Source organism: Achroia grisella, unplaced genomic scaffold, assembly GCF_030625045.1.
Source record: "Achroia grisella isolate CSIRO2021 unplaced genomic scaffold, CSIRO_AGI_Agris_v1 utg1023, whole genome shotgun sequence".
Taxonomy (NCBI): Eukaryota; Metazoa; Arthropoda; class Insecta; order Lepidoptera; family Pyralidae; genus Achroia; species Achroia grisella.
This window is the reverse complement of record NW_026712560.1, coordinates 319,113-386,163: the sequence shown is the minus strand read 5'-3', so window position 1 is coordinate 386,163 and position 67,051 is coordinate 319,113. Positions and strand designations below refer to the sequence as shown.

General features: G+C 30.2%; 3 protein-coding genes across 6 annotated transcripts; 1 reads left to right on the top strand and 2 right to left on the bottom strand.

Moving 5' to 3' along the window:
- Positions 1 to 10,625: 10,625 nt before the first annotated feature.
- Positions 10,626 to 36,978, bottom strand: LOC131853090 (protein amalgam-like). The gene is made up of 9 exons (XM_059204256.1): positions 36,783 to 36,978; positions 30,939 to 31,062; positions 30,752 to 30,858; positions 30,492 to 30,677; positions 27,480 to 27,672; positions 27,028 to 27,156; positions 23,170 to 23,289; positions 13,503 to 13,673; positions 10,626 to 13,137 (listed from the first exon to the last, which is right to left on the bottom strand). Exons 2-9 carry the CDS (start codon positions 31,006 to 31,008, stop codon positions 12,722 to 12,724), a joined length of 1,392 nt encoding a protein of 463 aa, XP_059060239.1. The 5' UTR covers positions 31,009 to 31,062; positions 36,783 to 36,978; the 3' UTR covers positions 10,626 to 12,721.
- Positions 27,572 to 30,565, top strand: LOC131850413 (sodium-dependent noradrenaline transporter-like). 4 transcript variants are annotated; one of them, XM_059202442.1, is made up of 3 exons: positions 27,572 to 27,663; positions 28,577 to 28,733; positions 28,965 to 30,565. In XM_059202442.1, exons 2-3 carry the CDS (start codon positions 28,604 to 28,606, stop codon positions 30,470 to 30,472), a joined length of 1,638 nt encoding a protein of 545 aa, XP_059058425.1. In that variant the 5' UTR covers positions 27,572 to 27,663; positions 28,577 to 28,603; the 3' UTR covers positions 30,473 to 30,565. The 4 variants fall into 4 exon arrangements, with proteins under 4 accessions (XP_059058425.1, XP_059056982.1, XP_059059148.1 ...); XM_059203165.1 differs by having other exon boundaries at positions 27,578 to 27,663; positions 28,565 to 28,652; positions 29,061 to 30,565; XM_059200999.1 differs by having other exon boundaries at positions 28,577 to 30,565.
- Positions 36,979 to 39,027: 2,049 nt separating the features above from the next.
- On the bottom strand, positions 39,028 to 39,899 carry LOC131855011 (NADH dehydrogenase [ubiquinone] iron-sulfur protein 3, mitochondrial-like). Its single transcript, XM_059206253.1, has one exon. The coding sequence runs from the start codon at positions 39,897 to 39,899 to the stop codon at positions 39,108 to 39,110; it is 792 nt and encodes a 263-aa protein (XP_059062236.1). The 3' UTR covers positions 39,028 to 39,107.
- Between the last annotated feature and the right edge of the window lie 27,152 nt (positions 39,900 to 67,051).

The following is a 67,051-nucleotide window of genomic DNA, read 5'->3' as shown; positions in this document are numbered from 1 at the left end:
ATATATAGATACATAGATTATGTAAAGACACACAGTACACTATTCTTAAATAGTCCTCTTTTTTTGTTACGTATTATATAATATTATTTTAGTTATTAATTTATTACTTTTTATTGCTGAAGTAAATTACAAACAATATAAGTAGTAATAAGTTGCTATTTATATAGCATAAGCAATCCCTTCCTGACAACTTTTGGGTAAGAGAGAGAAGACGGAAAGTGGTAGGTAATTATTACTAATTATGTGCTTATGATTTATTATAGAAAAAAAATATACCATCAAAGTAAGTACATAATTCAAAGCAATGCATTCGTCATGCCTTTGCATTAATAGGATTTATTGGTAAAGATATTTAGTTAGACACAGTTAGTACAGCGGAATAACTATGTAGGTACGTACGGAGCTACACAGGATTACAATGGAAAACAATAAATTATCCATAATCAGTAAGTTTATTACAATTGTACATATTATCAGAAATAATATTCAATGTGTGTATACTCAGCCTAAAGTCAAGAGCTCAAGGGATAAATTTTAATGTCGCTGGGCCTTGCGGAAAATTGACTCACAACGATTTCAGAGCAAAGATAACAGTGCACGAGCTGATTTTGCTCTAAAATGTTGTGCTCCTCATTTCAAGTCGTTTATTTGTAATGTTAGTGGTATTTGTCGAATTAACTTTTTTGAAGTTACCCGAGTTGCAATTGAATAATTACAAAATCAACAAACTAATAATATCTAGTTCTTGGGCCTCCCGTAATTTGTAAAACGTGTAATTCAAAATTCATAATTGATATTTCCCTCTCAATTCAGTGATGATTGTGAAGAGCAAGACTTAAATTAAATCTTTAACGCTTGCTCTTCGTAGTCATTCTAATGAGAAAATTGACAGCCTCAATGGTCTAGCGGTTTAGCACCTTACTTCCGATGGTCGCGGGTTCGATTTCTTGCTCGGTACAAACATTTGTATTTATAACTATGAATGTTTGTATCTAAGATGTTTTCTTTCAATACATTTAATTTTAATTAATACATAAGATTTTTTTTCAATACATAGGAAACACCTAGACCTAAGGTGTTTTCTATGTATTGAAAAAAAAAGATATCTAGCTAGTTTAACTTGGTTCTAGATGGTTCTGTGTGAATTATCCCGAGATTATTATTATTATATTAATTGTAACATGATAGGTGATATGTGGGTAGCCTAATTTCATTAATACATATGTAATTTATATTCTAACAATTAATTCCAAATCACAAACAAAGATTTATATTTACTTAATATCGAAATAATTTTCCATAAACTTTATATTTATGAATTTAGTCCAACAATTCTCGTTCGTAAAATAATCTTTATTTATTTATTCATAGAGTACAAAATTGTGAATCTCGCAATTGCTACTAAACTGGTAATATGCAACGCGAGCGTGTAAATTGTTAAAGTTGGTAGCGCGGTTGCAATTTTCAGAGCTGTATAAAATATAGCCAGGAACAATATCGGACATGCCAATGGATGGGATGTAGTTGGTTTCCAAGCACGTACCGTCGTTGTCACCAATTGAGCTCAGTCAAAATTGTTTGGTGCATTTGTGTATATGAGAATCTGCAACCTTATACCTCCATTCAAGTTTGTATTTATTTAGTTGGTGTCTTGAGATTTTATACAAATTAAGTAGTTTTACACACATATATTGTAAGTTAATTATTCTTTAACTATTTTACTCTTACTCTTTACTAAAGATGCAATCCTTTACGAGATTCTTATTACTAGTGCAAAATGAAAGTTAACGGAAATAAAAATTTGCTTACTGTGTCTGAGACTCTAACTGTAATTGTACAACCCATCACGTCATCACGATGGATTAACCTGACCCCATCCTCATGTTATCATTTTTCAATGGTGACCAGCCAACGTGTCCCGTTAACAGGTACAACATTGCATTGTTATTTATTGAATATCGTTGCCCATAAACAATAGCGAGGACGGAAAAAGAATATACAAAATGGTAGAAATTATAAAAAATCCAGTAAATAAGGGTTGTGGAGCACTGCAATTCAGTGATTTACAGTTTTATTATTTCATTGTATTAACATATTTACGAGTAGATAAAGAAACTAAATTGATTATTTCATAATAATGCCAAAGATACAGGAATATGGCACAATTCGTAATATATTTAATACAGTATACAAGTACTTACTACATATGGATTCAATACTGCATATGGTCTGGAATAGGCATTAGTAAGTTTATGTTTCGTCGTTTCTAGTCCAAGTTATATAGGATTCCGTAAAACTATTTAGCGCTACGTTTGGAATTACGTACAGCTGTCAGATTTAGGCAAACATCGTACAGCTCGTTTGGAACTGAGCTGATATCCGCTCTGTTTCTCACATTAGTTCAATCGGATGAATTGCTTGCTTGTAGAGTGATTTAGTTTGTTTCATATAATCTTGTATTTCTGGTTATTTATATAGTTACGTATGTGCTAATCTTACTAATGTTATAAACGCAAAATTTGTGAGTATAGATGAATGTTTGTTACTCACGCAAAATCTATTAAACGGATTTTGATGATACTGTACAAGTAATATAGCTTGTAGATCAGAATAACATATAGGTAATAATTTTGTAAGATATTATGTAAATTGAGTAAAATATAATGATAAATGTCAAGTAAGTATGATGCAGACGAGTTTCTCGGGTCAACTAGTATAACATAATCTCCAAGTTTCTCGTGTTTTCTCTCTAGTAATACTACATAAGACATTTCATATTATTATTAAATGGAGTGAGGTCTGAGCTGTAGTGAATTGCATCAATACTATAAAATATAAATATATCAACCTATAAAAGTGAAAACATGTTATTTGTATAGTATGTAATTTTATCAAAGTAAACAAAAAGATTGTATTTTGTATACATGATCATAAATATAATAGTAATTCCATCTGCATTTTATAGAATGAGTATAATATGTATATGTATAAATAGAATCTATTATGTATAAACAGAATTGAAGTTGGATTCTCTCTGTCTACACCTGACATAGAGTTTTAAGAAATACCTATCTGTAGTATTTTAAAAATTGTCTTACTTACTTACTTTAACTCAAAGGCTACGGAAATTTGCTATATATATATAACAAAATTTTCTATGCAGCACAGTACCTTTTAAGGCCATGCTTATTTTTGCAAGGAGGAGGTAAATAAATCTCTTTCAATATGCATAATGTCTTTTGATTACATTGTATAGTCTGTTCTTGTAGAGTGATATCCTCTTAACATGGACAAGTTTATAAACTTTAAACCACCACGTAGATTCCAAGTCGATTGTTGAATTGTGGTCAGTTGCTAACCAAACTATCATAGTTCCTTAAGCCCTTCGGTACCCTACGACTTAATGTTAGTTGTTCCTAGAAAGCAAATATTGAGGTAAATATCACATAGCGAACAATCCAAACGAAACCAATATCTAAATAAATAATGTGTTATAATTAAATAAGTAACAAGTTATTGCAGACACCACGTCCACGTAGACTAACCGGTTACAGTAATTGACTGTATGGTTTATTGATAGATTTCGTCTTTATGGATTTGTTGTTGAACAAATGTTAATGCTGTTGTACGCTACAACTTATTACATTAAACAAACATCTTATATTCAAGAAAAAATATTAAATATATGTAACAAATTAATATTAATAGTATGCTGTTTATTATAATGGTATAATTGTGAACGAAGGACTGTGTATATATTGGGCTGGTAATAATATAATTTTATAATACAATATAATAGTTAGAAGAACAAGAATGACAATGACATATATATTTTTCTATATAAAATAATAGACAAAATACATAAATAATAATTATAATATACATGATTAGTACACACGTATTTCAGAACAATGTACCTACTTCTGCTACTGCTAATTAGACAAAAACTGATTGAACTGAACAAACCCAGGAAATCAAAGGAACTACTAAAACCCAGTCCCTTTGTCTATTTCTAGATAATAATGATACCAATATTGAAGACATATAGTTATTATTGTTTGGATATTTTCACTATTCGGTACAGAACATACACAATACACATACAATATAGAATATGGCATACTGATAAAGGGAAACATTACCATACAAATATTCTCAATACATCTTAGATTCACGTAATAAATTAACGTGTAAACATTCAGTAAATAACTTCGCACAGAGACTCATAAAAAGGGACAAGAAACAAATTACCTAATTTCTCTTTATGTATACAAAATGAGCTCGAACTTGCTCAAATTGGCCGTTAAACACACTAAAACAATTTTGTATGGAGGCGGTAACGTTATTAAACGCTTTAATCTAGAAGGAGACTGAAAGCGAATAGGTACACGTTTATTTAATTTTTGAATAAATCTTTAAGAAGTTCAATGTTCTTGAAATCGAAATTAAAGGAGTAATCATATGGAGTAAATATTACCATTTAAAACTGCAAGTGTGTAACGTATTTAGATTTAGAATGAAACTAGTCAAGCTTGCGAGTTCATGACTGAAATTATATTACTTACAGAATAGAAGAATAAATCAGTACGTACTATATAATGTAAACTATTACAATCCTGACGAAAGTAGTAGATATTGAGTAATATGTTGAGTATTTAGTGCCACTAACTATACAGCCAATTACATATATAGTACACATTTCGCTGATACGTAAATATCAAAATAACGAAATTTATTTTTCGAGGCGGGTAAAAATATATTTTACAGATTTTATAACACTTGATGTTATTTCTCTTCTCACCAAAAAGGAGTCAGTTCAAAATTCTATTTCCGTCAGATGAAATACAAACAATTTTACTATCTTGAAAAGTTACATTGGCGTTAAATATTTTTCTCGTAGAAGAAGTGACCTAAATTCTAAGAAACTTAAAAAGATACGGATAATTTGTTAAAGTAAATTCTGTTACTTTAATATTATATATGTAAAATCAAATAATTGTCTAAATTTTCATACATTTTATTTCAAATATTATACTAAATAGTAATTCTGACTTAGGTCATACAAGAATACCAGAATTATAATAACATCAATTGACTAAAAATTTTAATTCAATTGAATTTTATTAAACAATATAACTTTCTTTTAAACTTTCATTATTTGAAAAAATATAAAAATGCTGCAGTAATAAGATAGATTTGGCGGACTCATCTACTACAATATTTAATAAAATCTATTGGACATTGATATTATTACATATACTTTTAGTGGTAACTATTATTTGTACTTGCTCAACAATTATTGCATTATCATCATGCCCAATGACACCCATCCCTTTAATGCAAATGTAATTCGTCTGGACGGAATCAGAAGAAACAGTATGCTTGCATATTAGTATACAGTACCTACGAAACATACATAGAGAAGTAGAAATTAAATTATATTAGTGGTATTAAGAAATTTTATTATTGAAACAGCTCGTGATATATATGTAGTGTTCTCAATAGGCGTATCTTTGGAGATGCCCGGGGCACTAGGCGGGGCTTTTAACAGGTAATTGCATTAATATGTCCCGACGTACGACACCTACGAAATTAGATGAGTCTACGTTCGCGTTTTGATATTATTTTCTTTCACATTCGTGTTGAAATTTAACACAAACGTTGAAAATGTTTCTAACCATTATACATGTATTTCTGAATTGTTTAATGTTTTTCGAATTGATTCAAAAACTGAATTAATAGCTATTTTACTATTGTTAAATTCTATATTAATAAGATTCTCAATTATTAAGTAACTAAAAAAAAGATGTATTATTGAACTACTTTAAACTTATCTTCAATTTTTTCTACCCACAAAAATATATAATTTTAGCGAATCAATTCAATAATCAATTTATCATTTCAAATTTACTCTATTGTCTATTGTTTGTATATCCCATTAAATTGAATGGTTATCAAATTATGACAACTTAATTTATTTCATAATCAGATTTACTAAGTAGATATATTCCTCTTAATTTGATTATGTAATATCATAATTAATTTGTGTTCAGATAATGAAATATTTGTATTATTTATAAAATAGTTTTGTTTAGAAATGTGCTTTCTACATAATGTATATAATAAAAAATATATAAAATTATTTAATTATATTATTTTTATGATAGAGAAAAAAAACAAGAATAATGAATGAATTAATTGCTTGACTCGGTATTACAATATTAATTTCCCTATTAAAATATTAATACTTCAACTTACACGTAGGTTCGAGTATACACATACATATATGCACCTCTTGTCCCTTACAATTGAGCATCAAGGTAGACCATTCGTTACTAATTAGGTTTAGGGTTCGACACTATGGTCTTATAATTGGGTTATTCAAATAGTACTCATACACACACACACATGTAGGAAATGATAGGCCAATGGATGAATTTTTACCGAATTTAATAGTATTTTTAAAAATATGATCGAAATGAGAAGCATACACTTGTCTATATTTTGCACACTTTATATTGATATTGTAAAATTGTTCTATTAATAAATACTTTAATAAATACTTATTCTTCATTGAAATGATGTAGCTTGGCAGCATTAAGCTTTATTATTATATTAATAGAAATATAATTGGAATAAAAGTCTGTATTCTTCATAAAGTAATAATAGTAATTTTGTTATGCATTGTGCATACTTTGCATTTTATTTAATTCTAGGCGGAGTGTCGTAATAGCAATGTTAGTGCGGTAAAGAGGACTTCAACAAAATAAAAAAAGGTGAGAAGAAAAAGTTCTTGAAAGCACCCGTTACTGCACCTAGATATCTAGATCATATTGTAGTAAGTAGTGCCCGTCGCCTATATATAAATAGCACTATAGACTCCACATTATCACGTTCATCCGTGATACTATACATGCTTTGCTATTCCAGAGGACTAAGATGTTATGCCTCTTATCCTGCAATTTCATGTTTCTAACACAATAATTATTAATTTTGTTATTTTTCTAACACTAATATTATTTTTATGTAATAGAAAACATTACTACTATTTAAATGTTTTAACAGTGTAATTATATAATATTGAGGAACTAAACTCCGGAATAGTAATAGGAAATTTCTTTCACTGTTTGAAAGGTACATTATAGTGTGACATAGGCATTAGTAATTTTTAGAAGTTTAGAGAGACCAGACGTAACCGGGACAGGTTGTAATCATAGAAATGCATAATTGGGCATACATTAATTGTTCTTGTGTGGATTGTACGGATCTATACATAGATGTAAGTTATAATTTACAGATTTTTATATGTTTAAGCACAAATTCGCAAAACATATTTAAGTATATTTAGTAGTAGTGGATAAAAATTATATATATCTAGAAGAATGATATTTTAAAACAAAAAAAAAAGAAAATGTCGCTGGTGTACACAAGTTAGACATCTATATTTTCAGATCTATCATTTCAGTAATGAACACGACGATTGTGTTTATACCAAAAGTTCATGCTGCAGAGTGTCGTTGACATAAACAACGACTTCACAACAGTATACGGGCCCATTTTTATTTTCGATTTACTGAATCCAACAGATAGCACATTGAGTAGTAATTGAACCGCACGTCTTTGATATATCGAGTCTTTTATCGGATTGGACGGACGCAATAACAGACCGTTGATTGCTTCCAAGTGGACTTGGAAGATTGATTATTTTCTTGTTACTCGGTCTCCTGTTGTTCTATATAGTGCATTGTCGCTAGTAATACTTACGATATGTAATGTGAGACCATAAGTGAGTTATGTAATATCATAACCATCTAAAATTATAATATCTATCTATACCTATGTATTATAACAAAGTTGATGCATACTGAAAACAAATATATATTTTTATTTAAATGAGTATTTTTATAGTATTATTCATCATCTATGTTCAACATGAATTTTTATACAATAACATTTTTAATTGCATTGTTTAAAACAAAATTTTGGATTAAGAATTTACCTACTCGTACAACAGCCGTATTTTTGATACGACCGCCTAAACAATGGTTATCCAGGGGCACTGTGTGTTTGTGACTTTAAATCGGTATAGCAAAAAAAAAACAAACATTAATGTAAAAATATTGTTGGTCAAGCGGGCCGTCCGTCCGCCGCTAGCCAAAGCTCATAAATAAACAGAACTGGATGCTCTGTCGAAAAGTTCCGTAAAAAATTCACGAACGTAAAATTTACAGCCGGAATTCAGATGAGTTTTAATTAACCAGCCTGTGGAGCTGACCGACGAACGAATGGTGACGATAATTATATTAATATAATAGGTACATTAAAACGATGCTACAGGATCGATTTTCCATTTATTTTTAACCTACATAATTTTTACTTGTGAATCTCATTAAAAGTTGTAACTATATGCAGTCTTCAGATTAAATAATAACAATTATAATTTATAATACGTATGAACATTTATAATATAGATTAATATTATAAATGCTTATACGTGTTTTTAAGCTTGTTTACTACCATTTGAGCACTAAACGGCCCAACAAATTTGACAGGAAGATAGATCATATAACGAGCACAAATATAAGCTAGAACACATAATGAAATAGTGGATGGAATTTATCCAGACGGACTAATAGGTAACAGCTAGATGTGAGCTAGTACAGAAAATAAAAATTATCACTTTTATCTAGGCATGCTTATCGTAAAACCGGACTATGCGAACAAATTATCTCATACTAATATAAGAAATGAATTAAAAAAACAAAACTATACAATTCACCTTAATCAGAGAGGTAATAGTAGTCTAATATATATCTTTTATAACTAAATTCTAAATAATATGTTGATAGGTTGTTATGAACAACACTGAAGAGGCTGATAGCTTCTTCCACAGAAAGCGTACGTTTTCTAAGTAAGTTTTCCTGATTACGTTCAATATAAGTCTACTGTTGTAATATTTTTATTCGTTTGTATTGTATATTCAGTTATTTCACTGCCATATCTCACCCACAACTAAAATGTTCTAAAATTAATTAACGTAAATGTTCATTGTTTCACTTACTTTAGGAACCTGCTTGGCGCCTAAGGTAAGCGAAACAGAGGTACTCAGAAGACTGCACAAAGTCTCCCTCTTCATTTAGCTTGTATAATATTCATATTCTCGAACAATACATTTACAATTTAAAGTGTGAAATTATGCATTTATTACTTAAAGTGTGAAGTAGATTTTCAGTATGATTTACACCTACTACTATTAGGTACTAAAGCGATCTGCTTGCTTGACCTCTTGCCGAATTTTTGCAGCGCTGCTTTTTTCACTGCACTTATGTATTCTGCTTGACAGTTATAAATTGTAATATTCAAAGACTACACAAGTGAGATTTAAAGTACATTATTCTGTATCTTTGGCAGCGAGAATAGTCATGTTCATTAATGTCTGCAGATCTTTAATTATGAATATCTATCCCTTAAATTGTGTGTTATAACTACCCATAATCTTTATAAATCATATACGAAACAGGTTAATTTGGGAAACAAAAATAATTAGGCTGATTTCAATACTGAAATTTTATTCTAAATATATATAAATATTAAAATAATACATGTTCCCTTTATTAAATAATCAAAGGGAATGTGTATATTTAAAAATTTCTATATTTACTAATCCTTTTGTGTTGGTTTTTAGTAGGCCCAAATTCTTTAAGAATAACACAACCATATCATACGCTTTAATAATTCCATATAGTCAAAAAGTTGTGTATTTGTTTCTGAACTTAACAGAGCTAATTTGCATACATAGCACAAAACACGCCCGTGTGGGAGTAGGCAGGCGTGTGAAAATGCCGAAGTTCCGTATAATGAAGATGAGCTAAGATGTCGGGTAATCCGCCACATTGGACTGGAAACTTGGAACAAACCGCAGCCTGCCTTCGGAACTTCAGTTTGCTTGTTTGTTATACTTAGAACTGATATTTCGTAATGAAGTACGAAAGTGAACTAGAGGGAAAAGTTTAATATCTCTGTATGGATAAACTTTAATAATGAATTCAAACACTACATTTTGTTAGAAAATACTGAAACTTGTTAAAATTGAAATTCTATTTTATAGTAAATGTGAAGGAGCTTTGTCCACACTTATCCATTAATGCAAAGTGTTAACAGTTGTAAACACACATTAATAACTACATCGTGACACTAATACATCGCATTCTTTGACAATTAAAGTGTACCTGAATGCATTATTTTAACGTACCCTGTATAATCAGAATATATACTACTGTATAATAGAAAAACAAGCTTCTTGGGAATTATTGAATGAGTTAGATGTACCTATTTAGTGTATGTGTGTACTGTGTAAAAAGCTTCTTTCTAATATGAAACTTATTTCATTAATAAAAAATATAAAATCCTATATTAAATTGCAATATTTTGTAATAATATAAATCTTTATAGTTTTTATAATATTATAGTTTTTATTTTCAATAATATTGACTAGAAGGATTATTTAAATAAAAACAAGTACTAATCTTCATTATATTTAATTATATATACTTTTGATTCAACATAATAATGCTATATTTACTAACGTAATATTTATAATATACCATTTGAAATATGGACCACACAAATATTCTTATTTACATTGTGATTGTTCGTATATTTAATATTATATATGTTTCTACAATAATAATATTATTGAATACTTTTTTTTATAAATTTTATTATGATAAGTTGGTGTAAAATGATCTTTGTATAACACGTATTTAAGGGCCTTATTATTCCTTACTTTCGATTATACCTTAGTCCTATCTTTATATATTTATAGTAGTATCATAAATTCATAGAAATAATCTGTGTGTAGGTTATAGTAAAGAGAAATTGTTAAAGGATGAAGAGAAAGAGAAACATTAAAGACTTTGAAAAAGTTGGATTGCAACAATATATTATTGCCAAATATTTCAGTCAATCTTTTAATATATATTTTACCGATTATATCACATTTAATATGTACTTTTAATTATTTATTACTAGCATTTTATGTACTAATTGTGTCGTATTATTTATACCTATGCACATATTATTATCAACGTAACTATGATGGTCATTTTGTACTTTATTAGGATGAAATTCACTAATATAGCAAATTAATTAATTATTTATAATAAGTCTACATAACAAAATATTTATATAAGTACGTGTGTGAGGTTTGGAACTAGTTAATATATCATTTTTAATACAGTAATTTCAATATAGAAATAAAATTCATGAACTAATTATATTGTATATTTTCAATGATGATAAATAGGAGAGAGAGACGAATTTCAAAGAATATTGATATCTAAACCAATTATAATTGACTTATATATGAATTGCAATTCACAAATTTGTGTAAAAGTGAAAAAGTAACCTGTAAAATCTATAATATGTATAATGTTTTTACTATCTATTTGTGTAGGTGTATTTTTTTATAAAAAAAGGTTGTTACTCATACATTTCGCTATTTTATTAATTGAAAACATTATTAGCAGAGCGTGCAATAGTTTAGTAGCGAAATTCAAAATACACTAGCCACTGTATTTTTGGTAATGATTTGTGATCATTGAATTGAATTAAATACAGGTTTTGGTATATTAGGAACAATGCCTTTATGATTCTAATTTCTATTTCATTTGAATATTAATCTGACCACGCTCTACGTGTTTGCTGTAATATAACTAATACCTATTATATAACTATTGTATATCTTAATGTAAATCTTAGCTGTAAATTATGAAAATGCAGTCTTATTGCCTTTTTATACATAAGTAGCGTCAAAATTGCGGCAAAATGTCTACCCGTTAAATCATACTTAACCTAAGTGGCTGGAAAGTAATTGAAATATTTTCGATATAAGTAAATTAAAGGTATTTGCCTGGTATTAAAGTACTAACGACGATGTTAGAAAGTCGATATTAATTTTCATATCTTCGGAAGTCTCTCATCAATATCAATTTACGGTCTACTTCAAAAAGCCCAATTAATTATATTTGAAAGCGATCGAATAATCTGTAATACATTTGAAGATATTGTTTTTAAATATTATTTATACTTTCAAAGTAATTATTTAATTCTGAAAAAATACAAATCAAGTAAATTATATATTATTAACTAATTCATCACGACTTAGTATGCTTTTTCGAAATAAAAATTAGCCTATAGTCATACTCATTATACTAAATATCTTCATAACAAATTTCAATTAGATCCGTTCAACCGATTAGTACTGAAAAGAAAACAAATAAGCAGACAGAAAGATCGACCACACTTTTTTTTAGTGTGTTTAAATATACACAGTTTTTAAATGTAATTTTTTCTTACTTCAGTCTGCGATAATTAATCATAAAAAACATATTTTAAAGAGATGTCTCCTCCAAATATTTGTTAAATATATTATGACAAATTTTAGCAATTATTTTACACCGCTCTGTAATTATCCGGTCGGTTAGTAAACTCATAACAGGTTGTTTGCCGGCAAAACGGTGTTAGATTACTTAGTTGAAATTAAAAATAAGAGTACTTTGCATATTTTTGTTGGATTTACAATAAATTACTTTTTCACACACAAGTGATTACAGTTTAATATTTTAAAAATATTTGTAGGTATTCTATTTTCTCATCATAATTACTTTGTAGGTGGAGATGAGATGCAGTGACATCTCTAAGATTCTGTAAAGATATAATTTTAAAAATTAAAAATTGTAGAATTTACATATATTACGTTACATAATAAATTAATAAGAGTTACTGATACCGCAATAATACTAACTAATGCTTTCTCAAAGTAAAATTTGCTACTGGCACTATCAAACTCTTCGGTTATTTCAAATTTGTTAATAATTTTACGAACTTTGTTGCTTAACTTTTGTTCGTTTATAGAACTAGGGTAATTAATGGTACGATTTTTTATTGTGGCATTATCGATTTTATGTGTAGTTGTAGGTTTATCTGATACTTCTGGTGCTACTTCTCTGTCGTCCTCGTCATCTGATCTGTCTGCTGAACCAAATTGATTATCAGGTCCTTCAATAGGTGTAGAATATTTGTACTCTTCCTTTCTATTCGCCGGGCTAGTATTTTTAATAGTAGGACCAGGTATTTCTGTAATATAAAATATTTAAAAAAAAATTGCATTAAAAAATATCTAACTGTAATTAAGTCTTGTCGTAAAAAAGATCTTGAAAATAGTCTCACTTTTTCAAAGCATACTTGGTCCATAGGAATGTGTGACCAATAATTGTATTGTAACACAACTCCTGTTGGAAAAACAATGTCTTACCTATAATGGAGACGATAAAAATAAGCTTTTGCTGAGATAACATAAGCCAGGCTTAAAAATATTTAGTACATAAATTATTCGGCCTTGATTCTTTAAAATTAGTTGAGAATATCCTTCTAAATTTATTAGATAATAATATTAGCTATCATTATTCTTGTAGTGTTTTTATTTCAATATAAGAACTTACCATAAAGTCTAATAATACTGTCAACTTCACCAAGTGAGTTTTTAGCGACACATTTGTAGCCCCCAACATCAGTGGATGTTAGGCGCCGTACCGTTAATGCCATGCGACTCTCGAAGGAGCTTATCACCGTGTTTACAACTTCATATTTGCTGGATGATATCACCATTTCATCTATATAGAAGTAGACATAAATTAGTAGTTTGTTACAGTGTAGATCATAAAACATTATAGGTACACATAGCAGTGATATGATGACATAGCACAAGCGAGTTTTATTTTCAAATGAAACAAAGAGTCGACTATGTTGTAAATTATCTACATCTTTAAAATAATTCTTTATAAAAAGAAAGAAAAAAATAATGATCAAAATAAAAATATTTATAATAGAGGGAAATCCTATGTGGAAATTTAACCAACGACCGGTGTTTTAAAGCGTAACACCAGCAGGTCTATAATACAAAATACTATATAGTATATCTAAGGTCTTTTATTTTTGGATCTCTTAATCAGTTACGTCAGTTTGCTTGTCCACTACACTACTGAATAAATCATTCAAATAATGACCTTATAGTAAGAAATACACGACGAATTTAAGCGTCCAATTTGTTACGTAGAAGTAACAACTTCCCTCGTTCACAAAGCGAAACAAGCGTATCAGTTTGTATCGTTCATTATTTATTGTAAAATATAGGTAACAATATATTATAGAGAACCGCATAGCGCTGGCACTGGCTGCACCTTTAAAACAATACTTTTACTATATATAAATACGAGTATTACTCGACAGCCACAATAAGCCCCAAGTGCCTGTTGTCCGCAAATGATAAAGTGACTCGTTTTCTGAAGAAAACACTGTTGCAGCGCTACGTCGAGTAAACAGAGTTGGTATTAGGTACTCTGGACTCAGGTTATTGGAAGTTTTAAAGCAATAAAACTTGCTGCTTGGTAGCTACACGCAAAACACATAGGTATATATAACATAAGGCTGGTGATGGAGACAATTATCCCATATATTATGTTATAAACCTATCGGAATATTGTTTTCAATTTTTGCTAAAAGAAACCATTATTTACCATTTAATTCTTATGGTTCTGTTCCACGATAGGTATCAGTATTAGAATTGAAATATAGTATTATAATACAAAAGTACTTCAATCATTGGACCATAACTGAGACTGACTTAACTGGATCAGACAAATATATAACTAACTAGCTGTACCCGCGACTTCGTCCGCGTAAAATAGTGACCTTGAGCAAATAATAAAAAATATATATTAATAATCTAACCCAATAAAAGCAAAAATGAAATTTCCATACATAATTCCATACAATTCAATCAACAGCCAAAAATTAAGTTTCAAACTACTATCTTTAAAATGAAGATACTTCCATACATACCATACATACATTACATCTCCCCATTCAACCCCTTATAACCCTTTTTCTTGTTTTTTTTAATGCTACTTATATTAGTGTCATCATGTACCAATGATAAGATGTCGCTATACTGTAACCATTTATGGCTGAGTCCTGTGGCGGTAGGTACTGATACTCAACAGCCTAAAAAATGGGTTTCAAGTTTCTAGCTTTAAAAAATGACAATACATGCATACAACATTTTAACTCCCCTTTTGACCCTTACAACCTATTTTCGTTAATTATATTTAATCAATACGCAAAGAAATAAGATTGAAGCTTAAACTTTTAAAAAATTTCTCTTTCAGTCTCTTATAACCCTTTATAGCATTAAAAAGTAACTTTCATTTAAATCAGTTCAGAAGTTTTGGCTTTTAAGACAGACAGACAGAGTCACTTTCACTTTCATAATATTAGTAAGGTATTTATTAAATAAACTGACCCAAAAAAGTGTAAGAAAAAAAGCTTCATCGTTCTAGCTTCAAATATGACGAATTTCCAATCTGCTATTTTATTTTACCCTTGAATGGTGACAATGTGATATTTACAAATTTAAATGTCATATTTATTTATATTTAATAAACAGTTTAAACATTTCTTTAAATTCTTTTGAAAATTGGTGGTCCAGTTGGCCAATAACATAATAAAATTTTGTTAAATCAAAATAATAGATGTGATATTCTAAATTGCAAACTATCCCTCTACTTGCGCGAACCATATCTCTGACTCTCCTGGCCAGAATGGAGAAACGCGTATTCCGAACCTGAATAGCTCGGATGGAACGGTAGATGTTGTTTCTTCCAAGGAAATGTTGTTCATATGTATTGACAACATTTTAAATATTATATGTTGTTTTATTCTTCAAAAATATTAATAATATGTTCTTACGCTCTTGTCCAAGAGCAGGGCCATCAGTTATAGGCTATACCAGGATTATATTTATGTATTTATAAAATAAAATTGCAGAGCAAACGTTTATTCATTTAAATTCATAAGGAGACAACGGATTGACAATAATCAGTTGCGCGCGCTGCTTATACAAATGACATATATGTTTATTTATGACATATGAGCGTTAATAAGTCGCATATCTAGTACAATACTGGTGTAATTCAGAAATTAAAAATTTTTGAAAATAGACTTAATAACACAATTATAAAGTAGACTTTCCAAAATATCTAATTTTTTAGTTAAGCCATTATTATAATAAGTGTGTATTAAACCGCATAAAGATAACCTTGCATTACCATTTTCAACCCCTTACAACCCTTTTTTCGCATTAAAAAGTAGCCTATGTCCTTCCTCGGCGTCGAGACTATATGGGTAATATATTTAAATCTGTTCAGTAGTTTTGGCGTGAAAGCGAGACAGACAGACAGACAGACAGACAGACAGACAGAGTTACTTTCGCATTTATAATATTAATAAGGATTTATATCTAGCAAAATTACTGTATAAATATATTTTTATATTTTGAAAAACCCGTTTTATTATATGTACATTATATAAAATTTTTGTATATTTTATTTTTTTTTTGAAGTGATTAAATATAAGTAATATTATATTCCAATTTCCAATACAAATTGATCGGAATTGGTATCAAAAGTAAAATTATTACATTTTTCTTGTGAAATAGAAAAATAATAATAATAAATAATAACACACATTAAGTTGTATCTAACAAAATGAACTGATATGTTGTCCAAACCTAATGATGTCATTAGGTATGATCCTCTAACATATCTCTAGAGATAAGGCGTTAGCGGTTCCTTCTATAGTCATTAGATAACAGTCATTAAATATTATAGTGTATTTCAAAACGTATGAAGTAGTTTGTTGATACCTTAGTCACTACCGCTATTATTTTATATATGAATTTGTTTTTCTGATAGTTATTACTAATATATGAAAAGGCTGAAATTGAACATAATTTTTATGAAAGTACGCGAATGGCCTACTTAGATTAGAAGATAGAATCCTTACATTTTAGCACAGATTTTAGTAAGCATTCCTATGGGATAAATAAAAATGTCAATGCAGACAAAGTTAAAGTAATATTCGTATAATTTGCATCTTTATGTCTCTTTACTATTACTTTGTTGTTTTGTTTCTTTTTATTGCAATTCCACTACTTGGTATAGTCTCTTTTCATAATACTATTACTGGCTGCTCATGCGGCTTCGTATGGGTGTAAATTATAGCATTGCAGGAGGGAATGTTTAGGACGACTTATGACATGTATTAAATTGGTAATTGCTTTAGACTATCGAAAAAATAATATGGAGGATTCGTAATAATTTTATATTTAGTTTGGTATTTCTATAGTAAATACATCAACAGTTGCATAATAGTTTCTTAAATATTGATTATATCAATTGAACTGGTTATGATTGGATTGGATTATTATATCTAACCAATCGTTATAACTAAGATACATATTGTATTTACGTATTATTTTAACCTTTCTTATTTTAGAAGGCTGTAATAATATAACTCTATTATTGTTACTATCAATGTAGAGATAACAATTACAAGAAGTTACTCGGAATTGCCTGGTCGGTTAAGTACAATAGGTACATAAAGCGCATTAATTTTATTATTGGATACAGCGTTGCCTCTGAGCAAGTTTACAAGGATGCGATAACAGCAGCAACGCCTTTCCTAATCTTAATTTCGATCGAAACTTAAGTTTGTTTACTCTCCAGTGTATTTCTTCGGCTTTGCGACGTGCGGCAAAGGTGGCCTTCGAACAAAATTACTCGAGATACGCCGCCCCACCCGCTTCATTATAACAAGAAATTTCATCTCAATTAATGTCTAAAATAACACTGTAACACTCTTAATTACGCTCGAGTGAGGACTGCTTAATTAACACTTACATGTCAGCCGCCCTAACATAGATTGATGACAAACCAAAATGACGATCCTGTACTGTTCGCCCTTTCGGGTAGGTTTTGGCAATGTATATGAAAGCGCCAGTCACTCGTAGTAAGTTCGTGAACAAAGGCAACGGCCACAATACACACCACGGATCATAACGCAGAAGTAAAACAAGTTGGGAGCCTAATGCGTTTTATTAATTAGCGCTTGATACTTGAGCGAAAATAACGCCCCGCGTTTTTATCGTGCCGCCACGGAGTAAGGTATTTTTCATTACAATTCCCTCTTACTATAGAAGGATGCTCTGGCTAACGTTTATTTCACAGTTTAGGATCCTGGTATGTAATGAGGGCTTCGCCAAATTAAGTTATCCTACCATACGAATATAAACGCACATATATGAGTTGTTTCCCCGTTAATATATATAGGTACAGTTAATTAAAATAATATATACATTATTATTGTAAATATTGTATGTGTTTCAATGAAAAATGTAAAGAAACAGATCATATTTAAACATTTTATATCGATTTCTCATGATTTGGATTCTCATCTTTTGGTTGTTTTATGATTGAGAGAGAGACTTGTACTTGAATGTCATTATTACATAGTATAAAATAAAGTCGCTGTCGCTGTCTGTCCGTCCCTATGTATGCTTAAATCTTTAAAACTAAGCAACGGATTTTGAAGCGGTTGTTTTTAATAGATAGAGTGATTCAAGAGAAACGTTTATATACATAATACGTGTACACCCGTGCGAAGCCGGGGCGAGTAGCTAGTTCTAAATAAAGTGGAGTTATGTTAGTACGTAGTAAGAGCAGCTATAGTGGAGTCAATTTTTTATCTAAAAGGTTCAATAACAAAAATTTTTTAGTATGGAAATTTTTGTTATTGGGCCTTTTAGATGTGCACCCGTTAAAATGTATTAGTACTTAGTATATTATATAATAGTATTTTAAACACTGTTCATATCATTTAAAGATACCTGTCTAAAAAAATAACTATCTGAAATGTTTCACTTTCCATCAAAATTTAGCGAGCTGATTCAGTGTTAAATTAGCAGTAATATATAACCACTAGAAAACAAAATCTCTTTGAGAAGCTGACATGGTTCTAACCTTTTAACATTAAAGAGCTGTCATTCATATTGTCAGCAGGAAAGCGTCGGCACCATAACTGAGCCTAAAGATATGTATCTATTTAGTGTTTTACTAGGTAGGTACCTCACGTATTCTCTTTTCAAATGAACGCCAAGCGTAAACTGGAACTTAAATTTTCCAGAAGCTCAAAACTCGGGCGTCATTGAAAATTAACCAGTAAATTTCATGCGACAACTGCCGAGTAGAGAAGTTTGCGAAACCGCCGTCGGCTGTGTGGATGAAGTAGGGGAAACATTGAGTAACAGCTAGTATCACTTCATACAGCTGATTACAGCTTGTTTCGAATAGTATACGAAACAGCTATTTCTATAGAAACATTGAATCTATCAATGACGAATGACTCTTTGTTTTGCAATGTTAATAATAACAAAATATAACAAAACGTTATCAATATAACGTTTTGTTTTACGAGTACCTAACTCTGTACACTAATGGAAACACTGTATATGATATTAATCCGAAAATTGGTGTTAGTCAGATTTACCTACTTCATTTCATGTTACATTTAAATAGGTTCGAAGTATGTTGTAGGCAGGCATGTACTGTCTTATATTTTCCACAATGGCAATAGGCAATAATCAATATGAAAATAAATATATAGGTACCTATTTTGTTCTTATAGTGATTTCCACGTTTTTTTAAAACAAGTGTTACATGACACTTGAATTATTTCTTGTGAATAGGTAATAGCAAGTTTTGGAGCTTTAATATTGTACGCACACACACAAATACACAATACCTCCGTTATTAAATCAAAGAATACCCGGATAAATGTTTTATTACGTAACTTACTTCAGTTTATTTTACGGTCGGATAGGTGTTACTTAATGGATTTTTCACTGTGGATATTACGCGCGGTTTTATTATGATTCCTCAGTAATGTTTCTACTTTTCAATGTTATTGGAACACATTCGGTGTTATATGACTGGAATACGAGCATGAGACCTGGTGACGACGGAGATTATTGAAATGCACCGTAAATAATCTATGCAATGTTGCAATTTTCGCCTCTAAAGTTTAATATAACATATGAATATTTGACGTACATTCTCACGTTACTAGTAGGCATAAAATGAAACGATTTATGCGAATATCTCATGTCTGTAAAGAATTTTATATGAAATTTCTTCGGGAAACATAGGTATATGAAAGCCCTCACCTCATACGTGGCAATATGAATAAAATATGGATTCATCAGTTGAATAAACGAACATTTCGTGCTTGAATAACCTTATATTCACATGGGGTGTATAATGATCACTTGGGTATATTTGACTGGGTTGGCAGGCGAACAGGGTTTTGATTTCGTTACTGTTCGTCTACAATCATAAAAAAGCAATGTCATGCTATATTACGCTGATAGTACATTAGCATAATATGAACACGCTTTTATATCTAAAATCCATATACCTACATTGTTTGCGAATTGTAATAACGTAATGAAATCTGATAAAAACATTTTGACTATACTTAATATCAATTAGCGTCGAGTATTAAATCTATTATACTATAATATTATTTTAAACAACACATAATTTTAAATTTTGAAGATTTTGCCTATTTTAAATACATGTATTACGCACTAGAAGAGCCTGCGACTTCATATTTCGTATACTCGTATTTTTTGGTTAGTATACCGATTGAAATAAAAGAAACACAAGTTTTTAACTGAAGCTTACCGCAATATATTAGTGAAAATGGCACCCGAAACGGTTAAGTTCTTTCAGAGATTAGCGCGCACAGTCAAACTGATGAACATTTTAACAATCGCTGTTTTAAGGTTCTAGTATCGTCAATAAACTTTTCGAATAACAAATAATATATTTTCTTATATATCTTTTATATACAGATTATCATAATAAATATATTTATATATTAAGTTTTTATCGAGTTTAAACCACGTCATTGCTAATTCACGACTGAATCGTGCCAAATTATTCAATGGTTTAAATAGGAACTTAGTGACTCAGAATCTTGTCTGGTTGAATAAATGCTTAGATTTGGTTCGTTACTCTATTAACCTATGCAAGGTTTTTTGTATAAATACGAAGATGATGTATTTACCAGTTAATATTTCAGTATAACTTTTTTATTTTGGAAGTTATTTTTATTACTTATGTTACTTTCTTACTTTCAATATTTGTGTGTAATTATTAATTAGGAGATTTTATTCATAGTAATTATATCTGCTTATTTCTGTCAAGTAATTATTATACTCTCTCAGGTGGCTGTTATCTTTTACATTTCTCATAATTCTAAAAATATTTGATGTTTGATACTTTCAAACTTTTATGTTCCATTTCTAGTTAACTTAAATATAACCTTGCAATTAATGATATAAATTTAAAGGAATAAATTCTTAAAAACACAGATATCAAAATTTCTGTCTTTAGTTAGTATAGTATTTAAGGATGAGAATGGTGGTCGTTATATAGTACATCCGGAGGATATAAATTATAAAAGCATTGTTGGAAGGCCGCACAGAACCTCTGTAAAACTGACGGCAAGTCCACTCAAACAGAACTAATGTGCATTGTCTTATTCCACCACAATAGCTCAATTTCCTTAAGACTTAACTGACGCACTCGTAAATTAAAAGTTAATATCTCATTATTTGCAAGCTACACTCCGCCCATCAGGTTTTTGTTAAAAACACACTAATTTCAAACAGTCTTTGGTTAGAAACGTTAAAATCCAGAATGACGCAAGTAAAAGTTACATTATTTTTCGTAATTCCTTCATGAATTGACTCGATTGTGTGATATTTCAAGCGGAATTTAATTTGTAGAAGAACGTTTGAGAATATATTACTAATTTGGTACAGAAAATGAGTAATTTCTATAAGGGAGTCGTTTTATTAGGTACCTATTTGCGTCAGACCCAAGTAAGATAATAAAATACACGTAATTCGTGGAAGCAATAGAATTTATGTAGAAATTTTGATAAATGTATTTTGGAAGAATAAGAAAGACTTTTCTATAATACTTTTCCTGTATATTTTTTCTTGAACTTCATATCAATAATTTATTAAATCAACGAATATTTGTACACTCTTATAACGCTTGTATTAGATGACGCATATAACGGAATGTTATACAACAATCACAACGCACTTAATACAACAACAACAATTGGTCTTAAAAGCATTACATCTTTTTATACTAAGTTTACAATAAAGTAATTACTGTATAATAAAGTATTATAGACAAACAATTTAATATCTATTAAAGTTTATATATGTATGTACCTATTAAATTTTTTTATAATTTATGATAATTGGATTGTACATTTACGTTATCATTGTAAAGAACTTATGAAGTTTAAAATCATAAATCCACTGCTCTGTATATACTACTCGTAGATAAATATGTTTAAGTAAATTATTAATGTTATTATGTCGACTTACTGTGCTATATTTACGTAAATAAACTTGACTGGTTACTTTCATTTTTAGTCTATGAAAGATTTATCATTGTGTTGATTATTGATTTTGTTGTTTATAGCGTATTCCCAAAACTTTGTTATAGTAACGGACGGAAATATCCCAGTGGACTGCTTAACTTGACGCTGAGCACAAGATACAACTTCTTACTAACATCCTAAGATTGATAAAAGAAATTACTTATTTTATTCTGAGATTTCAGAATATAAAATAAAATATTCTACCCCTACTGTTTACTCAATCGTATGATTATTCCAACTTTAATGCATATTTTAACTATAAATATACATATTTATATTTAAATTAATCTATATCGAAGATATATCTCTATGGTATGCACATATGAATGTATATATGTGTCATTGACTTTTGAAGATAAACTCTATGTTAGAGAATAGCTTCAATCAATTAAATGTTAAATTGTAAAAAATATTGACTACAACTTCATAATCATATTAGTAATACATTAACTGTGTCAAAAAATCAGTATAAAACAGTCGCTTTTTTACCTGTGTCTCTGCTCATTTCTTATCAACAACGGTATGACATGGTTTTCACAATAGTTTTAGATTACTTCTTCAAAACAATGTACATATAATACATATAATATATATAATGCATATTACTATAAAACTCGCTCGTATATCTACAGTATATTCGTAGGCAACAATTGCTAGAGTACCTACACGTTACTAATAGAACAAATAGAACCATTTAGATTTAAAAAATTACTTTGAATGTTGTAAATTAAGTTATTGTATACTTACTAGAATCTCTAACCCAGTAATTAATGGATTTTGGTGAAGACTCGACATAGCACTCAAGTGTGACATCAGTACCCACTGGTGCACCCACAAGTTGATTCGGCACTTGAATCACAGGATGGACTGTACATAAAAAAACAACTATTCAGTGATATACAAGTATTATTTGAATTGTACTTATTTAAAATACAGTTGAACTGTATACTTTCTCGATTAAAGTTGAACTATATATATTAGGTATATAGGTATTGATAAAAACAATTATACTGATGAATACAAATGTTTGCACCGTACGAGAAATGCGAACCCGCGACCATCGGAAGTAAAGCGTTGTGGTAGACCATCGAGGCTGTCTATATGATATTATAACTACAACTTTTATTAAAACAAACTAGGGATTCTATCTCTATTTAAATTGGCTAGAGAAAAAGTAAAGCAAGGATTTTTTCTATATCACTGCCATAATATGGAAATGATGTAGATTTAACTGAGAAGAATGGACAAGAAATTCGCTTGGTTATAGATAATCTTGTTACAAGAAAATATAACAATCTTTTAATGAACGTGAAATAATTTTGATAACATAATTATCTATAAATACATTATTGTAAATTTATAATTTTGCACATTATACAGCGGGATATTAGCGTAATTAACGTTTATAACAAAAGTGAGCTTTCCTTATTATAGAAAATAAACCGAATACTTATTTTTAAACTTTTGTGTTTGGTGTAAATTATAAATATAGATAATCTGGTCTTGACATCTGAAAATAATCTCAAAATAAAGGTAGTATACTTCCGTTTCCACAATATAAGCACAGTTAACGTGAGTACTGAGTGTCGCGATCTTTCTTTGTACAATTTAGGGACGGTAGTAGAAAAAACCGCAGATACCTATACCGACATCGTTCTACTCAGTCAGCTCGTGACCGTGGCTAAAGCAAACTAGTCAAAATGTCGAGAGAGATAAATACTTATATATAATATAAAAGTATTCTTCCTGAGATCGGATTAACTACATTAATAAGAAAGCGACGAATATTGCAGTTTTTAGTGACAGTAAAATAAATATATAGATTTGGTATTCAAAAACCAATATTTTTTTTTTATTTATTTATTTGACTTTAATGCACAAAACCAATGTGTATATATGGCGGACTTAATACCTTGCGGCGTTATCTACTAGTCAACCAAGAGTGGTGCAGAGAAAGACTGTTGGAGGTGCACTAATATAAATGAGAAATGTCAAAAAATATAAACAAATACATAACGATCTGACAATCAAATTATAAGTAGCTACAGCCTCAAATTGAAAGTAAGAAAAAAAAAAAGAAAATATAGAGAAATAACAGAAAGATGTGAAAAAAGAAGAAGGACAGAAAAAAATGTTACAAATTTATATAGGGTTCCCGCAATTTCTGTTTAAACGAATTTTATTCCTGGCGGTCTTGATATCAGGAGATAAATCATTCCAGAGTTTGATTGCCTGACCGGCAAGTAAATAATGGATGATATGTAATAATAATGATAATACTAAAGAGATTTTCTTTTAATAGGTACTACTTTCCTACTGAAAGTAACATAATAATTTTCATATGTAATTTACTATAGATACATAATAATTGGTTATATATAATTATTTGTTATAATTTTCGTTTTTCTTGTACATAATAATTGATCAACGCGACGGTTATATATAATTAAGTCCGTGTATACATTTTTGTGTGCAAAAGAATAAATAAATAAATAAATAAATATAATGTAATATTGTAATATAAACACAATATAGTGATATCTTGTACCAAAGGGGGTCACTTTGCCTGACTTGACGCGAAGACACAAACAGTTCGTAACAGCCTGAAAATAATTAAAAGCTACTCTCGACGACATTAAATAACACCATTAATAACAAGAAACCTCTGAAAGTTACTAAGATAAACAACAATTACCAAGAATTTGCCGCGTTCCTATTTCATCCTCCGAATGAGGTTGGAAAAAGAAAGATTTGGAAAGAAATCCCATTTACTATCACACTAAATGGAGTTGTTATTAATATACATATTCTTTCATAACAGTTGTACCAAATCAGAGGCATTGTCAATTGACATGAACGCTGCATTTGAGATAATCACATGCGCATGGTACCTATATTTAAATCGAACGTGGCAGAAATAACCATATCAACTAGTTTCACTAGCTTACTCTGCTCTGCCCTCTTTGAAATTATATCGACAGAATGGCGGACCGATCTAAAAAAATGATAGTGATATACTATAGTTTTATAGAAGACATAAATATCCTAGGATGTAGGATTGTGTGTGTTAAATTTAATTGTTGAATATGCGATGGCGGGGCGGGCCACTAGTAGTAAATAATTACATATAGTAATATCCAATTACATTGTGTAGATATGCTGTTTCTTAACTTTCATCTATAGTGCCAATGCACCCTCAGTGTGGATCTATGAATGATATTAAAATGTTTATGTTATTTTGTTTTATTTTATTGGCATTTTGATCTAACAAAATAAAGCTGCTAAATAAATTTAGTTAAATGTAATTAACATAAAAAAATTGCATAAATGAACTTCTTGCTTAAACTGTTACTAACATTATAATTATTTACAAGAGTTAATTTGTTAGTTTTTAGTACATATATACTAACTTAACTATGTGTTACAAACATAGTAAATATAATATTACTGTATAAATATTTTTTAGATGCAAAAATAATTTAAATTTTTTTTTATTTACAGTCAACATATTCCAGACAGACAGACATAGAAATGAGAATATGAGGACGAAAGATAAAATAATAGTTCACTCTAACATCCGAGCTGTAGAATATACATAATATATGATCTAAGTCTATATGGAATAATGCACGTTCAGATCCTGAAAGAATATTTCAAATAAATGCAGTGGTCCTGGAAATTACATTCCACATGCAGACAGACAGAGTCTACGCTCTCTCTCTCTGTAGATAGATAGTTAAATTTTGTGGTTAAAAGTATTTTCTTAAAATATCTGTACCTATTTTCCAAATCCCAAGACACGTGGATATTAGAGTCAATTACTCACAAAGTAAATGATCTTGGGCTACCGGTATATAATTCAACTAATTAAAATAATATAAATGCATACATAATATAGGTACGTAATTATTCATATAATTGGAATCGCAAACATGTTAACGACAAACGGTAAAAATGTTTATAGGTTTGATCAAATTCGCGACCATCTCCAGTTCAGACCGTACATTAAACGATTATATTAATATTTATATAATATCTTAAGATTATTCACATAACACTATTTAGTGTTAAGCTAAGCAGACCTTGTCTTCTAGACAACTGATTTAAATACACGTGCGAGAAATCGGAAAAAGGAAGTAAGGTGGTGTGCTAACGGTCGCTAAGACACCGATGGTCATGGATTTATTGCTATACTAGCAATGTCATAAAAATCTTAAATAATTTACAGACAAACTCAATGGCCTATCGGTTTGAAATACCGCCATACCTTACGACAGTCTTCCTATGTTTTTGTTAATGTACATTACTGTATCAGTTATTAAAATCATTAGCATTAGTTCTGCTTAGTTTGGAACTAGATGGTGCAGTGTATTGTGTATATTTTTTATTTAAAAACGATAGAAATTAATTACAATTAATTTGTTGTAAATTTTTGTGATGTTTGTCAGTTGAAGACTGACTGAGACATGCAGATTTGCAGAAATGACAACGCATGAATAATATCGCGGACATGTCCGTATACTACGTATCATTCGGTGGACCATCACTTTTTTGACATTCTATTTAGTTAAAAGAATGATTAAATACTAGTTAAACGATACTTACAATGTACTTTAATTTGTATCCTCTTGCTTACAGAGGGTGGTACTCCATTGCTCGCTATACAGAGATATGCCCCCATATCCGACCGAGAGATTTTTGTAAGCATCAAAACTTCTTGATCGTAAGTTGCAACTAAGAATTCATAATGAAGTAACATTAACAAACATATTTCAAATATTATTTCATGCAAGTTCGATCCAATTAAAATATGAACACAATATATTATTGTGGTCGTTACAAAATGTTTCATTTTCGCTACCGTTGAACATTTTTATTTTTAAATAGCAATTAGGCATCTTGCTCGTCTAATGATTTTATGCAACCATAGAAAAATCAGGCATATCAGAACAATATGTACAAATTATTGCATGCTTCGTAATTATCAACTTTCTTACGCACGTTATAGTTCAAACTATTCATAGACATGATAAAACATATTTTAAAATTATTTTTACCTCTAGTTTTACTGCCTTGAGCATCTCTAATTACTATATCAGTGCCGTCTTCTCTTCTCCATACTATATTTGGCTGAGGCATACCGCGAGCACGACAGGACACCTTTGCGGTTCCACCTTCAGGAACCATGATATCGCCAGACGTTTCTTCAGCTACAAAATCTGGTGGTACCACGACTTGTAGGTAAGCCATCTGTTGAAATTAAGGATACTTGTAATTATCTCTGTCTTCTTTGTAAAGTAGCTGACATAAAGATAAATACATAAAATCACAAAATAAAACAAAATAATATTTATTTCATAAATTGAATTGAAGGATAACTAGAGATAAAACGCAAATAATATTTCAAAGAAATTAAAATTAAAAATATAAATTTTAAAAGTTAAAAAATAATTCACTCCCTCAAGTGAATTATTTTTGTCCTCAAGGATAAGAGGATGTCTTATCCTTTAAATTTCAGTCTTTTAATACTTTCGTAATTATTCAGGGATTGAATTATTTTTAAACTTTTAGAATAGCAAGAGTTATATCTAGGATGTCAAATGACAACGTGATATCCATAGTGCTGTTTATGTATATACATGCTGGTGATGATTTTCACTTAATATCAGGTGGACTGACAGGATGTTTGCCATTCCGTTACATATAAAAATTTTACACGGTAACAGAAGAAGTTTTGACGTTATGTCGTGGATAATACAAAAATGCTTAGTTTTAGTGGAGTCATGCTGCCTCGACGTAGACGTCAAAGCCTACAGGGCTGTCGCCGCTGACGATTTATGTCGTTATCTGGCTGGCATATAAATTACGCAGCCGCGCAATAATTTAGGAGCACCATGCATGAATCCCGCTGCGTCTCCCTACATGCAGTTTAATTCACTTTATCTCCCCTATGTTTACTGTAATTGCAGATTAATTTTCGTTGATATAGAATTACTGACAATGTATTATGGACTTCCCATCGACTTCAATTGAAAACCTGTTTTTAGATAAGACTACTAATTAATATCATCACGATGGCCATGGAGTAATATGTCATATTAATAAAACTGATATTTAATTGAAAGACTAAATCACATAGTAGATTTCGTTTCAGAAGCCAACTGGTCAAGAAAAGGCTAAAATGGATGGGAAACTTTATACAGATATTAAATGTCGATGGAAGACTTACAGTAACTACAGATTTATTCTCTGGGCATGGATGATGAATGAAACATCTATTATGGCTTCGGTTATAGAAATATCACATAATGGTTTTTATATTCATACAGCCATACATATTTTATCTGTAATTTTTATTGGCATACCGTTAGTATATTCAGAAATCTGCATAGCACAATACACAAACTGTAATGTGATTTCAATGTGGAACTTCTTTCCGCTTTTCCGTGGTGTTGGAAATGGAGCAGTTTTCTTAATAATTTTAAAAACAATATATTTAACTGTCTTGTCAACTTGGTATTTAGAGTACACAATTTATGCAGCTATAGATCCACCACCGTGGTTTACATGTGCTGACTATAACGATTCCAAATGTATGGTTAAACGAATCAATGTCTCTATTTTTCAACACTGCTTAGAAACTCAAATACTTTTCGATGATGACTGTGGCATGAAAACAGCTAGTAACTGCTTCTTTGAGAGGATAATTGGTAACAATAATACGAAGATATCTACGGTTTGCGCTTATCCTTGGAAAGGAATACTAGCAAGTACATCTATATCTGTAGCTTTATTTATATTGTCAATAAAGAAAGAAAAGTTCATCCAATTTGTTGTTAAGATATTAGCATGTTATTTATGCCTGGTATTAATATTATTATTATGCATACCTTTGTCCACTAGCGGGGTATGGCATACAAAAAAGATTGCATTAGACTGGAATAATTACAATTTCAAGACGTGTTATACATCTATAACAAAAGGTTTCTTATCTGTAGGGACAGGATATGGTATAATTGGATATCTGTCCAGAGATGTTTCGTTTAGAAGCCCTTCTATGATGACATCTATTTCAGTACCATTATTTTCGGTATTTTTAACTATAATGTTTGCACTAGTTACGTTTAGTGGCATTAAAACTATGTCGTATTATCATGGTGAAGAGGAAAATGTCATTGAAATGGGTTCATCCACATTTTTCTTAAATTTTGCCTCTATATCAGAAATTTTAAGTTATTTTGATGGAATGCCAGTTTGGGGATTAATTTGGTTTTCATCAGGCTTTTTGTGTTTATTTGTAAATTTATGGATTTTATATTTATTTCTACGGGAATCACTAATGGAATGTTTCTATTTTGTACGAAAATATCCTAATTTATGTTATGGATTATTATATTTGTTTATCTTTTTTTTTTCTTTGCCCTTCTTTTGCTCAGATTTAACTGGTACTCTGGCAGATGCTACTGAGCTACTACAAATTGTAAGTAGTATATTCTTTTCTTTATCCTTATATTGGATTTATGGGTATAAGAATCATAATATCGATATTATCTTTATGATTGGTATTAAAGCTAGTTATTTCTGGAAAATTACGTGGTTAGCAAATCCACTTTTATTATTATCTATTTTATATGCAAAATCTATTCACTTTGATGTTACAGAATACAATGATTCGTTTTACTTTCATTTTTTGACACTATATTGCGATGTTCTGTTACTTTATATTATTATAGGAATTTATTTTACAATTATTATTATGGGTTTATTAGTAGAACTTATGGTTTATTATAGAAATAAAAAGTTACTATATATATTATTTCCAATAGAAAATTGGGGGCCTAAGGAGGCGATTTTATTCAGAAGTAGAAAAATATTTGTTCCCGAAATAATGACGAGAGAGTTTCTATACAGACAAATTAGGATACAAGGGTATTGTAAAAAGCAAAATGCCAAAATTGAAGATGACGAAACAAATAAAAATATAAGTAGGCAAACATCTACACTATTGTCAATAGATGAGTCGGAATGGAGTACTTTCACATCGAATTAACTAAAGTGAAATCACATACTTGGCTTTTCATTGGATCTGTATTAATTTGACACATATATTGTCCTTGGTCTTCCTCTTGAACATTTCTTATGTGCAGGTTCCAAATAGATTGTCCGTTATGTGAAACGCCAACTCGATGATTATTTGTTATAACATGAACATGGATGGCCTGTATAGCTTTAGTATCTGCTTTCACCCATCCTACCTGTATATAAAATTATGTTATATTTTATAATATTTAATATATTATTTCAAATATGTTATATTATTTTGATTTACCCTATATCCTCCAAGATTGTAGACTAGACATTTAAATGTAGCATCACGTCCTATTGGTACGGTCAAATTTGTCAATGGCTCAGCAAATTCCGGTTGAAACGCTTGGCCTGAAACAGAAGTATTTCATTACTCACAACTTGTGATATTTATTTATTTACTACATTTAAACATCATTTATTTACCATACCGACAAGCTTTGAATCCAGTCCTAACATAAATATTGCCAACAAGTATAAGGACCACCATGGCTGCTGCATATTTTTAGTCCTTCTGCTTCTATTCAGCTCCAAAAGCCTGGGATATCCATGTGTCTATTGTGACAATGAAAGATAACAAGTTAAAATAACACCAACATTTATACCACGTTTATATAGAGCATATATCTACGACTGTTTATTTGTAAGGATTAAATTTCTCTTGGTAGAATATAATTTCAAATACATATATAAAAATTAGCAATATTTCGTTTCAAAAACGTGACATTTTGAAAGTTAATGCTTTTTTACGTCCAGATTACAGAACTACTTAAGTATCATTATAAAATAAATATTGATGTAGTAATAGTTATTTTATGTTTATTTGTAAATTGTATCATTAACCACCGAAAGTATACAATGATCAAGAAACCGGTGATGAGTGATTCATCATTTATAACCATATGTACTACAATTACTTATCTGACATGCAAGTGATGACACGATATAAAGAAAAGCTATTTCGGTCCCTTCCGCGCATCATTTTTTTGCGATTTCATCAGTCAATAATGATTCGATGTCTATATCTGTATGTCGTTATATCACATAACGTTGTTATACTCTTTCAAAACGAGTACGGACGCGATCGCGTACCGGTAACTACTTTTCCGCAAAAGTGTGATAATGCTGGAGAAAAATTCGAGGCACATCGGCTTGGCCATTTCGATACAGCGGCCGACATATTGGAATTTTCTATCATTTTAGACAACACATTGTTGTTTGGACGAGTATTTTATGTTTGTTTTAGAATCAGTTCCCTTGGGCTTTGTGTGAATTAGAACGGCTTCCAAACGACGGTTGCGGCTTTTTTATTGACTCTGCGTGATTTGTATCTATCTAAGTGGTCTTTTAGATTTGCATTAAACTGGTTAAGGTTAGATAAGTTTTATAATTGTATTTAAAGTATAAATGGACTCAAACTTTAATTTATTTCATATGATTTTTTATATATATTAAGTTAATTTGAATATCGATTATTTTTATTTTATTAGTAAATTTCTTCTGATTATATAGTGTAGGTAGATAGTGCCCTTGTTTAGGATTTAATATACGTGTAAAGTATGTCCTTTTAGTCCGTAATATGCCCTAAATTCATCCAGACGCCATCATTAGTGAAGCTAGTATCATAATAATAATACATTATTGTAATGAATTCACAGTCCTGAAATTGTTACACATAATATAATGCTAAGTTATTGTGCATCCTAAGTTATTCCTACAACATATCTACACGTATACAAAGTTTCATCACGCGTTTATTATCGTACATTTACGCACCTCATGAAGAGGTAGAATATGTCCTGATTCCGATCTTTATGAACTGAATTTGGAATCACATTTACGTTGATGTCAATATACATACTCGTTAACAGACGTAATATTACTTTTCGTAGTAATATACTTCTACCTTACATAAAATAAACATAAATAAACGTAGTAACATTATATACATAATTTATTGTGATATATATACGGGGACGTAATATTATTTCAATGTAAATTAACTACATAAATAAAAGTAGTAGCAAAAATACGTAAGTAAATACGTAATTTCAATTTAAATAGTTTCTAATGTAGTTAAGCAAATAAGGGAGATTAGATTCATAAAAAAAATACAACGATATATACAAAAATCAATTCCTTTTCGCCACATTCTAACAAAGCATCGTAATTACTACAGCATTTTTTTGATTGGTTACTGTGGCCGATGGACGCCGGAAACACCTAATCAGCCTAATCCAAGGTCCGTACTCCTGGCAATACTCCAAACTAAAAACGTTTATTTTAGTGTCTCATACAAAACTTAAATAAATATGAGGGATCTACCTACTAGCAAGCCTACTGAATGCAAAATGACATATATGTCCGTTGTCAATAATTTCAGCACCGTACGCGATATGAGGATTTCCTTGGTATTTTATTTACACATTGATTTTTATGTTATTAAAGTATTTATATGAATCCCTAACATTTTTCAAAATATTCGCAGTCTTTATTAGTTATAACGTAGAATTCTAATGGTAACCAGTATTTTCAAATCGGTCCAGTAGTTTCCGAGTTCGTTCAATACAAACAGTCAACCAATGAATTCTTTCCTCTAAATCGTATTTCTCGTATAGATACAAAAATTATATCATAACAAAATAAAGCAACGTTCAGCATTTTTACAAAAATAATCTTCACGTCAATTACCAAAACGACAAGAGATTAATCGAATGTTATGCAACATTTGTTGTTAAGCAACATTGGTTTATGACTGACTTTATTAAATGCCTAATAAAGAGAAATTTGTATTTACTTAATGTAAATATTATATATAATATTTTTACATAATGTGTAATTTTCAAATTCATTATAATAAATCTTATAATAAATTTAAAAAAAGAAAAACTTTTGATTTTTCCAATTATACCTACCCACAATTTTATTGAAGTGCACATGTACACGTGTTCATACACACGAGTAATCGTTTATTTAATAAAATTGCTAAACCTATACAAAAAAAATATTAGACTACAGAATAATATCCTCTATAAATTCTACCAATTACAAGATAAAAAATAAGTGGTATTTTAAAAGAAGGATTTCATAAACTTAGGTTTATGAATGTTACCACAGAAATATTTTCTACTTAAAAATTTTAATATCTCTTTATTTTATTTGAAAACAAGTTTTTCGTAAAATAAGTATTTTTAGGAAGTAAATATGTGCATGTATATGAATAATATATAAGTTGAAATTAAATAATCTGAACAGATTCTAATAGAATATATCTGAGCCGACCGTTTTAGACAAGCTTGTTTCCGAGATGTCCGTCCGAGTTAGTTTAAGTTTGTGCATTGACGGAAATTTTATACCGAGTACTGACAAAATATTACAATATTTATACGACGTTAATGCAATAGTCACATGAAGTATTTGAGTAACTATTATTTCTGAAACAGAAATGTTAACAATAATTATTGGATAAAACTTAATTGAAAGTATTTTATATATTGTCATTTTTTATTATTGTACTGAAATTATCCATACAAGTAGAGTTGTATTATAGTTTTTAATAATAAAATAATAGCTGTTTATGATAAACTTAAGAAGGAATGACTGAGACTTTGTAGTACATTCAATTCCAAAAATTAACGCTTGTAGCACCTAATGCGCTAAACAACTTGGCTGGTAAGCAAATTGATTAACCAATTTAGGTTGTTCAACTTTCTGTAAACGAAAAAGTATTCCAAGTTTGTGTAAACCAAAGGAAAACAAGGAATACGAAACTCGAAGAACTGAATTCATACATACAAATTTACATAATGACCGAGGCGTGGAGAGTGATTAGAAAAATGTTCAATATTTACTGTTTAAAAAATTTTGTTCTCTATTTAAATTAATATCATAAGAACTATCCAAAATAATATATGCCAAAACTAAACTAAACTTCTGAACAGTTCACAATTAAATTTAACATGACGAGAGACTGTATGATGTAGACGGTTATATGGCTAGCTTTTATATTTCAAAAGATAATCTGGAAGAGAATAAAAGTTGAAATTTTGTGTAGAGGTACGAGAGAGTGGAGGAGGAGGATATTTAAAAAAAATACCAGTTATAAATGGGATTTTTGTCTTGTGTAAGGATTTAATATATTTAAAGAAAATCGCGACTTAACTAGAAAAACTACTCTTTTCAGTTATAGACGACATAGAGTTACTAACGTAATCCAAGCGGTGCTCCTGTAGGACCACTTTTTTATCCGCCCATCTAGCTATGCGTCCATCACGATCATTTTCTCCAGAATGGTTAAAGATAATAAGCCCATACTTTCTATATAAGTAAACATTAGTACCAATTGAATAAAATGTTAAACTTCTTTTCACTAATAGCGATGCGGGCTGACAACGTGTAGAGTTTTTTAGGTTACTTTAATGTTTTAATTTGTCTGGATATTAATAAAAAAAATTACGTTGTATTTTATGTATATTTTTACCTGCGACTTTGTGTAACAGTCGTATCACATTAATTGATTGGAATAAAGTCCCGTAATCAACAATTCGATGAGCCTAAAATAATATAATGTAAGAAATAATTATTCATAAATTTAATTTATGAATGATGCTATGAATGATAATAATTTGTACAGAAATAATACGGGGGTATAATAAAGCAAAAAAAAATTGATTTAACTTCAACTAAATTTAAAGAAACTTTAAAAAGGGTGATTCCCTTTGAGAAAACATCGACTGACATTTGAATTTATAAAAACGTGGTAATGAGAGGCAACCTTTATTTTAAATAACGTTATTGAATTAATAACGTTAGAATAATAGAGTTTTAATATTCCTGAATATTACAACTACATTTTCAACCACAATATGGCAACTCGAAACCTACTTTAAAACGGGGCAGTTTTCAAATTGACTATATTTCTTATTACGCACATATTATAAAAATGGTTTAAGTTAGTAAATCGTAGATATTAAACTTGCAAGGAGGAAAAGGCATTGTTAATAACGTGAATCCTATTGGCTGGCAATTTACCATATCTATACCTTCACGAAGTTTATGCTGAAAACCATCGTGATACATTTCTGATCAATTTGCTACGATGCAACAACTGACCTGACCTTATGCTCTTACCATCTTCCACTGGTAGCGTAATCCCTTAAGGTGTGTGCAACATTCTAATTTTAATAAGTCACCTATGTATATAGACAGTTTGAAAATACCATGTACATTACAGACTATGTTTATTATTGATTTCTTAGCCTTCACGGATGAGCCGGCAAGTAGTAAACAGACTACTACTATCTTTGTACGAATTACACTGATAAATGTACTTAAACTTTACGTTCAGGTTCCTGGAATCTTCATTAATCCGTTAGTTGGGCAAATAGCAGAAAAAGCAATGGGTACAGAGGCATTAAACAATGAAAATTCAGGGGTACTGAGGTAAAACCAAGAGCGTCACAGTGTATCCTTCGATGTACATGGTGCTATAGGTTATTGAACATTTTCCATCAATTGGCGCATCAGCTTGTCTGTTATTTCAAATTATATAAAATACTAGCTGTCCCGGCAAACGTTGTTTTGCCATATAGATTAATAACGCTATAAAAAAATAGGGGTTGATGATAGAAGGGTGAAAATTTAGGATTGTATGTATTTTTGTATGTTGTATCATAAAAAAATAGAAACTAAAAATTTGGCTAAAAATAAAATAAAAAATTAGGTGGACTACCCCTAACATTTAGAGGGATGAAAAATAGATGATGGCCGATTCTCAGACTTACTCAATACGCTCACAAAATTTCATGAGAATCGGTCAAGCCGTTTCGGAGGAGTATGGGAACGAAAACTGTGACACGAGAATTTTACATATAAGATTTTAAACTACCTTGATTAATTTTATAAATCATCAAATATCTCTGATGTTGCCTATATCTTACAAGTTATATCTTACAAGTATACGTAGTAATTGGAATATAGTAGAATAATAATTTTTATTTTTATAGATAATGATATACAAGCTGGACATTTTATGAGTTTTCTTTTCATTCATTACATACGAGACATTATTTTGATCATTTATTTACCCTTTTAGAGTATTGACGTATATGGTGAAGAATAGTATAGAAAGGTAACGAAAAGTTTAACATTCATATAAAAAAAAAGGCGACACTTTTTTAACCAGTGAAATAGCTCAATAGTCGCCCACATGAGGAAAATGGTCAAATGCGAAATAACTTTTAACTTTTTAAGAATAACGGTATATACGGACTTACCTTTCGGCGGGAACTCTATCGACAATCAAAAGCTAATCAAATTGTAGCAAAGTTTGGTGCTAACTTTTTTACGAGCTTATATTTCTTCGCTATATTTGGGTGATTATTTTAAAAGAATGTTATTTGAGAAAGTTCCGCGCGGTCGTAGGAAGTTTGTGGGGTCCCTTGGGAGAGGCGGCGCGGTGCGGACGGCGGAGTCGAGGGCGCGGCACACACTGAGCGTCGATTGCTCATTCAGTGCCACTCCAGGCCGTTATTCTTACGCAGATGTCCGTATGATGAAGGCAGATATGAAGCCGACAAAATTCGGACATAGTCACGTATATTTTGTATATGCGGCTACAGATGCAGTATCCACTGCGTAGTTTTCATATCTAAAGGAACAACAGTAACTGAAGGGGTATAAGAATATACGATTTATTGTGCATGTTTAGTGTTATTTAAGTATTCACGGACATATTTATTTTAAATAATATTTGTTGACATTTAGAAAACAAACTAAGAAACATTATTAAAGTATGAATATGGCGGCTTAATTCAAATTATAATAATGTACCAATATTTCGTAAAACTATTTTAACATTATTGTGGAAGTTTTTTACGATAACATTATGTTGTGTAATTTTATGACTCGTATTTTTATTTGTTACCATCATCATCATCATATCAGTCATTCATTGCAGGCTACTACCATAGCCAATATAGAAGTAATGTAGCTTCTATGTCTAATACTAATAAAATATTACATAGACATAGTTATTTACAATAACATTGTTGTCATCTATTATCAATACTCTTATTAATTTAATTAGATACTCTTAATTTAATATGTATTTAAGAGGAAATCAAAATAAATCGTTTTTACATATATTTTGATTTCCTTCTAACTATTAAGAAACAAATTTAACGAAACGTATTAAAAACTCAAAAGTACATCTTGAACGTATTATTTCAGTTAAAAATAGAAGATAATGCTACTAAAAGGATAAATAAATATTCCTTTTTCTTGCCCTTTTATAAGATTTCTCTTATGCAAGATCGTACAAATATGTTAACGGACATTTCATGTTTAACTAGGTCAGAAATAACAATCACTGTACTTATTGGGAAAATATGACTTGAAATGTCGTACGAACATTTTTCCAATATCATAGGCACAATATTGTATATTTTTAGAGTACTATTTGTGCATTCACATATAATAGTATGGTCTTAGACATTTATTCATATTTACTTATTTTCCCATTATGTTATGATGACACGAAATATCTTAACACTACTTGAAATTATTTCAAGAACGTACATTCCTAAACCATGACAAACGTCTACAAATCTCTGTATAATGAGGCATTGAAATCCAATTTGACCGAAACCTACTTATAAAGTTAATGAAATGGAGATAGAATAATTAGCCACTTCCCGCTAATTTCCAAAGTTATTAATTGAACCGTTAGAAAGGGCCGTCATCTGGTGTGCCATGGGCGGTACGGGCGGCTATCTTACGCTATGTGTGTATGCGCTCCAAATGACGTCGTCCCATTGTGTCAGCACAAAAGCTCATTAGCGATTAAATTTATTCAAACTACTGCTGACGCAAACAACCTGTATGGACGTCTGGCTAACAACAAACAATTATAAAATACTGAATTGTAGTTACTTTCTAAATGTAAAACGGCTTCTAATTACACTTAGTTAGTAACAGCAACGATTTACACTTATTTGGAAGCAAGACTGAATCGAATTCATAATTTTAGGATACATATTTTAAAGAACGTTTCAGACATGAATATCATATCACCATATTATACTGGGTCTTTGTGCACAACAATAAGAGAAGAAGACTTTTAGAAGTACAGTTTTTCTTTTTCATGTATTGAAGATGACAAATTGTAGTAATATATATATATTATGTATTCTGCTTACTTAGTTACCATACGAACTTATCCGGCTAATAGCAGAGACTAGTAGTAACGATTGACTTTTTTTATTAATTTGATACAGAGTAACATACTTCATAATTTTATCCTTAGGATATCGTAAGATGAAACTAGGGAAATTAATGATAATAATAATAATAGACAGTTAGCTACTCTGATGATAATTGCTTGTTTATAGTTGGCGTGTGTAACATTATTTCATTCAGGATTCTTAATTGAGGTTTCATTATAATGATTGCGTACGTATATTTTTCCTCAAATAAAATAAGAAATAAATTAAGCAAACTTTATTAAACTTCAAGGTAAAGTTAACAGATAAATATAGTGAGTTCAATGTTTTTAAATAACATTAGAAATATAAATAGTACGAACAAATATGAAAATTAAATCATTTATCTTTTTCGGGCAATGGTGGATTATTGTAGCCTTCATGAAAATTGCTTGTGTAATTCCATGGTGATTCCAGTTTATAACTACGGAACTCTTGTGCAAATTCTACTGGTTCATAAACAATTTTTTTCAGATCGTCATCATATCTGACCTCTGTGTAGCCAATTAGAGGGAAATCTTTTCTAAGAGGGTGACCATTGAAGCCATAATCTGTAAGAATTCTCCTTAGATCAGGATGATGACTAAATACAACGCCAAACATGTCGTATATTTCTCTTTCAAAATATTGACATCCATTCCACAAAGCATATGCTGAATGTATAGGAGTTAATTCATCAGTGTAAGTTTTCACACGTGCACGCTGTCCAAATCTCATGCTGAGAAGAAAATATATCAATTCGAACCTGTATTCCCTGCTAGGCACATCTATTGCAGTTACAGCAGAGCAAGCATTGAAACACGCATGTTGATGATGGCACAAAAAACTCAACACTTGAAATATACCTTCAGGAGCAACCAATATTTCTAGTTGATCAGTGTGTTGCATTTGAACTTTTTGAACATACTTAGGCATACACGCAGCAACGTACATACCGAATTCATAGAGCCTTTGCCGTTGACAATTGTCATGACTTCTAAGCGTATGATTCTTATATTCAAGTGGTTCTAAGCAAAATGGATTTCCAACATCAACTTGATCTTCCTGCTGGTAGAAAAATGAAGATTTATAAAAGAAACTTTTGAAATTTTTCGTAATGCTTCTTCTTGTGAATAACGATAAGATATTCATTTTTAAAATAAATGTCAATATTTATTTTATATTATCGAAATGTCGATACTTTTTGGTGTTTTATATTTTGTATAACCTGCCTAAATTTTTTCACTGGTTGACATTGCTCATACCGTTATCGCAGAAAAAATTGAAAAGGGCCTTTTAAAAATAATGTATTATTATTATTTGGTTAGTTAATAGATCTCTAAAGTAACTAACATTATGTATTGGTTACCATGAATATAAAAATTGCTTTACATACGACATATACATAGAGAGTTTATGGAAAACATTTTTATTTCTACTTATAAATTTTATAAAATAGCAAAATTATGAATAACTAAAAAGTCTATCTATGTTGCGAACTATTTTTATACCTTTTTTATTATCTATGTATTTTATAATATTATATTGTTTTTCTTTGACATAAGTCATTAATACACAATTATTTTACGACTATACCGGTGCGGTTTCTTTTGCTCGTTGTCTTGGTTTCCATCTTTCACAATCTATTTAAACACTATTAAATATAATTTTTTTTATTATAGGACAATAATAAAAATATATTGGGCTCAATTATGTTTTAAAATGTATGATTTTTATTATAAAGATTTTCCTATTACCACTGTCATTGATAAATATTACATTATATATATTTGAAATACATTATATTAACAGGTTTCAATAAGAATGGAAAGGATAATAAACCTTTTAACCATTATGCAGCTACCAAAGTATATAAATAATTATAAGTCAGCGCTGTTGTACATGTTTTTTTTAATATTTTTTTTTTTAATTTATAAGCTATGATAGCTGCATTGAATCACAGTAAGTCAGGAAAAAACAAATATTAAAAAAAATGTTAAATGTATTCGACATATAATTATACCAATAATAACAGCAGACTAATGTCACTCGGGAGAGCATTTCTAAATCTGAACACGACACTACGGTGTCGCAACCAGTCATTAAATTTTGATTAAAATTTTATTTCTATATTATTTGTTTGTATTATCGTACCCATGTGAATACTTAACTGTAGAAATATATTTCAACAATTTATATTTATAATAATTTAATAAAGTTTTATGTACATTATACTTTGTTTGTATTTCTATTTTAGAAGTAATATTATTATTCATCGTTTATAAATGGCCTATATGTCTTCAAAAATAATAACTGATAAACTATGATTTCATGGTAATAAACCTACAACTTGAGTTTGTATAAACTTCACGAAGAAACTATCCAAATATCAAGTCAAAAATAATGAAATCCAATAATAGAAGCTAATGATAACATAAAACTGTCACTTACTCAACTACGTTACAGGACGAACAAGGCTTTTCTCTTCGGATGAAGTTTTCAAGCAGAACTTTAGACATGTGTCTCGTAAGACTACTGCTCTACGGCGTGCGAGCGGTACTCGCGCTGCACACAAGTACAATCCTACTGGGAATTCTCAGATTGAAACAGAACTCTAAAATTAATTTGACTTTTACTACTATATTTCTTGATTATCATAATATATCGTGGTCTTATTGTTAAGTTTAATATGTTTCAGTTAAAAACTAGCCAATATTTTTATCATGCCAGCTTTATATCTAAAAATTATTACATATAAATTATCTCAAGTAGCAGTGTAGAAAAAAATATATTAATAAATCTCAATTATAAACTATTAACTCTTTACAGCACTAGACGTACCTATAAATTTTGTTTATGGATTTATACTATACAGTCGTGGGGTATTAGTGGAAAATAATATGATGAATATGAAGGCAGATCAATTAACCCATCGTGGCGAATTACTAGGAATTTATCGGGACGGTTACTAAGGAAACTACAGGTACAGCACGTGGTCGACATACACATTACATTGCTAGCAATGGGTCATTAGTTTTAATTACTAGCAATCCCTCCCCTACCAGATACTACTATAAAGTATATAAATTACGGAGTAATGAGGTACAAAAGGTGATCTTATTGCTCCAGCAATCTCTTTCATACAACCTTTGGGTAGAGAAAAGACGTCCGAAAATGATATATAACACATAACTGAATAAAGAAAAAAAAATAAACCTATTCATACAATACATGCTGATACAATGAGATCTACTGACTAGCTATACATTACTCTTCATATATAAATACATAGTAGACATAAACCAAGCGCACCATAGTTAAAACCTAGCCATATATTAATCTTTTAGTCTCATATATAAAACAGAAAGCTGAGGCTGCACTTGATTCAGTGTTTCCCGCCGTCCAACTCCAGATTGTGAGCCGCAACACCACAACGTCCGGTTTCCGGGGGCGGAGCGACGCATGCGCTGCATCCCGTGACATCACACGTTGTTACATCCGTTTGAAATGGTCATATAATTTAAGTAAAAGTTATATGAATGTGAACCTATTTATAATATAATAAAAAATAATACGAAAAATTACTTGTACTTTATTATTTGTCTATAATTCACCTTCACAAAACTCAACTGAGGATGATTTTCTGTTTTAAAAAAAATATCCTCAAATAACATACCTAATTATAATAAAATAGCTATAGATAAAATATAAAAAATAGTCAAATCTTTGGTATATTAATTCGCAATCAACATACTTACATATTTCAGTCTATCATCATCATCATCATCATCGCAGCCCGGAAGACGTCCACTGCTGGACATAGGCCTCCCCCAAAGATCTCCACGACGATCGGTCCTGCGCTGCTCGCATCCAATACCTTCCAGCGATCTTGACCAGATCGTCGGTTCACCTTGCTGGAGGCCTTCCCACGCTGCGTCTTCCGGTCCGTGGTCGCCACTCGAGGACTTTACTGCCCCAGTAAATTCAGTCTATACTGAAGAAAAATAATAAAACATATCTGTTATATACTTAATATCTTAACAGAGAAGAAGGGAACTTCGCACATACATAAATATAAGTGAATAAGTTATTATATAGCACTGAGAAAGAGGGTCATCTAAGTAAGATTCTGAATCTATATATTTATGTATTATAGATAATAAAGTAAATCGTCTGAACATACCTGTCTAGACGGGAAGATATAAATAAATGGGAAAATGTAATTATGAGCAACGTATTGTCATGGAATAATATTTACGATACAATATATGAACTAGAATTTTAACTGATTATTGTGAATCAGTTAAAATTCTAGTCAATTCTAGTAAATCTAGTATTTACATGAAAAAAAAGGATGGAATTTTTTATATCTATCGCTTTTATATATACTTTTTTCAAGATTTAATTATTTTATGTGGATAGTTTAAACCATACATAAACGATATCCACTGACTATTTAAATAAATAACAAGCTACGTTGTACAGGGAACAAGTTTTTATTAAAGATTCAAATTGTTACATAAATATAGAATTGAATTTAGACCGAGTGCCCAGACCGGATACTGAGATCCCAAGTTTTCAGCTATGAAAACCCCTCAGTATCATTTTGAATATTTAACATCAACGTACATTTAGCGGCGGAAGTGGATTATGCTAGATGAAAATGAGAATTAATTGCAGTACTGTTTTGTTTTAACGATGGGTTTTAGGTTGGAATTTGTGTAGAAAATTTAAGATGTTGTAAACCTAAAAAGCGATATCATTTCTAAAATATGGGATCAATAAGAAACTGTACTCATTTGATTAAAGTAATTAATCAACCAAACCAAAATAAGTAAGAAACGGTATTAAGCTAATTAATTCTATTTGCATGGCAAAAGTTGTTCGTGGAGAGGATTTCATTTAATGTTAGATTAAGACTAAGAATAATAAAAAAAACGTAAGAAAACTGTGTTTAAAACAAATCTGTTCTTTGCCAGTTTCAACTCTCAATTGAATCTAAATATTTAACTATATTGAACTGGATGATAGGCGAAAAATATAAATACAAAAAAATACGATCATAAACGGCTAAACGATCCTATATGAATAAATGATTTAGGATTTAATGTCCTAAGCCCAGTTATTTAAATTTCATTCTAGATATTAGTTGGTTATGGTATGAGCCTTCATTTTTAATGTCTACTGTGGTGTCGTGGTTTAGCACACCGTCTTATTCAGTAGTAAGTAATATATTTTCATGAGTATGATTGCTTGTACTTAGTCTGTTTTTTTTTTTTCATATATTTGTAATACAAAAAATATGTACACAATACAGTGTATCAAAGAATTACTTCATTTAACCATAGTATAAGCTCTGCTTTGTTTGAGACTAGAAAGCGCTGTGGTAATTATTCTGGGTTATTATGTATTAAAGAAAATACATACTGAATATCATGTTTAGAACCTACATCTATAAAGTTGGTAAATAAATACTCTTATTGGATTTCTTTTTATAGATAGCTTTATGAATTAGAGACAAGTAAATATAAACGAATTGCCTTTATTATTCAGTAGCCATATATCATATATGTGAAATACAAATATACGACAAGCTTTCCTACAATATGGTTCTCCACGATTACATAGAATAGTAAAATATTAAGAGTAAATAAGTATGAAAGCATAATACCCATATGTATTTCCTATATTATTCGTAAGTTTCGTACTAATTTCCTGTATTTTGGAGATACATATAATCTGTAATATCGTGTAATTTCGACAACAAAACTTAAATTGGTTTGTATGAAATATTAAAGTAATTTTAAAATGTATCATTTAACTTTAATAACGTTACACTGCTTGCAAATTTTTACAACTTAGTGTGTATTAGCTAAATTTAAAATTTAAAACCAACATAAATACAGCTTACAAAAATATCTGCACAAATGAATCTTGTCAAAAATAAGTTTTGAAAAAATGATACTCCGCGTACTCGTGGCGAATAACATGTTCGGCGAACTTAATTTTCAAATATTTACAGATTTAATCTATTTACGGACCTGATTTGGGTATTTCTACACGGCAACTGCATTTGTGCGTATTACCCGTACCATCTTAAAATATCTTAATAAATACTAAAACTTTTGTATAAATTTTTAACTGTTAGCGGTGGCCGCAGCGTTAGTAATACGAATGTATTGATGCATTACATTGTAATATTCAATTAATAATATATTTTTTAAATGTATCATAAATACAAAATTTTATTATAATGGTTTTAGGTAAGTCGTAATTTTAAATATTTGACTTTAAGATACGTATATAAAAGTTTTTATAAATAGTAATAGGATTTATGACTTGGACACGTATTTATCGTTTAAAAATACACGTACATATGCAAAAACAAAACTGGTTTACCCTATCATATACAAATGAAGATACCTACACATTTCTTCAAGGCGCTTTAAAGGGGTAATTTGTTAATGGAGTGGCCGCAAATCTGCCGTTATCTGATGCCACCACGACCCGCCTTTTCGAAACGAGTAAACTCCCTGTGGTTTCCTTTTTTTAAATAATGTTTGCGACGCGGCTTGTTTAGTACCCCTTTCACGATAAGAACTCTTAAAAAGATATTAAGGGCTTTTAAAGAAATTGTCTCACTGATTTTGTTAAGGACCGCGATACGCGTAACTTTGTTACAGTTTAGAATGGTCATTCTAAATTGTAAGCAATTGCTTAAGGAGAAGCTTTACCTATTACTTATTACAACTGCTGTGATAAATTGACGACATTATTTATACGAAGGTAATAGAGATTAACTACAAGAGTCCTGGTTAGTTGGTTTAGGTAGCGGTAGTGATTAATTAATAAAGGCGAAGGCAATCTAGCGAGCTATTTCTTCTATATAAAAATAATGGAACTCTATAAAGACATTTCAAAGCTTAATCTTACTATATATTATTATTTATTTAGAATTTATTGTATACTTATTTATGAACATGATATGTTGTCGTCTGCGTTATCGATATACGCCGGGCCACTAAAAGAGGATAATGATAAAAACGAGATGTGATGAGCATGAAATGAGATCTATTACCTTAAAACGGCAAATTCAGTAGCAATTAAATAGCATGATTACCAGTGGAGAATATGGTGGCCGACCTGAATAACACTGCACTCTCCACCCCGCTATACATTGAATACAATTTAATAACATCTAAAGCATATGGCAACAATAGCAAACACACCGCCTAAAATCAATACAAATTCAAGGAAATTATTTATAGAAAAATATCAGAAGACGACTTACGGTGGGATTGAACCACTTCACACGTTCAGATGTTCGTTTTTCATAACCTATCAACACCTCATAATAGGAATACAACGTGTGCATTTCTCTGTTTACGTTATAACAGCTAGCAGTCATTAAAACAAACAAATGCGAGCCCAAAACCGACTTGTTTATTTTGGAACACTTGTTGAATACTACCGAAACGGTCGTGGCATAATAAACATTATAATTTGTGATAACTGATTTAGATTTTAATGATTTGAGAAACTTACTATTACGATCATATTGACGGTAACTTTACCTTGTTTAATATATTAGTATAGTTTATAGTTTAAGCTCTGGGTGTTGTTGAAGATATTATTTTGTAGCTACAAAATTTTATTAAAAAAGTATTTTTATATATATTGAAAAATATATACTAATGAAAAGTATTTATTATTTCTTTATAATTTATATTATTTTTTGTTCAGTATGTGTTACGATTATCTCAATATATTGCGTGAAATAAAAGAACATTTTTATTTTATTGTGCTTATAAAAATATAGTAAGATTCAAAATCAATAATTAATTATTTTTTAGAACAACTCTAAAAAAACACACACAATAAGATCTAATTCAAACTAAGTACCTAGAGCTTATATTAAATTGCGATTGCAAACAGCCATATAATACATTTAAAAATTAAGTTATGAAATTTAAATTTCGAACGTCACGCATCAACTAACATCGATACTTTTTCACTTCTTCTCGAATATTCCGAGGCGTCACTATTTAATTCAGTGTACAATAAATTCTGACCATTTTTTATTTCAATATTATAACAAATTAAACATTGCAACTAGTCGTCATATTTTCATGCCTTTATAATTATTAATTAAGTTTCATAATATTAAGGAGCTGAATATGTATATTATAACATATGTGTGTATGTAGGTATCTATATGGTTTTATTGCAACACGTAACTTTTATGTAGCAATTTGATATGGGATGACTTAGTCTCAATCGTTTGTATAAATTGACGTGAAATTTTATATAAGTGGCCATTTTTCCCTTGAACGAAGGAAAAAGCTTCCGTCGAACCTTTCACGATTGGCGGGTACAATAAGTGTTCTTTTACTATACTCTTGTTAACCATTCGACGCATAAAATTCGACACAATGATTCATAATTTGTATGTCCCCACTTTCATATATAAGTCATGTAATGGCCTTGTGGTTTACAACCTCGACTTATAGATTTTAAAGATCATAAGTTCGGACCTTCCAGACCTGGTGATCTACAAAAAACATAAACAATTTGTTTGACGAGAATCGACTTAATACTACCTAATCTCAAAAGACCAGTATGTGTTTTTTCAAGATGTATCTTAAGCATCGGCAACGCGCACGTGACGTTCTTAGGCAGGCATGCAAAAACTATAGTAACCGTTTACCATCAGATGGTCGCTATGCATTATTTCCACTACTGTGGTATAAAAAAAAATAGTCAATACGAAACCGACTTTGGGCTTTAAAGTTAAATATATGTTTTGCTTTAAAGTCCAATACCCAAAATTTGTTATTTTTGGGTTACTGTACTTACCGTATTATTAAACGGGCGACTTATTAATAACATTGTCACATAAATTTAAGAAATCATCTTGCCAGTCAATATATTTCACTAAAGTTGAAAAAGACCGAGTCGAAATCATAAAAAAATGTTTGAAATAACGGCGCGACGGAGTGTTGGCGCTGAAGCAGCTATGAATAATCCTTGCCGTCACTGGCACGCGAGCTCACTGCCCAATTAAAAACGTACTCTTTCCACGATTTTTAGCTTAGAATATTGTATAATAAGCCAATAAAATACCCCACTTAACGCCTGGGACCCGCCGGCAATGAAATATGCACTTTTCCCGCTCATTACGGCGGATTGAAATTAAATGCAAGAAGTTGGAACTAGAATTTCCCTCAGATGGGAATCGTGCTTTGATTTTGATGGTTTGAAAGTATCAAATGTAGGTAGGTATTTGAGGTTGTTCATGTTATATTGTTTGAGTTGCGTTTACTACAACATTATAAAATTTTGATAATGTCCTTGACTACTCCATCAAACATAGTAATGGAGCAGTCGTGACGGTACTTTTTATCTATTCAAACGCATATCGTGCATATATGTACTCATTTATCAAATAATCTATGTACGGTATTACTTGAATGCATATATTGGATAAATTTTATATTAACTTATCACATACTTAAAGTTAAGTAATTTATTACTTAACTTTAATTATTCCTTAATCATATATTTACCCATACATGATGATTAAATACTAGTAAAGTACAGATAAGTTGTTCCGACGTTCAATATATTTGTTTACTTGTACCAATTGCATTAACACTATACAGTATTACTGTAAAATAGTAAAATTGTGAAAGAAAATCAGTTGTATACATTTGAATGTTCATCTGCTACTAGTAAATATGTGTAGCTTGTAAACTGTAATTGTTTAACTTTAATGTTTAAGAGATAGAAATACTTAAAATACATATATTTTTTGGGAATGCCTTCAACATATTCATAGACAAATACAAACAATCAAGTTGATGAATACAAATATTTGTACGGCCAGTGAAATCGAAACCACAACCATTGAGAGTAAGGATGTTTGCTAATGCGTAAAACCATAAGATATATTATTATCACATTGGGTAAGCATAAGACCTTTAGTCCTCATGAATGGTGACTATGCTGTGTGTTACACCATATAGTGGTATCTTTGTTACTGTTTCTATCAGTAGGGAATGGTTACTACTTTTAATCATGTGGCCTTTTTGCCAATGTAAAAAAAATAACAGTTTTTGCATATGTCTAAAATGATTGAGAGCGCCATGGTCGAAAGTTTACTACCCCGACTTTCTGACGTGGGATGTGGGGCCAAATCAAACGAAAAAAGATTACATACATGTCTGCCCGATGAAAGAAATACACACAGACGGTGGTAGTTACCTTACTTACCATGTTGGATTCAAAACTTATGTATCATATTGTGGACTTTATAGAACTAAAGTGTTCACAACGACGCGACGTAGACTGTCACCCCATACTGACTACCTCAACTGGGTCAGTAGTCCCGGTATACTTATATTATAAAAATATTTGATACTAGCTGTACCCGCGGTTTTACCCGCATGAAACTTATAGCCTATGTGTAGTTTTGATGTATAAGCTACATTACTGTAAAATTTTATCAAAATCCGTTAAGTAATTTTTGCGTGAAAGTTTGCGTTTATTATATTATGTGATATTAGTAAGATTTACATGCAAAGAATTAATTTAAATTTTATTTAGGTAGAGCATCAAATAGTACCTAAAACTTTTATAAAATTTAAATTAATTTACGTAGTCGTTGCCGCCACACGATTCAATTATTTTAATATAGCGAACTACGAGTATAGATATGCCTGATAGAGTCAGTATTCAATTCAATGCGGTTTTGACACATGCATGAACCGTCATAGGCGATTAAATTTCTGTATTGTCATAGATATTCCGGGCTTTCAATTTAACTTTCAATGCGTGGTAACGTGTATTTCTCATAAATTGATTGACAGATGAAATGCGATTCGACACTTTTGTCATGTGATCAGCATTTAATTTGTCGATAAATGTTCTATTGAATTTGGTTTAAAATATTTAAAATTGTGTATTTTCTGGTTTTGAATATTACATTACAACGTTCATGGATAGCGTAACATTATACAGTCATGTGTTTAAGAAGGTTATAGGTGGTTTAAATTCCTATATACTATAGTCACGACATCTATATACTACAAAATAGATCGATAGTATATCTAAAACTAAACATGTGTCTCCTAGAATTTAGAAATGCAATATGAGTGGTAACGTTGAATTAATAAACAAAAATAATACACTCACTATTCCTAGTATTTAGAATAGATATATTTGATAATAGAGTGTTAATAAATTTTATGGAATTAAATTTTATTTTGCAGAAACATATTTCATAGTAGTGAAATATGTTTCTTAATCTTAATGGCTAATATTTTGTTTAATTCCGCTATAATTATCAACTGTTCGGCAGAATTTTTTCGCCGAACAATCAATACTAGGCATTATAGCTATATTTGAATTCTATTCAATGCGTGATGATGCCTCTTCAGAGGCGAAACACGTGTCGCAATATGGGAGTAGACTCAATAACGGTTGGAATTCGATCACGATTAAAGAAGGTCGTAACGGTAGTCAAATATCTTTACTGCACATTTGTGGTCTCACACGCGCTAATTGTAGTGGAAATAAATAAAAGAATAAAAATGTATTGTCAGTAATGTTGAAATTTTAAAAATTTTAATGATAATTAAAAATTTTAAAGTTTGGTCCAATATCTACCACAGGGTGGCCAAAAAGATAAAAAAAAAACTTATTTATTACTTAAATTTTCGCGTAGTTTAGTTATCATTAGTAACTCACTAATGGTAACAAAACCACGCGAAAACACAAGTCTATATTTCTGTAGTCAAAGCTCCTGCACGTTCGTTGTTAGGTAATTTATAATGTAACCACCCGGTACCTATTCATATCAGTTCGTATAATATTTCAAACAACAAGATCCGGCGGCATGGCAGCCTAATTTAGCGTTCCGAGTCAGTGGTCCGAAGCAGCTTGAATTTAAACATTTCTTCTAGAAACCGAGAGAGGGCGCGCCGAATCTATTTCACGCACATTACGCGGCTGACTTATGAGTTATTACTGCTGTAAAACTCAGCACACATCAGTCCATTTACCCGCTTTTTAAATAATTTTACAAAGTGATTTTTATAAATTCCGACACAGAAATGTTCCCGATGCGAGGGTATCTCTTTTGTGTGGTTTTCTGTAATGATAATTATTTACTGGTCTATAGAGGAATTCGGGTAATTGAGACCTTTAATTCTATTATGTACAAAAAAGAAAATATTATTATTTTTAGTACATTTTCCGGTACTACTTTTACAGTTATTGTTGACATTACAGTTATTAAACGACCATATTAAAATTTCGAATTAGTTCATGTCACATCAAAGTATTAGATTGTAACGTATGGATCGTATTCGATATCGAATCCATATCTAAATAAGACTCACAATGTGATAAGACTCAATGTACTACACATTGTGAGTCTTATTTAGATTTGGAATTAAAGTATAGATATTATTATTATTATTTCTCCTTTCCTGTCCGTTGACTGTTAATAAGTATTTGATCTGACCATCAAAATTTATCATATTCGACATTTACCTCCTGTATTTTACATTAGTATATTTACATTCAGGCAATAACATTTGTGACTTGATTACTCTTGGTATTGCAGTTGTGTGATCTTACAACCATGTCGAGACTACATGGCGCCGACTACAGTGGAACGACCACTCAATGGTAACGCGGATGGTGCTCATCAATTTACAGTAGTTGCTTTTCAACAAATTTATAATGTATTATTTTCACACGAAAAATACTCTTTAATCTTAAAATAGAATTAGATTTATAAATAAGTATCAATTGAGCCTTAGGTCTTTGTAATATAAAAATAAAAAATATATAAAAATCCGTACAAATTGGGGTTGGATATCGCCGAAAATATATATATATATATGTTTGTATGTAGGTCACAACCTAACCTACATATAAAAAATGAGTACTGGAATGATATGGCAGCCCGTTTCTCAAAACGGTAGAAAAAAATTAAATATTGCTCTATAAAATAAGTTTGTTTAAAATAAGGGTTTGCGTAGGCTAGAACATGAGCTCGCTCTGCCGGTACAGACTTTATTTATTGTAAAAGTCTTATTACAGATGATTCTGAAAAACATGAAGTAACATATTATTAGTATAAAATTTTGCTGCTTAAAGTGCATTTATAAATTATTTGTACGTCACTAAAATTATTATAACATTATAATAATTTCGTTTATTTTTCTTCTTATTTTTATAATTGTAACTCAGGTAAAGTTACAATTATAAAAAAAAACTATGGGAGTAACAATACATTTAACCGTAATTTCTTGTTCTTTTATTTTAGAAATTAATAGATTTGACCAGTGAATGGGTAGATTTAGTCAATACACCGTATTTTAATTCACATTTAGATTTTTATACTTTGATACAATATTTATTTGTTAACTACATGTATATATTTGTGAAAATTCACATAGTGTGGATTTTCCGTATGTATTGAACCCTAACTAACAGGTCAAAGCAGAGGAAGTACACCCCAATCGAATGTTGCCATACAAAAATACGGTGTGACAGTGACTAATATATCTGAGACGTACCTACTTCATATTTATCTCTTCATTTTAAGATAACTTAGAAATAGGTTAATATATAAAATATGTTCTTTAATAAAACTTAATAATTTTACATATAACATGTGTATATACAAAATAATTATTTAAATATATTTGCACTATGTTAATTATAAACAAATGTAAAATTTTAGTCAGAATCACTTTTTACTTCAAAATTGCCTTTACTGCAAGTTGTACTACTATATACATGTACATGTACAGAATGAAATATAAATCACTTTAATGATAATATAATTATCTGAAATTTATTTTTAACTACGACTTAAATAGTTCGTATTATTATTGGTTATGTATGTATTATACTATGTTAACCTAGCGATTGCAGAATTATCATCAATACATCCTTATGTTTAATATACACATAGAAATGTCATGATATTCAGAATTGTCTTATTTTGGCAAATGGTTGAAAAAACGTAGAGCCGGCGTAGTATGGCCAACGGTTGAATGCACAATTTGCTATCTTTGTTTGTTCACATTAAGGGATCATAGCGTTCCTATACACATTGTAGACAATGTATAAAAAAAGAGTATAATAAAAAACATAGTAGTTTGTATAAATTGACAATTACAAATTTATTGCCATAGTATAATTATAATATTAAAACCGTAGTGATGTTCGAATACCACAGTTGATTTATTCATAACTTTGAGGCCTAGTTAATTAACAATCACATTTTAAAGGCTTAAATTTTGTATGAATATGTTAGCACAGAGGCTCGTGCATTACAAAACTTTGCCGCATAAATCAACCTTGTAAGCCTTCGAGAATCTCTAGCGAGTAATGGTTACTATATTATGAGTAGTGTCTCATATCGGGCTGAGTGTTCATTCTCGATGTTCCAATAAAGTTTTGTCAAGGGATCTTTGCCGTCACATAATAAAGTATTACAAAAGCCAAAGACCGTCATTGTTGCTGGTACTTCAATCCCGGGCACAGCGAGTGTGTTCAGATTGGCGAGTCTACTTGACTACTTGCTTCGAAAGTTACTTTTATTTTAATTGTCACTTCGAAGAAAATTAATATCTTTTTTTATTACTTTGATATTTTTTGGTTATTTTTGTTTACTTTAAAATATATTTTTATATTCTCCATGTTAATCGCAAATTTTATTTTTATACTTCCGTTCAATATATACCGAGAAAAACGTGTATAAATGTAGGTCACTTTGTAGATCACAATTATATTTACTATTCGAGTAAATCAAAATTTTTTTATTTATATATATTATAGTATTGTCATATACTTCTCTGTTCATATAATTAGTGCATATTAAATATTAAGTTTTAAGTCATACAAAGTTAGAAGTATTATTATAATTGTCGATAAATTAATCTCTACTAAATTTAGAAAGATCCAATAAGTTATAGAGATTATGTGCATAAAGTATTCAGGATATTTGTATGTTATTAACACACAAATTAACATTTAAAATAGTTTTATTTTTCTTTTCATTCTTAAGGTCATTTCAGACATTATTTCAAATTTTAAAATAGTATATTTTACGTATAAATGAAACTAGAATCCCGCTTCAGTTATGCACGGGCCCAATATTTGTTAACACATTTATTTGGATAAGGATTAATATCATGTTTATAAAACCATCTTCACAAATAATGCATAATTTTAGAATAAATTCAATTATTATAAAAAATATAGAGATTCAGCATTAAATGATAGACATATATTGTCTTTTTTTAGAACTTTTAAAGGAAAACAATTTCGTATAAAAATATTTATACTTTTTGAGTAACTTTAACCGTTTACACAGCGCACGTAGCTGAAGCACTCAAAATGAATATTATTTGCCACATTTTCATTGCTGCTCTGGTCCTATTGGTTGTAGAGTGATATTATATGGTCTATAGCACTTGGGTACTAATACACCTATCTAACAATGAAATAATTTTGAAAATCGGATCAGCAAAATCACTCGAGATTACTCGAACAAAAAAATATAAACTCTTTATAATATTAGTACAGGTAAAAGTAAATATATCTGTAGAAAAAGTAAGTGATATATATTTTGTTCAGTATTATATTTATGAAATTGACGAACGTAATATGTAATATATAGTTCTAATACCACCATAGTAAAATATTAAAATCCCACTGTAGCCTCGGATATCTTTCCACATCTAGGTGAGCTTGATGTTTGCTGTTTCATTACTAAGTCATCTCAGGACATCCTCAGGACAAAAAATAATCGTGACTCATATTGTCATTAATTCTTACTTATATTACTAATGTCACTTTTATAATTATAATTTAATCTATACGTACCTGGAAAGATAGTTCTGGACAGGTAGTTATTAAGTTATTAGATATATATATACTACATAGACATATATAGATAAAATTGGAGTTTTTATTTGTTATATTGAAATAACCGTTTTTTACTACATGTATATAAATATAAATACGGTACATACACAAGAATAACATTTTTTACAATTTTTGTTCATCTGCCTGTCTATTTGTTCCGGCAAATTTCTGAAATATCTATGACTATGACCGATTTTACCGGGACTTTTTTGGCAGGTAGCTGATGTAATAAGGAGTAACTTAGGCTACTTTTATTTTAGAAAAAATCTTTTATTTTAGAAAAATAAAGTTAAATTCCACGCGGACTAAACACAACAGCTAGTATTATATATAAATCACTTGTACCTTAGAAGTCGATCCGTTTTTACGGTCTGGTAATCTAAACAGATTAATAAAAACATTTTAAAATTACACATTTATATTTTTTTCACAATTACTGAATAAATTTCAAGCCGAGGTCCTAAAAATATTTCTCTGCAATTTCATTAATTTGATGAGCAAGTACAGTTATCAATGCAAACGCTCCTTTAAGGGGACAGATAAGGTTTTATGAGCTCGCCACGTCGTTTATGTGCCGGCGAACAGCGAATGCGCACTGCAAAGGTTGTACAGAAAACCAATTACGCCCCCTTTTGTTTAGTATTTTAAATTGTTTTACTGTAATGCGAATAATTTTATGTACATGAAACCTAAAAGTTTTATCTACTAAAGATATTTATATAGTACAACAAGAGCGAGTTTTTTTAATATGTTATATATTAATTGACCTTTATAGTGTTCCTTAGATAAATGTTATCGCTATTAATAATAGTTTTTTTAGTGCTTTAATCTTGGCTATATATTTATCACATTAAGGAAATGTGTGGCGGAATTCCTTTATTTACAATATGCAACTGGAGACATTATTGTATAATCTATTAGTATAACTGACCTATTACACTAGAAGGCTTTGTATTGTCCGTACCTACTGTAATATAAATATATCTGCACTATATTTCTACGTGAGCGCTACACGTTTGCAAATTATCATGCTCATTGTTCATGAAGCGAGGTTGTCGGCCAAATTCGCTTGTATACTGCATTCACGTTGCATATATCATTATGAGAGACGGCTACGCTAATTGAAAGGCTGAAATTAGTTTTTCCCTCTACTTGACAATTATATTGTTGACTGAATTTAGAAATAAATGAACTTATTTCTTGTGTTAAGCATATGTGACGCAGTAAATTATTTAAAAATCAGAAAAATGGTAATGATATAGCAGTGAAATCGCTATAGACTTTATACAAAGTCTTCTGCTTATGCCCTTGTTTTATCTTTGTAAGCTGCAAAATGGCTTGCTTTCTAACTGACATGTATTTTCGGTTGAAGAGCAATTACTTAGTATGGCGGCATAACATCCTACTCATCAGGAATGGTAGTGTAAGAGAACTATTGAGGATATCACTCGATGCTGTGATGTAGGGACACTATCTATATATACCTATAGGTGACGACGGTTTAAATGGTTGGTCAGTTTGTTTACCAATCGGTTTAATAAAAAAAGATACCATATAGAATCATAATCACTTTGTCTTCAGAATATTTGTCATTTCAATAAAGTATAAATTTAGTGATTGACTCGAATGTAAATGTACTTTTGTGATATAATCTAAAGTCGTTCAATAGTGAATTCAATAAATATATTTTTAAGATTATAAAATTTAAAGTACCTTTCACATTTGAACTTCGATTTATTAAAAAAAATATCTTTTAAATGAAAACTTATTTATTTATTAAATTAAATTGCTAATATTACAAGCAAACAATTACTACATATGATTTATTCATTATAAATTTCACAAACATATTTTAATGAATAAGAAATTAACTACAGTATAGTTTATATAATTGAGAATATAGATTAAAGAAGAACACATATAAATAAAAATAAGCAACAAAAAAATAGAAACTCTTCTATTTCAATAGAAAATTTATTTCACCGCATGTGTTTAAAAACTTTTGATTATTTGTAAGTAAATTCGGTAAGTTTTATTAAGTTAGATGCCACTACTATATTCGTAGAAAATTCGAGGTACAATAACAAATTTATAAATCTATACATAAAATACTATTTTAAACTAATCCAGTTCGTATGTTAGAAAAGTAACTTATAAGTAAATTAACGAGCAGATTTACATTTAATTCACTACCCATTATAGCGGGGGCGGTCCGTTACCCATGAACCGTAGATCGTAAGCCATAGGTCGTAGGTCAGGGCTCGTGATCCTTCATTCATTTGATCCAGCCTTTCTAACTACGTATCCATATTTATACACATATAACATAAGTTTTACAAATCTATTTTTGTCAAACACCCAGTCATATTTATAGATTTGTTAAGATATTTAATAAATACAACGGATTTGGTGACGGCCTCGACTGTCTAGCGGCTTAGTACACCGCCTTATTTCTGATGGTCGCGGGTTCGATTCCTCGCACACCGTAAACATTTGCAGTAATGAGTATGATTATTTGTATAGGTCTGGGTGTTTTCTATGTAATATGTATATATATATATATATATATATATATATATATATATATAATAATCTCAGGACAATTCACACAGAGCCATCTAGACCCAAGTTAAGCTAGCTAGAGCTTGTGTTATGGGTACTAGATAACTGATACATATACATAGATTTTTTTTTGTAAATACATACATATTATACATAGATTACACCCTTCTTCAGTCGTTCACTCTTGGCAGAGTGGTCGTGGCTTTCATGATGGTATATTTTATGATATGGTATCGTTGTGGTCCTTGGCGAAAGAGCTCCTTACAATTTGCCTCCACCTGGTACGGTTTTTGGCTGCACGAGAACATTGTACCATGGACTGCTGTGTAGCTGTTCTTATAATGTCAGTCCATCTCGTTGGTTTTCGACCCCGAGAACGTCTGCCCTCAATCGAACCTTGGATAATGAGCCGGTCCATACAGTATTCGTTCCGGCTAATGTGACCAAAATACTTGAGAATTCGTATTTGAACAGTCGACGATAATCTCTCCCTGATGGAAACATTGGTTCGATGAGCAGTCCAAGTTATACGCAACATTCGCCGCCAGCACCACATCTCGAGGGCATCAATTTTCCTGCGTTCTTGCATCCTCACAGTCCAAGTCTCTGCACCATAAAGGAAAATTGAAAAACTAGTGTTTTCATTAAGTGCATTTTAGTGTTCTTGGTGATATTACGGTTTTTCCATATCTTTTGCAACTTGGTCACGGCTGTTCTCGTGTTAGCGCATCTCCTTCTTATCTCGTCCTCACATCCGCCTGTATTAGTGATTGTGAAACCGAGATATACATACATAACTTGATACAACTTCACAGTTTCCAATTGTCGATATATCAGGTCAGTTCTGTCCAGCTCTGTCCACAACCATCATCTTACACGCTCAGAATACACCCAGACCGATACAAACAATACTCATGAATACAAATGTTTGTGCCGTGCGAGGAATCGAACCCGCGACCATGGGTTGCAAAGCGGTGTGCTTGACCGCTAGACCACCGAGGTCGTCATATATGACGATATGTAATTGTATCAATTATCTAATACCCATAACACATGCTTTAGCTAGCTTAATTTGGGTCTAGATGGCGCTGTGTGAATTGTCCTGAGATGCTGATGATTATTATTATTATTGATGAAAGCCAAACAGAAATGAAGACTGAATACAATTATGTCAATGTAAAAAACCAAGAAAGGATAAATATACACTTTCTTGGTTTTTTTAAAATTAAATAAAGTAGTTGATCCTGAAATTGTAAATTGTGCTTTTAATATGTATCATCAGTATGATGTGCAAGTCGATTGAAACTTTAAAGCTATGCTCGTGGTTCATTGAGATTTTATAAAATAAATTAGTTTTCGCCGCAGTGCGCATGCAGTACGTACCATATTAGTTTTTATTGTCACTAGTTCTAACTTCTATTACTATATAATTACCTATACAAATTAAATGCGATGTATATGTAGAATATTTAAAAAACAAATAGAAACAAATGTTCCATTTGTTAATTTTTTTTCGGTGTATAGGGACAAAACAAGCTAACGGTACAGCCGATGGCAAGTAACTCGCAACACCAAAGAAATTGCAACTACGTTGCCGGCTTTTTAAGGCTGGGATTAAGGTTTTTTCTTAAAGATTTCAATATCGTATCGGTCCGGAAATACCATTGCTGGAAGGCGAATCCACAATGTGATTGTGCGTGGCAAAATGCAAATCTTATTCTCTATACAACTGTTTATTCAAAATATTATTAAAATCTGAAAATCGATAAAATCGACTATGTCTATGAAAAATATACATTGAGTTAAAATGTCATCAGACTTATTTTACAAACTTACATAAGTTTGTAAAATAAGTCTGTCTGTCGACATTATTAGGGTAATCTCATTAAATTCATAATCCTCAGCATTAACAACTAGCTGTGATTTAAATAAATTCGCTTGTTATCATGAACATCTCTGTGTTGGGGCGCGTCGGGCGTCGCGAACGTGTCACTTCAATGCCAGTAATGGAATTCTCATGCTCGCCTGCTGACGGTTTGCGGCGGTATAGTTTAAGGGCTATAGTCCTAAGATGTAGCGCTATATACTGATTTACGCTGTAAAGTATATTTTGCATATGTATCTAATTTACATGTCTATTTTTAGGTCTAAAGCAATATAACACTTTTTTTACAAAGTAGTGGTAATCAAGCATAGGACCCATCTGATGATAATCTATAACCTATGGACGCTTTAAATACCAGAGGTATCTTAAAAACTTCAAGAAATGAGAGAGATAAATACAGCCTATTTGATGACGGAAGTATTAACCGTCTCCCTGCGTTATTATTTATTTAATATTTAAGACTTTATTTAAGTGCAAATTTCATAATATAAATATAAATTCATTAAAAATATTCCGCTACATAACAAAAGTTAAAATATATATGTCTTTCCAAGCTATATCCCATAGAATATGCAATAAATATTTTATATTTTTTAATCACATGAAAAGTTACAGAGATGTACTATTACGAAAAAAATATAATTTTTTGTGTGTCTTTAGTGCTTGTGTGTCAATTCAATACTTAAAATGAACATTCCATCTCTAAAGAAAGGTTAACAAGTTTTCTGAGATTTAGCAAAAGAAAAAACATGATAATAAAACAAAAGATTATAAGGAAGTTTAATAAGTAGAAATAAAAAAATTAAAATTACATAATAAAAAATAAATAAAACCACTTATATTATAAGTGGTTTTATTTATTTTTATTATGTAAATACGATATCTAATTTGAAGTCAGTCTGCTTGTATGTGCATGATTGGTGTGTGTGTGTATGTATTTGTGTATGTGTATGTGGAGAGAAAATAATGTAAATAAAATAAAAGGAAAATTTTCTTTGTACTACATAATATGTATACATATTTACAATAACTTCACAAAAAAATAGAAATTAAATTAATATTTCTCAAATAACTAATCTTACTGACTATAGCTCCATGACTATTAGTAATACATACTTTAAATTTGCACCGGTAACGCCCCCGAGCGCTATAAGAAGAAAGTTTTTACAAGTTTTTATAGAACCTAAATGTGGGGTTATATTTCAAATTCATTAACATGCATAAATTATACTAATTGTTCTTGTAGTTTGTTGTAAAATTATAATATAACTTAGACATAAAAGAATCTATTATTATGTTATAAATTGGAGATTTTTTTTTAATTGATATTATATACATTTTATTAGATATTTTTAGGAGCAACACCCAATTTTCTTGTTCGTTCATACCGAATCCGCATTCTGGATGGTAGAGTGATAGAATAAAAGAAACTGTGACTATTTAAAAATGCCTAATTACAATTTATTTGAATAATGATTATTTCTATTTAATCATTTATCCCGATCTTCTATCTACTAATCATAATAAATTGTGATGTAAACATATTTATGATTTTTTTTTGCGTAGTAAGATAAAAGATCGGTTTATATCTCGTGAAAGATCGCCATACACTTTTGTTTGTGTAGTGGCCTCATCAAGATACTAAAGTGAACAATCAATTGACACTTTAGCATTTTTGTGAAACTTTGATTCCAATGGTTACTTCAATTTTTAAATTATGATTAACATCTGGGATTAGTTCTTTATCAACTTACAGGATTACCTGCTTAATACTCTTCTATCCGCACTACACTTAGTACAACTTCATTTCTTATGTATTTCTTTAGTTATACATTTAGAAAGGGTTCCATACGAGTATGTAGGTACACTCGTTTAATTACAACAAAAGACAACAAGAAATTTAAAACGTAACAACTTTTCGCTCTAAATGTTTGAGTCTGATTGGATTTGTTTCGTTCTCCATTCAGGAACCGAGTTCCAATGGCGGATAGCGGATAGTCGTATTCAGTGAAACACTACGGTTAACCATTGACTACGAACGCTCTACAATATGCAGCTCTTTTTATTTCTTCCTTTTATTTGTTTCTCAGTTAAGTACCTATACATTTATTCAGTGCGAGCTAAACTTGAAAAGTTTCTATACAAATATTCATCTAATATTACTAATAGTTTAATATTACATATGTATTTAATTTCATTAACAGAAATAGACTGAAAATCTCTAAAACCGATAGCACCTATTTATTTCAATTCTATTATTCTTTATTATGTTTATGATACTTTGGCTCATTAATATATATAGATTTATTAAATTAAAATTAAAATCTTCTTATATAGACTCCAAGAAGTGTTTCAATCCCTTTGTTTCTTGTTATATCCAAATTATCTTAATAAGTGAAGCAAAAACTGTACCCCCTTTTTCGAAAATTGTGTGGACGGAGGAATATATAATTTCGCACAATAATAGTTTAAATAGGAAAGGGGTGCAGAATGCTAATATTATTTTAACTTTTTGCATAAAAATATATTAAATCAATAAAAAAAACCATAACACACACTACCATGTATTTGACACACACACGCATTGAAGTCTATTTACATTATTAAAAATCTACAGCCTTTGACAATAGAATTTTTAAATTTTTAATTTCAATTAATTATGGGCGAATTTCTCCCATTGGGCTACCACTAGTACCTTTAATTATATAAAAATTTATTGCTTGTAGAAATTACACATGCAAAAACCTCACCTTTTTTCCTAAATAATGTAGGTATATAGTTATTATTATTATATAATATTGCAATGAAAAATAAATCACCTACCTATTACTTTTATAAGTATTAGTAATACATTACGCTGATCACTGATCACACATTAGAAATTGAATAGAACAATCAGATAATTAAAAAAATAGGTCTATACAACGCCTAACAATAAGCAGTACCCACCTAATGATGTTACATAATATACTCTTCCTAATCAAATTAATTAAAAAGGATGAAAATTACGACGTGAACACAGACATTAATCTTCTAAACAAATCATTGTTTCTCTGATCAGAGTCCAACCTCAAAAATCCTATCGAAGCATTTCAATTAAATCTTGAAAGGTTTCAGCTGGGGGAATGCTCATCGCTTAGACAAAGGACTTACAAAGCCGTTTCAGGTAATTAATCCTCTTGGAATTCTTTTAGAAGTTGCCAGTCAGGGAAAATAATCACAATCTACCGGGAATCCCGACAAAAGATCAAACACTCCTTTCTTTGTCAACATTTCATTTTATCGACATTATACTGTCACATTAGTGTATTAGTTCGTATGTTCTTGTTGCTCAGGTACAAAAATCAAGCTAAACTTGGACACAAAGTAGTAAATTCTTTTTAAAATTATTACATAGGTGTTCTATCTTTTGTGATATTATATTGTATACCGATTATGGCCATAATATATGTATTTGTATAAAATTATTAACATACAATACATTGTAAACGAATAAAAATTTTGTATTTGTAAGTTAATTGTCTCAAATTAGATTAAAGATTTCATTTGTATAAATTTCACGACGTCCTAACAAATATATATTTTTTATATAATAATGTTATTAGGAGTTATATTTATCTATCATTATTTTACCCTTTGTTTGTTCCTAACATACAAAATCACTGAAGGAGAACTAAAAATAATAACAAGCAGTCAGGATTAAAGCAGGTGGTTCAATATATGTTCATTTATTTTATAATCGTGTTATTAGGTTTGACATAGTTATTTTACTAAAGATGCACTTTACTAAATATTCAATCCCAATAACTAATATTTCCCAATCATTAATAAATATTATTTAATAAAATTTAAATAAAATATTAGGGTAGAAAGGAGAATGGCAATTCGCGTAAAAAAATAATTGAGATTGTCATGCTCGCAGTGTAAAAGCAAGACAATTCCATTTGCTCCATCTACAGTGCTGCTAAAATTAAAGCGAAAGCAAAGATTGTAATCATAACAGGAAATTTATTGATGCAATAATGTTTTAACTTTCATTGAATGAAGCATAAACCTCACTCGGGCCGTTTCTGCATTTTCAAACTCTCTAAGTGCTTTATGGGATCTCGTAGCTCTTAATAAAATAAGGTACCTAACTATGAATATAGTGGGGAGAGAATTGTTAATAATAGGGGTAATTAAAACCTTTGCTTAATATGTCACGCTGTTTCTCCTGTAAACTATTAACTCTTGTTAAAAACAATACAATCTGCAGGGACTCATCTCATTTTTCCATACACATAACATAACACCAGTGTAAGTGCGCAGAGAAACAGTGATACTCATTCACATAAATATAAAACTCAAAAAAGTTTATATACAGTTTAAAATATATTTGAAATTAAATTAACCTTGTCTAAGGATAATGGGATCGTATAAATATACATAAGTCCAACACACTATCATAACTTTCACAGCTCAAGTTCGATCGTCATGAAACTTTACAGGGAAGTTGAAAGATGAGAAAAAGTAATCGAATCCTATCAACCGAGGTGTCGTTGAAAAGATTTTCTTCTAAAAAGTAATCGAACATGAATATTTGGATGGGAAAAATGAGGTAACAAAAGTGTCAAAAATTTTAAATCGCTATTATGTGTATAATAATCTACCTGTGCAAAGCAAATAAAAATACGCACAAGTATCTGACCACGCTTTCATCTATGTGAATCAGCCGGTATAAAAAGAAGCCTATGTCTATTTTTTTTATCTCAAATATTGCATATTTAACTAACTGCACAATAAGTTCATCTCTATACCAATATGTATGTACCTATGTTATATACTAAATTGGACAATCATGGGTTTAAACTTTAAAGCGTGAAATCGCAACGGTCAGACTTACTTTCTCATTCATATTGTTAGAGTATTAGCCCTTTTTAAATTAATCTTCCATCAGCAAGTAGTTTTAAACTCTAACACTTCATAATATCAACTGTTATTTCCGCCTCAGCACTCTGTAGATATCTTTTAAACCAGAAAATGGACGGTACAGAGAAGTTATAAAAAGAAATACGACATCTCGCATCTCTGTTTATTACTGTACATTAGTTATACTGCTTCCGTAGTGTCGTCTCGGCATGAAATGGGAACTAATGAGATTTTGATGTTTTTTTGACTGTGCTTTTATTTTCCTTGGTAACGTAAAGATGCTCCCTGGGACCTTAGTGTATAACGTCACTAGGTGTAATATTATTTTAACGGTCGGTGGAGGTATTATCTTATTGTGTTCTTACACTCAACGCCTCACTGCACTGACCCTACTTGTATGGAACGAAACTATCAACAAAGTCATTACAAGTTATGCTTCGAATCTTTTAACTGTTGATAGTTACGCCGAGAAAATTCTCGAAAATAAAACTTTCTCCTCTTTATACAAAACTAAACGATATGCTGAAACTTTACTATCTTTATTTATGCAACAAAACTTTTAGAGGCCATGATGTTTATTATTCCTTAGATATTTGCAGTTATCAACAATTTTTATTGTGTACTTAAGAATCAGTGTATAAACAATTAAAATACAATTTTTAAGGTACAAATAAGTATCGGTTTCAACTGAAGAGGTGGACATGAGTAGCCATCAGTGATATCTTATCTAAAATATTTATACTTCACACGTATTCTTATCTTATCTAGCACAAACAAACTCAAGCGACAACTTTAATAAATAACGCACAATTATTTTACCTTTCTTTCTACCTACATATGTGTTTACAAAAAAAGCATTGGTTATTTGTAAGATAAATTATAAAATAAATTTACTTACTATCTAAATATATTATTATTTAACCGATTTAAATTATTCTGGTAAATTCCGTTTCCACATATAAATCAAAATTTTATTCATTGCCTGATGGTAACTTAAAATAAAACACGTGTTCTAGTGGAATTTGATCACTAGTAGTGATCAAATTCCACTAGAACACGTGTTTTATTTTAAGTTACCATCAGGCAATGAATAAAATTTGGATATAGTGTGGAAGTCTAGTACTGACTGTTCTAAGAGTTCTAGTTTGGCCGCCGAGCACGAGCAGTCAACAGTGTGGTCACATTTTCACATTGAATATTTGTTTTAGTCCCACTCATGTTAATGGTAGCGGCATTAAAGAAAATAACATAAATTAAGTAATGAAATGGACTTCCGTAAAATAACAACTAATGAAATAAAATATAATTTAATATATATTTATTAATAGTGTCGTGTCGTCGTGACGCGTAAATATTTCTGCATTAAAATAAAATTGTTATTTTATTCACTTTTATAAAGTGTAAGAATATATAATAATAATTCATATACATTTATTTCGTAGAGTATTGTAACTATTTTGCAATTTACAAATTGCAAAATAGTCTAATTTGATTATGCAAATTATATTTTATTCTCAATTAAATTATGCAAACTTAGGTAACACCTTGTAAATTAAATTACAGTTGGCTAAATGTAAATTCTTTTACAATAGTAACGAATGTAATGTGCAATCCTTGTTTTTAGTCAAAACTCTCTAGAATGTCTATCTAACATTTCCATATAACGGTCTTGAGTAAGCAACGTGAAAGTAGTGTTCGCGAAGAAACAATATACTGTTTGCAAACCACCGGCTTATATTGTGTAATCCGTCCCTGCTATACAATTTTGGTTCTACCGGCCGCTCTTACAAAATAAATATATGAAAAATATTTATTTTCATACCTGAATTAATATTTCTAACATATAACAATTGCATTCATATTCAATAGTAGTTGTTACGGTAACTTACGGCTTATCTGATGGTAAATGTCTGTGTCACTATATTCTATGTAATGTCTACATTAACGTATTACACTAGCTTTTAAAAACTCCATGTTATTGTTAATTTTAAACTTTCGTGTTTAATATACATTATTTAAATTATTAACCGGGTCTTAACACGAATAATTTTATGGCAAATAAACTTTCGTTAAACAATCTAGTGGCGGTAGATGAAGAAAAAACTGCTGTCACCTATCTACATTGACATCGCTGTTACTCCAGTCAGCTTGTGACCACGGCTAAATACCTTTATTTGCCATAAAATTATTCATGTTAAGACCCGGTTAATAATTTAAATCTATGCTATATTATCTCTAGTGAAACTTGTCTCCAGATACAGAAATAGTTATCAGAATAGTACTGAATATGACTATTCTTTTAAGAATTGCTGACAGCGACGGTGCTGCAGTAATACAAGAAAATTCGGTTATAATTCAAGGAAAGCTCGATTTTAGGCCCCAAACGTCTCGCCTTTGACCTATATGAACCATTTGCCGTGAATGCTTCTTTGCAAGGCGTTTAGTAAAGCCGGTGGTCGTCTGTAAGCGACAAGGGCGTCGACGTTTGCATTAAACATGAGAGTTTTGGGTATGATCGCTCACTTCAGCTTCTTATATATTACAATCTCGTTATGCATAACATTTATGAAGAGAACGAACATAAAATATGTATTGGCGGTGGTGGAAATTAATTCGATTAATATTGAGCTTTATTATTATATAATCATCATTGATTATATGTATGCACTAACGGTACACTGGATAGTCAGTCAGCCCATGTGTATATAGTAAATTTACCAGGAATTAACCATTCAACTGCACACTCCCTATGGACTAACAATCTTTTTTCCCTCAATGTTAGGTTTATTACTACTTTACTACCCATACTAGAAGGTTGTGTATATAGTAATTACTGAAACTACGTAATGGCTAAATGGCCTAAATGAATTTGAATGAGGTTTGGTATTTAATCTATAATAGGCCATGGTGTATCCATGTGACATAAGAATATTAATTCTAATTTATAGGCAGGCACTCGCTCGGTACAATATTATTTTATCTCATAATAGTAATTAAT

Excerpts from the sequence above, each read along its gene's own strand:
- LOC131850413 (XM_059200999.1), top strand. The coding sequence starts at position 28,604 with ATGGATGGGAAACTTTATACAGATATTAAATGTCGATGGAAGACTTAC.
- LOC131853090 (XM_059204256.1), bottom strand. The coding sequence starts at position 31,008 with ATGCAGCAGCCATGGTGGTCCTTATACTTGTTGGCAATATTTATGTTA. Across the intron at positions 27,673-30,491 it reads CAGATCCAATGAAAAGCCAA|ATGGCTTACCTACAAGTCGT; the intron begins GTATGTGATTTC and ends TAATTTCAACAG. Across the intron at positions 27,157-27,479 it reads TCAAGGCAGTAAAACTAGAG|TTGCAACTTACGATCAAGAA; the intron begins GTAAAAATAATT and ends ATGAATTCTTAG.
- LOC131855011 (XM_059206253.1), bottom strand. The coding sequence starts at position 39,899 with ATGAATATCTTATCGTTATTCACAAGAAGAAGCATTACGAAAAATTTC.